Source organism: Physcomitrium patens, chromosome 6 (genome assembly GCF_059467195.1).
Source record: "Physcomitrium patens ecotype Gransden chromosome 6, ASM5946719v1, whole genome shotgun sequence".
In the NCBI taxonomy this organism is placed as follows: Eukaryota; Viridiplantae; Streptophyta; class Bryopsida; order Funariales; family Funariaceae; genus Physcomitrium; species Physcomitrium patens.
The window spans coordinates 6,237,925-6,306,830 of record NC_143415.1 but is presented as its reverse complement, the minus strand read 5'-3'; the positions used below and the strand labels follow the sequence as shown (position 1 = coordinate 6,306,830).

The window sequence follows — 68,906 nt, the reverse complement described above, 5'->3', positions numbered from 1 at the left end:
CTACTTCTACCTATTCATATCACCTAAGTAATAATTACAATAAATATATGTCCGTGACAAATAGATGTAGCATAGATAGTAAAAATTGTCTTTTTTTGTTGCATATATGAAGCTCTTGCACTTACTAATAAAGCTTTGGTTGTACTAAACTTATGACTTTTCACTTAGATAACAAAAGTATGAATTATACTATAAGATAAATTGAGATTATAAGAAATCTAGTTAATTTAAGGATTATACTTCTTTGGTCACAATAAACCATAAATGATGAGCTTAGAAGGTGATCAATAACCCTAAATATTATCATATTATTATGATCATTATTTATTTTATTTATAAGTAATTTTATTAATAATATCTCTAAAAGACAACAAATGACAATTTGTGACGTTTTTGTGTAGATGCTTAATTTTCTTTATTACAAATATTTTATGTTTTTTAACAAAATCTTTGTCTATAAAATAAGTTGAAGCTCTTAAATCTAAATAGATACAAATTTTACAATAAATATCTTTTGTAAAACAAGGTTAAGGTTTTGAGAAGAAAATAAGACCTTTATTAGTTGTTGTATAAGATTCAAGTCTCATTGTCCCTATCATAATTAAACAAACTTATTTTCCAACACATTGTCTTCTTTAACAATTTAATTTCTTATTCATCATTGCATTGCTTCTTTAGACAATGTTGAGCAATGTATTTTGGTTCTCCACAATATTAGTACAATTTTTCTTAAAAATATAAAATCTTTTTTTTTTCTTAATGAGATTTTTTTTCACTTATGATTATTGGTAACTTATTAATATATAAAGTATAAAAATATTAATTTTAAAAAATGATTAAATTTCATATCAAATATTTCAATAATCAATTAAATTAATGAGATGGTATTTATTCTTTTTTTCAAATTTATTAGCCAAAAATAATAACAACAATTTATTTAGTCTCAAAAAAGTAAGTTTTATTTAAAAATAAATAAATATACTATAATTAAAAATCCCACTTTGTCAAATTAATACTATTTTATTATACCATACATATAAATAATACAACATTATAACAAGATCTTCATACAATATGTATAAAACCATGACTTTAGCATATGTACAGTTGTATAACCATAACACATAGGCACAAAAGTCATGTCTATACAATCGAGTATAAAATACCGAAGACCGAGGACCCGACGACCGCGGTCACCGAAGACCACAAGAGCATCGGTGGACAATACGGAGAGTCTGCAATGGACACTGCACAGGCGCATTCAAGTTGCGGCACATTTCCGCTGCGCTCTGGATAGTGTTGATGGCGTGGTTTCGGAACAGATTCGCCTCCAAGTGTGTCACCTGTGCCTGCAGCCTCATTTTATCTCTAGCCCTAGTCCTGCAGTCCTGAATGCAGGCCTCCAACAGCCACTTGGTTGTCTCTCTTGTGTAGTCCCAGCAATTGTCGTTTCTTTCATCGTAATTTGGACCTTGTCTCTGCAGAATGGAGAGGATGTCGGGAAGACTGACGGAACATCCACATGCAATCTTAAGGAGAGAACATCTTTGCTCGACGTCTTCAACATCGTTGCAAAGTGAGATGTGAATACCTGGGCGATCTTCGCCGCTGCTATGGTCTTCACCCACTTTCTCGGCCCAAATGTGTAACGGCGGCACGTCTCGATCACGAGGTTGGAGTTTCAGGATGAGAAAGTCGTGGTTGAGAAATCTCTTCCTCTGCACCACAATCTCCACGCGCTGACATAATAAGTGCTATTTCAGTTGCAATTTGTATTGGGAAATAATTTGTTACATTCAAAATGGACCATCGACATTGAATTATGCGTAGTTCTCACCTGCTCTGTGTCGTCGAAACCGGGTATCACTAACCTTCGAGACGCCTGTAGGGATTTTGTAACAGCGCTAAGCTCAGACTGGCAGTAAACAATCATCTCGAGTGAAAGAGCGCCGTCCTCGCACAGTTCTTTGTACCTCCGCTCTCCCAAATCTGCCGCAACGCTGCAATGACAATCTCCTTCCACCGGTTCAACATCTCTGTTTAAGATTTGGTGTCTGATGCCCACCACGATTTTAGCTACGTTTCGAAATGTGTAATACAAGCAGCGAGACAACCTCGAGCCGGCCATCACGGAGTTGCTTTCACATCTATGCCCTACAGATTTCCTTCAATTCACAACCTAAAGTTGTGTTTCAGGTAACCAAATGTTGGAAAGTGCTAAAGCAGATGCGACGAACGCTCCGAGATTCGAAAATCCTTCAAGTTTCTAGCGAGTTGAATGAAACTAGTCAGCACACGACACATTCACTCGCCACACAGAATATGCAGCAATCAGCACGGACAAAGAACATCCGAGGGAAAACGAGTTTTCATGGCGTGAGTCATGACTTTGTGTTCCGCGGTGCGAAGTGAAGTGACGAATGGAGAGTCCTTCGGATGAACTCCACCGACCATCAACATTTGCAGCGCTGCTTCTTGCGGCAGCATGTGCGGTGGCAATGGTGACGTCTCTTTAGCAAACGCTCAGTCCGTCAATTGGCGTTTCCTCGCCTGTAGAACCGATGTGCACGCTGCAACACCACATTGCAGCTCCGATGGCACATTGAACTGTGCAAGCGGCCCGAGCCAAGTGCATTTCATAGCTAGAAACGTGTGCGTCACACTGCGGGATTGTTCACAAACGGTTGCCAATCCTGCTTGCTCCTCCAATATCAACACAGCTATCCCTAATATTTAATGTTATCAGATACTTTACTAATATACTTTACTAATATCACATGTTAAAACAACATGTTGAACTTTGTTGTCATGTATGGAATTGGGGGGTGTTCAGAATAGGGTGATTCAGATAAGGAGATGGAACAGAGAATGAACTTGTCAAAAAGAAATTGAAAGCTGTCAAGTATTTATTTATTTTATATATCTACATATTTGAATACAAAGGTAGGAAAAGGTATGTTACCATCAGGTGTTTCTAAAAGAAAGACACTTTAATGGATTAGAGTACACCTTTGAAAATTGTTGTAAATAAGGTTTGTGTGACATATGTTCAATAACTAAAGAATACAGTTCTTCACTAAAAGAAGGAAATAGTAATTTTTTTTGAAGAAATTTGAAATCTTTTTAGCACATGCAATGGTTTTAAGTAGTTGAATTTTGCTCTTATATATATAGATATATAAATTTTTCTATCTAATATCAAATTATGTTGTTAATAAAATTTCCATTGTAAATTTTGATTAAATATAGACATTATATCTAAATAAATATTTATAAGAAGAGTAAATTATAAAAAGAAGCCAAATCATTTTAATAGCAAATTATACAAAATATTTATATCAACTACAATATTATCTCTACTAAATTCTCTTCGACTAAGTTCTAACCTCCAATAAATTATTAAAAAATGGAAGAACTCTCATAGTTCTATGGTGGTTATGTTATATTTCTTCTAAGTTCTTAATTATGGTTTTGACAAAAAAAAATATAACTTTGTAGAAGAGCAGAAAAATAGGGACAAGGAAAGCAGAAGGGAATGCAAATAAACAAAAGGGCTACTATCTTAACTAAGAATCGAGCGTATTTTGTTGGAGACCTTTTATATACAACTTTTGCTAAATATTGCAAAGAAACTTGTGGATAGCATACTTACTTAGATTCCCAACATCAAGCATAGATATAATAATGGAAAGGCTTCATAGCTTCTTTGTATGCATGAATGACATAGCTCCTGACTCTTTTTTAAGCATGTTGTAAGCATCTTCGCCTTTCTCTGCTTATTAATGATGAACAAGCTCAACAAGCTTAATAATCTTGTAATCATCTAGTTGAATATAAAAATTTGACTAGATTGAGCCAAGTATACCTAAAGCAATTCTTTATTATTGTTGGAAATAGTTCTATTTAAGTTGCAAGTAACCAATGCATTGTTGTTAGTTGATCAAACTTATACACGTTGACCTCATTTTCTTTGTCTTAATCAAGAATATTTTGCATATAGAAGCACCTATAGTACCACATAAATATTGCAATAATTCCAACATCCATTGGTTGGATCTTCAATAAAATATTTAGAAGAAGTATACAAATGTCAATGTTTAGAGTCATAAAATTATTTGTAATATGCAATGGTATATTATCATTAGAAGAACAATCCACCAATGAGCCCTTTTCATCTCTTCATTGTGCTTTTTCAACCATTCTTGAAAAAAAAATCATAATCATTCATGCTTTCTTATTAGAATGATAATAAAAGCCCAATTGTTTGCATCTCAATAATTGAATTAGCGGGGCTTGTGGGCATGGTATCAAAGACATACACTATGAAGTTGTAGAAGATTTTAGAAGGTTTTAGAGAAGCTTTGTAGTTTGTAGAAGCTACTTGAGAAGTTTTCAAGCTCGTGGAAGCTGCTTGAGAAGCTTCTTAACTCACAGAAGCTGCTTGAGAGGCTTCTTAGTTTGTGGAAGCTACTTGAGAAGCTTCCTAGCTTGTAATATATATAGGAGCTGAGATTGAGGGGATCTTCAATCTCGACAACACACCTCTTGGAGCTCTAGCTCACCTCTCTAGTGTTGTTCTTGTACTCATCTGATTAATCTGATTCTTGTCGATTCTTCTTGAGCTTCTTGTTTAGATTTTCAGTGAATATTCTAAATTTGTGACAGTTTGTCGAGACTACACTCATCTTTAATATCAGAGCTTCTTCTTTCTTGTTAGAGTGTAGATTATTCCTTTGTTTGAAGGTATTGGTATTTTAGAAATTATAGATTATCCTCTTCTAAATTGATATTTCTTCTATTATAATACTGAAGTTTTATTTTTCTTAGAGAGAGTGGATTATCTCTTTTTTTGAAGGTTTTAAGGCATTGTAGAGGTTGCGGAGTACCCTCCTCTAAACCAATACTACCTTCTTGTAGAGTCATTTCTTTCCTTCTCTTAGAATGGCCGGAGGTCAAGATATTAGTATGATTGAAAGTTCAAAGTCAAAGTTGGACACCATTATAAATGCTCTTCCTACGTTATCACAAAGAACTGTAGAGATTGAAAGAATCATTGCAAGACTTCATAATGATGGAGCATCCAAGATGGCACAATCGAGGATTCACTAGCCTCAAGCTTCAGTACTAAGAGAAGCAGCCTTACCTCTAATTCAACAAGGACCGTTGGTCTTACAATGAAAAGAGTCCCAAATTAGCCTTCCAGATAAGTTTGATGGTACGCATTCTAAGTTTCGAGGTTTTATCAATCAAATTAGATTGATAACAACTTTACAGCCTGAACGCTATGCGACGGAGGAATCACGTCTTCAACTAGTTGGAACTTTGCTCGCAAGGCAAGCTCTATTATGGTTTGCTCCTTTGTTTGAGAAAAGATCATCAATTTCGAACAACTTCAAAACTTTTTTAGATGTGTTTGCAGAAGCATTTGGCAAACATGACAAGGCGCAATGGACTACAACAAAGATCTGGTCGCTACGATAAGAGACACGCTCTATGTCAATCTATGCATCAGATTTTAGACAATTAGTATATGACATCAACTGGGTTGAGGAAGCATTGATGACTCAATTTTATTGGAGCTTGAGGGATGACATAAAGGATTTATTATTATCTCTTCTCAATCTACAAATGCTCAACGAAGCCATTAGCCAAGCCGTGAAGTGCGATAATTGCCTATTCCAACGTCACCAAGACCAACGCTCAAGACAATATACGTCCAATCTATGGATGGGTTATGCATTTCTAACCAAGAAAGACCAAGAATAACAGGATTTGACGGGATTCTAATAATATTGAAAATAATATAACTACTATGGTCTTTAAACGTCACCTCTATAGGTTCTGATTTATGGGTGACACTCCTAGATAATAAAGGTCGTCCATCTATTACTTCTATGTGAACAGGTTTAGATTTTTGTACTAGAAGAATCTTATGATTCTTAGCAAATTCTTCATCTAAAAAACAAGCAGATGCTCTTGAATCTAATAACGCTAAGGTTTTTAGTTTCTGAGGATCAAAAGATAGAGGAATGGTAAAGCAATGGGCATGCTGAGCGAAAAGAGAAGAACCTGATTGTTGTTGTGGTATTGAATTGTCTAGTCGCACAGTCCCTATTGTGACTGGGCATCTTCGTTTTCCTGAATAAATGTGCCTTTAGTCCTAACAATGCGTTGATTTTGCTTCTTGGGGCAGTTTCCAGCTCCGTGGCCTTCTTCACCGCAATACAAGTATAGTCCTTTTTTCATATGTCACTTTTTTTTCTTCTAGAGTTAGGAATTTGACATGTACTACGTCAATTTGCATGTCTTCCACCTCTGAATATGAATTCAGGCTGCTTGTTGATATAGTTGGAGCATGGTGAGCCGTAACAAAGGATGACATTTCCTATAGAACATTCCGAGAGTAAGCTTGTTAGAAGATCCCGAATCAAAGAATCCTTATTTATTGGAGCAAGAGTGTTTGTAACATTGTCCAAAGAAGGCACATAGTTTGTCATTTATGTGACTCCAATTAGCAAAGAGAAGATTTCGACAACAAATATACCAGAGCAATATAAGGATTTTGAAGACGTATTTTAAAAGAAGAATGCCGACATGCTACCGAAGCATTGACCATACGATTGTGCCATAGACCCTAAAAAGGTGGAATGAATCCCAAAAATTCAATTGTGCCATAATTCAAAGAAGATGGACCTTAAGAAGGTGGAAGCAATCGTATCATGGAAAGTTCTAAAGACGATTAGAGATGTACAATGCTTTCTTCGCTTTGCTAATTTCTATCAGATCTTCATCAAGAATTATTCTCAAATTACTGCTCCACTCACTCGATTGACATATAAAGATAAGCTAGAATAGGAACCTCTAGCAAAAAAAGTATTTCAAGATCTTAAGACGACATTTACTATGGCTCCAATCTTGGTACATCCAGACTTTGCAAAGGCCTTCTATTTGGAGACCGATGCTTCAGATTTTGCTATGGGAGCTGTACTTTTGTAGATAGGCACAAACGAGAAGCTTCATCCGGTTGTATTCTACTCTCGAAAGTTTTCTGTTGCTAAGATCAACTATGAGATCTACAATAAAGAACTTCTTGCGATAGTAGATTCTTTTCAAGAGTGGCATCACTTCCTCGAAAGAGCTGTGTATCTGGTGACTACATACTTGGATCACAAGAATTTGGAATACTTTATGTCGGCTCACGTTCTCAATCATTATCAAGCTCGATGGAATATGTTACTATCTAGGTTTGACATTGTTATTACTTATTGACCTAGGAAGCAACAAGAACTATCCGATGCATTATCAAGGAGATCGTATCTAGTGCCAAAGGCTAGAGAAGCAGCGTTTGATCAATAGTGTACAATATTATTGAAGTCGAAATAATTCAAGCTTTGCTCTGTTATAGTCCCAATTGATGCTGACTTCCTCAACCAAGTACGTACTACGACTATTGGAGATTTTGTAGCCCTAAATATCATGTAATGTGTCAATAATGACAAGTTTAAGGTGGAAGGAGATCTTTTATATTTTGAAGAGCGGTTGTATATTCCAAAGGGACCAGCACGACTCCGAGTTCTCCAATCTTGATACGACTTTCCAACTGCAGGATATTTTGGATTCAACAAGACTTGAGAACTTATTATTCGAGATTTTTGGTGGCCCCAAATGTGGAAGGATGTCAAGGATTTTGTCCTCTCCTATGACATTTGTTCAAGATCCAAGAACACTTGGCATCGTCCTTATGGTCTTCTTCAGCCATTGCCTATTCCACGTCAACCATGGTCTTCAGTTTCCATGGACTTCATTATGGACCTGCTGCCATCGAATTCATTTGATAGCATCTTTGTTGTAGTAGATCGGCTTACAAAGATGGCACAGTTTGTCCCTTGCAAGAAAACATCGTCAAGCAAAGATACATCAAGGCTCTTCACTGATAATGTGTATCAATATCATGGTTTACCAGATGATATCATGTTGGATCGAGGAACCCAATTTGTATCAAAGTTTTGGAGATTTCTCTTTGAAATATTAAAGGTAGATATGAAGCTTTCTTTGGCTTTTCATCCTCAAACTGACGGCCAAACAGAATGGGTGAATCAAACTTTGGAACAATATTTACGATGCAGCATCAACTATCAGCAAGATGATTGGACTGCATATCTATTGTTAGCCGAGTTTGCATATAATAACACCCTTCATACATCGACTCAACAAACACCATTCTTTTCCAACTATGGATATCATCCAAAGCTTGATTTGTTGAGTCCGTCAACGAATAACAACTCGGTAGCTAAAGGATTTGTGAAACAACTATTGAAGCTTCAAACTACATTGAAGCTTCAATTGCAAACCGCTCAAGAAGCTTACAAAGCATCCATAGACAAATTTCAAAATCAGGCACCTACTTTCAAAATTGGAGATACAGTATGGCTACTTCGACAAAATATCAAAACCAAGCAACCATGTGATAAGTTGGACTACCAAAGATTGGGACTATTTGTCATCCAGAAGCAAATCAATCCAGTGGCGTACCGTCTGGGATTACCGGTTGCTATAAAAGTGTCAAGGACAAGAACTCGATGAAAGCTAAAGAGTAAGTGAGACTTTTCTCAAAAAGAAATAGGACAAAATAGAAATATGTATATTAAGAAAGAAACTGGAATGGCTATTGCCAAAATACAAGAAAACTAGAGACCCTTGAAACTAGACTAGAAGCAAGAAAGGAGTTGACAAGAGTGAAGAGGGCTTCACTCTTGCCTCTATATATACTATCTAACTAGAAGCCACGTGGCGATGTTCTATAAGACCTCCAATATATGTTGACTTTCTAGGCCACATGCCTTTGCTTGCAAGGCAAGTTTTCTATGGATGGACCACGTAGTTAGCTTGTTCTTTAAGCCTCCAACATGTGTGGCACATGGCTAACTTGTTGACCAAGTTTCTAACCTAAAAGTCAACTATAGACTCCTATAAAGTCAAAGCAGCGTCTATGAAGCTTCTAAGAAGCTTCTCTAGAAGATATTACACAATTAACCTACTTTTATCTACTTTTACATACTTTTATCTATTCATATAGGTAATTATATGTATGTCCGTGACATTACCCCCCCTTCTAGGGACGAGTTCCACGAGGAGCGGTGATTATATATTGAGAAAATCTAATATGCGGCGAATTGTATTTGCTACATACTCTGATCTTTGTTCTCTTCGAAGATAGTTGATGGGTCCTCTTAGCCATCGATAGTGTCCCATTCCAGGGCGAGAAGACCACCCTGTTATTTGATCACTGTTGAGGCCTTCATAACTTCCTTCAAATAATACATTTGAAACACCATCAGGAGTCGTTCCTATCTACAATAATATCACCAAACATCGAGAATCTCTTCCAAGGTCGTGATACCAAACGCGTTCTATCTCACCATCTATTCGAGGAAGAACATGTCGTTCTTGAGGATCTTCATCTCGGTTGCGTCGTCTTGAAGGTTGTGACAATCGCAATGTCTCATCCGGTAAGTCAGCAAACGAAGGTTCTTGAGTTGAATCCGCTGGTTGTTGGCTCTCCATCTAATTAGCGTCACAAATGCAAAGAAGTTACAAACAAGGATAGGAATTTGAATGTTATCTTGCCTCAATCTTGTCTCTTTTATAAGAGAGGTTTTCATCTTGGTTTTGATGGATGTCGTTGATGAAAAACTTTGACTTTAGCTGATGCATTTGCTAGATTCCTGGATGGCTCCCATGTGCGCTCACTAATATCATATCCGCGACAATGAACAAGATATTCTAGCTTATTTCGGCACCGCCTTGAGTCTAATATCTCTTCCACCTCAAATTCTTCATTATTATCTACTTCTATAGGAGGCGGTGGCATTTGTCTTCTTCCTTGTATATCCACTGTCTTATATGGTTCAAGAAGAGACACGTGGAATACAGGATGGATCTTCATTGACTCCGGTAGATGTAACCGATATGCAACTGGGTTGATCTGTTCAGAAACAGAAAAGGGGCCAAGCCTACGATAGTCCAATTTGTCACAAGGTCGAGTGGTCTTGATATTGCGACGAAGTAGCCATACCTTATCACCCATGTTGAGTTGTGGTTGCTCTTTACGATATACATCTGCATTTATCTTTTGTCGTTCTTGAGCTTTCTTCAACTGCGCCTTCATTATTGCATGTAACTCTGACAACCGATTTGCCATATCTTCTGCTGCAGGATTATCAACTTTTGAAAAATCAAAAGTATCAAGTCGTGGATGATAGCCATAATTGGCAAAGAAAGGTGTTTGTTGCGTGGAGGAATGTACCGTATTATTATAAGCAAACTCTGCCAATGGCAGAAGGTTTGTCCAATCATCTTGTTGGTAGTTGATGGTACACCTTAAATACTGTTCCAAGACTTGGTTTACGCGCTCTGTTTGTCCATCAGTTTGAGGATGGAAAGCTGAAGATAGCTTTATGTCCACTTTTAAAATCTTGAAAAGAGTCCTCCAAAATCTCGATACAAATTGAGTTCCCCTATCCGATATGATATCTTTAGGTAATCCATGATAGCGATAGATATTATCAATGAAAAGCTTAGCTGTTTCTTCACCTGTGATAGATTTTGTACATGGCATAAAATGTGCCATCTTGGTAAAACGATCTACTATCACAAATATAGAATCATAAGATCTTGAGTTTGGAAGATCTGTGATGAAATCCATAGAAACAAAAGACCATGGTTGTTCTGGTATAGGTAATGGCTGAAGAAGTCCGTAAGGTCGATGTCGAGGAATTTTTGATCTTGAACAAATATCACATGATTGTACAAAGTCTTTGACTGACTTCCACATTTGTGGCCACCAAAAATCTCTTGATATGAGTTCCAAAGTCTTATTATATCCAAAGTGTCCTGCTGCTGGAAAGTCATGACGTGCTTGAAGAACACGCAAACGTGCTTTTCCTTCTGGAACATATAGGCGTCCTTCAAAATATAATAGATTATTCTTGAACTCGAACTTAGAAGAATCATGAGACTTGGAAGAATTATTCTCGATATCATGAACAAGAGGGTCTGAGGACATACTGGACTGGATTTGCTTGAGAAAAGTTGAATCAACAGTCAATGTTGATTTCACTGCTCGGAGATGAAATTGCTCCGGTTTCAAGAGGACCGTTCTTTGTTGTTCAAAAGCTGCATCTCCTTCTTTTGGTGCAAAATAAGAACGTCTAGACAGGGCATCAGACAAACCTTGTTGTTTTCCTGGCCGATAAGTGATAATGAAGTCGAATCTTGACAAAGACATACTCCAACGAGCTTGACGACGATTCAACACGCGTGCTGACATGAAATACTCGAGGTTCTTGTGATCTGTATACACAGTGACTGGACTAGAAGCGCCTTCTAGATAATGACGCCATTCTTGAAAGGAATCCACGATCGCAAGAAGTTCTTTATCGTGGATCTCATAATTGATCTCGGCTGCTGAGAATTTTCTTGAATGAAAAGCTATCGGATGAAGTTTGTCATCTGTTCCCATTTGTGATAAAACTGCACCCAAGGCAAAATCCGATGCGTCTGTTTCCATAAAAAATACCTTGGAAAAGTCAACACGATATAAGACTGGTGCAGAGACAAACGATGTCTTCAAGGCTTCAAATGCTGCTTCCGCTTCTTGATTCCATTGGAATTTATCTTTACTAGTCAAGCGTGTAAGTGGAGCTGCAACTCGTGAGAAGTCTTTGATGAAGATCCGATAGTAATTGGCAAATCCCAAGAAACATTGGACATCTCTTACAGTCTTTGGAATCTTCCAATCCATGATTGTTTGGACTTTCTTAGAATCCATCATAAGACCATCATTTGAAATGATGTATCTTAAAAAGTCAACTTGAGTAGTGTGAAATACATACTTTTCTATCTTGGCGTACAATCCTGCATCTCTAAGTTTTTGTAATACTTGACGAACATGTATTTCATGTTCTTCAACATTCTTAGAATAAATCAGGATATCGTCTAGGTAGCAGACGACAAAATTGTCTAAGAATTCACGAAATACATCATTCATGAGATGTTGAAAAGCAGCTGGTGCATTCGTGAGTCCAAAAGGCATGACATTGTATTCAAAGTGTCCGTACCTGGTTCGAAACGCAGTCTTCTATTCATCTCCTTCTTTGATCCGTACTAGATTATATGCTCCTCTTAGATCTATTTTTGTATAGATCTTAGCTTGATTTAACTGGTCAAGGAGTCCTGATATCAAAGGTAATGGATACCTGTTCTTGATTGTGATCTTGTTGAGTCCTCGATAGTCAACACACATTCGTAAAGATCCATCTTTTTTCTTTACGAATAAAATTGGAGCTCCTGCTGGAGATTTTGAATGACGTATGAAATTCTTCGCTAAATTCTCGTCAATATATGTCTTGAGTTCAGCCAACTCATCTTGCGATAAACTGTAAATTGGTCCAAATGGTGGCTGAGTTCCTTCCTTGAGATCGATTGAACAATCGTATGGGCGATGCTCAGGAAGAATATCTGCATTCTTTTTCTCAAAAACGTCTCGATAATCCTGATATTGGCTTGGAATGCCACTTGAAGTCTTTACGCTTTCAGAAATAGGTGCAGCATAAATAGCAAAAGTTGATCCTTCTTTTGCTGCGTGTATAAATGCTTTTGCACCTATAAGTGCGGGTTTTACTATACTAGACTCATGGTTTTTTACTTGATTAATAGAACTGTTACTAATGCTTTGAGAAAAATCAAGTTTACGAGAAATCCAATCTATTCGAGGATTATACTTTTCTAACCATGATAAGCCTAAAATTATTGGATTAGAGGGAGATCTAATTATATTAAAAATTACGCAACTACTATGACCATTTATTACTACATCTACAGGAAGTGTTTCGTGAGTTACATCTCCAGAAGACAACGGACGACCATCTATGACTTCTACGTGTACAGGTTTAGTTTTTTGTATTAATGATATTCTATGACATCTAGCAAATTCTTCATCTAAAAAACAAGCTGAGGCTCCTGAATCTATCAAGGCAGAGGCTTTGTAATTATTAGGTCCTAAACGCACATCTATTATAAAACAAGGAGATGGTTCTGAGGAGAGGATAGGACCTTCATTAGAAGTTGTACAAGATTCCAGCCGCACGGTCCCTATTGTAGCTGGACGTACTCGTTTTCCGACATACTGTCTTCTTTCACAGTCGTACTCCTCATTTTGTAGTTACGTCGCTTCTTTGGACAATGTTGAGCAGTGTGCTTAGGTTCTCCACAATATAAGCACAATCCTTCTTGTCGACGACGAGACTTTTCTTGCTCAGTAAGAGGTTTGAAACGTACCGCATCAATTTGCATATCCTCTACTTCCGAAGGTATGTGTTGAGGAGACGTCGGTGTTGCCATTGAATTGTAGTAACGTTGAGGCCCACTTGTGCGACTCTCGGATCGAAATTCAAAAAGTCGATTGTCGCACTTCACAGCAAAGTCAATTGCTTGACTCAATGTTTGAGGATCAGGTAAATTAAGCATCAATTTCTTTACCTCATATTGTAATCCGTAGAGAAATTGACTCACAAGTGCGGCATCATCCCACTTGATATCAGTTGCAAGTTGTCGAAATTGCGAAGCATATAATGTTACTGATCGATTGCCTTGTCGCAAAATACGGATCTTGTTGGTTGCAACACGAATTGCATCATGTTCTCCAAACATGGATCGAAACTCCGCCAAAAAAGCCTCCAGATTATCCAATATTGGATCTCGTCGTTCAAGAATAGATGAAAACCATGACAATGCTGAACCTGAAAGAAGTGTACCAATGAATCTTACTTGTGACCCTGGAGTTGGATAGCTCTGGGGTTGAAGTTCAATCACTAGTTGGACCTGATTGATGAATCCTCGAAACTTGGATCTGGTACCATCAAACTTCTCGGGCAAGGCAACTCTCGGTTCTCTAACACTCGAAGGGTGTTCCATTCTGGGAGAAGGGACATGGTTTGGTGCAGATGTTGAAGCAGCCCCAATCATCTCTATATCTTCACTTCCTACCATTTTTGTTGCTCTTTGTGGTGGTAAATTGAGTTGATGCATCGCAAGCATTAACTCCCTCAATTGTTCTTGCATCTGTGCCATTGCACTCTTCATTTCAACAAGCTCTGTCATAGTAGCACTTAGAAAAGAGAAGATGTCTAATAACGCTCAAAACAAATAGAAGAGAGGAATTGATAACAAAGAAAATACTAAGAACAATATCAGTTTAAAAGAGGGTAATCCGCAACTTCTAATGCGCTTATGTCTTATCAAGAAAAAGGGGTAATCCACTCTTAATCAAGAAAAGACAAAGCTCTGATATTGTAAGTGTACTCTTGTCAATCTGTCAAGGACAAGAACTCGATGAAAGCTAAAGAGTAAGTGAGACTTTTCTCAAAAAGAAATAGGACAAAATAGAAATATGTATATTAAGAAAGAAACTGGAATGGCTATTGCCAAAATACAAGAAAACTAGAGACCCTTGAAACTAGACTAGAAGCAAGAAAGGAGTTGACAAGAGTGAAGAGGGCTTCACTCTTGCCTCTATATATACTATCTAACTAGAAGCCACGTGGCGATGTTCTATAAGACCTCCAATATATGTTGACTTTCTAGGCCACATGCCTTTGCTTGCAAGGCAAGTTTTCTATGGATGGACCACGTAGTTAGCTTGTTCTTTAAGCCTCCAACATGTGTGGCACATGGCTAACTTGTTGACCAAGTTTCTAACCTAAAAGTCAACTATAGACTCCTATAAAGTCAAAGCAGCGTCTATGAAGCTTCTAAGAAGCTTCTCTAGAAGATATTACACAATTAACCTACTTTTATCTACTTTTACATACTTTTATCTATTCATATAGGTAATTATATGTATGTCCGTGACAGAAAGTACACCCAATCTTTCATGTTTCTTTCTTGGAGCCTTATCTAAAGTCATCTTTTCATGAAAAAAAACAATGTCTGCCACCTAGTATTGAAATTGAAGACCACGAAGAATACAAGGTAGAAAAGGTTCTAGATTCATGGTGTAAGTGGAGAAAATTGGAGTACCTAGTGCATTAGAGCGGCTATGATATCAATGAGCGCACATAGAAATCAGCGGAAAATCTTATCAATACGTCGTAAAAGGTACATGAGTTTCATCAATGCTATCCTCAGAAACCTAAGTCCTTTTGATGAAAGTTTTTCAATGAAGTCCCTTCTCCTTGAAGCCTTTTAATCCTCGGCCTTACAAAGAAGGGGGAGAAGGAACCTCTAAAAGATATAGTTAGAGACTATAAATCTGTAACCTGAGTCCATTCTTCCATGTTTAGTGCTTGTTTTTTCGGTCTAATATGGATAGCCAAGAGATAGATACCATTCCAATCATGTCCTCTCAACCGAGTATCTCACAAAGACGACTCCGAGATGAAGAACCGCCTGTACCACAAAGACGACGGAGGATACCTAGTAACAGATTGCTAATGATTGTATTTGAGGTAGAACCTACCTATGGTGATTTTTTCGAAGGAGTATTTGCAAGGCATTTTCACAATGAAGACACAGAAGTTCATGCTTGGTCGGAAATCAAAGGTGTAGGACACTATCATTGGTTACAAGGACTAATGATCTACTTGCTGTGCAAACATCAATTGGAGTATATTCCAGACATTAAGTAATAAATTTTCAACTTCTTACATTAGTACTGACTCGTAATAGGATTGCTTCTCGGAGACCTCAAAGCTAAATGGAGGGATGATATCAAGGACATATACTAAGAAGTTGTAGAAGATTCTAGTAGATTCTAGAGAAGCTTTGTAGTTTGTAGAAGCTACTTGAGAAGTTTTCAAGCTCGTAGAAGCTGCTTGAGAAGTTTCTTAGCTTGTGGAAGCTGCTTGAGAAGCTTCTTAACTTGTAGAAGCTGCTTGAGAAGCTTCCTAACTCGTAGAAGGTGCTTGAGAGGCTTTCTAATTTATGGAAGCTACTTAAGAAGCTTCCTAGCTTGTAGTATATATAGGAGCCGAGACCGAGGGGATCCTTAGTCTTGACAACACACCTCTTGAAGCTCTAACTCACCTCTCTAGTATTGTTCTTATACTCATCTGATTAATCTAGTTCTTGCTGATTTTTCTTGAGCTTCTTGTTTAGATTTCCAGTCAATATTCTAAATTCGTGACACATGGCTAATAAAAAAAAAAAACAATAATTTATGGATTCTATTGGCATTTATTTTAAATCCAATGATGATCCTTACATTTTTTATTTTTTTATTTTTTTTTTTTTTTGTAGCCAACTATTTACTATTGAATAATGGTTTGGTTTGGCATCATATTGTAAAATAATCTTGTTTCATCCATATTATAAATATTACACAAATTATAACTTATAATGAGGGCTTTAGAATAGACATTGCTTCATCCATACCAACTTGATTAGCTTAATCTCCCTCTCAATGTATTTTGATAACCTTCAACTTATGGCAAGAAAGAAACTTTTCAAACCAGCTATTGAAAAACTTAATTTTGCATTTGAAAATTATAAGCATCTTTGTAAAGCATTAATCATCATTCTTTATGGGCTCTAATCACAATAATATATTTTAAGCTTGGCACTTAAAAATCCACAAAATAAGTACTTCCTTGAGTTCAAAAAAGTGAACCATCTTTAGGCACTTTGGTTGAAGTTGGTTGTTATCTATTGCTTTGTATTTGTTATGTTTCTTTAAGCTCTTACTAATGCTGACTTGTGAAGGTACTTTTGTAAAGTTAAATTCAATTTTAGCCCACTTGGCAAGGATAATCTATAAGATTGAAGGCTTCACATTCTTTTGTTTGCAGATCTATAGCCGCTACACATTAGTAAAGTGCGACATTGTTATGGTACTTCAGTCAAATATTCTAGTCTAAAGAGATGGGTTAGAATGCTCTCTTTGTGAGTTTTTTAAGACTAAAAAGATACATATTGATGTGCTTTTTGCAACTTATATACAGTGACAAGGTGTTAGGTGTGTAGAAGAGAATGTACCAGGTGAGTTGCAAGTTTACACACAAAACAAGTTTTGAACAAATTGATCATATGACGGCCTCGATAAGTTTTAATTTCCTACAATTATGTTGAGGAAGGCAAATTGACCATATAACTTAATAGATGTAATACTATATATACGTTGTAGTTATAATTACAAAAAATAAAAATAAAATTATTTTATGTAATATTGTGTAAAAATTATTTTTTTGTTTAAAATCACTTCCAAAATCTAATTTTAATCTTTATTTCTATTAAAACACATCACATTTGATTTCAAAAATAAGAATAAAATCCATTTAATATTTTTTAGCTTAAGAGAGATAATTAATTACTTAGAAAATATTGATAAATAATATATATATATATATATATCTCAAAATATTTTAGATATGATTTAATAAATAAAATTACTTATAAAAATAAAATACATGGAAACACCATTGTGTAAGATCAAAATAAGAACTTGTGTTTACAATTTTCCTAAACCACAAAACCAATGATAGCAAAATGACCCTAAACAAATGATGAAAAATTGAACCTAAAAGTTTTGAAAGTATTCCAATGAGGTTGGCAATTTTTATTTCACTTTATAAAACTTAAATATATCTAATAAAACATACTTAGAATCCTTTGTCTCCACAATGTCATTAATTAAACATATGAGCAAACATTTATATAAACCAAGAACTTGTTTGAGATAGAAATCTATCATTACTATTAAGCCAACCCACACTAATTAACAAACCTCCCTTAGATCATCAAAAGATTTATATAAACGAGGGCTCTACTCCCACCCTATGCATAGATCTGTTGTGAATGATAAAATGAAATGTTCAATATTTATCTGCAAGACCCATTTGGGGGTAGTTATAGAAAACTTGTACACATACACCAAAACGTAATTTCGTTTTTTTCTTTAAAATCAATTCACAACACATCAAATACATGCAAAATATCCCAGCCACATCCATTCGTCACCATCAGCGTGACTGTGCACTGAGGCACTAATAGTCAAAAGGGAAACAGCCCAATCCTGACAATCCAACCAAGATATCTAACTACGTGTACGCCTGATACCTAGGTGATATCCGATTTTCATACACGCAGAGGTTTAAGAACCAGCGTCGTGTGCCGACGACGGGGGTGGGGCAAGCTGGACGGCGGGTGTCGTGGTCGCTCACTGCTTGCGGCAGCATATCTCCGCCGCTGTGCCGTACTCTTCCCCGATTTTGTCGTCCTAAGCCAAACATCGTCAGCTCTGTTACTGATCGCCTGACTCTGCATCTCGTGCTCAATCCAACGACCTTCTTCGGGACGTTTTGTGAGCCACAGTGGCGCAGCTTCTGAGCCGCTCTGTGCCGTCCTGCTGCTGCTCCTCATTATCGTTCCGTTTACAGTTGCCGGTTCGGCTGGAGGGGCTCTGGTGAGGACACACGTGGCTTGTGTGTTTTTTTGTATATAGCCGCTGTCGCGAATCTATATTTGGTATGGAATTATTTTTGCTAACTTTTGTCGAGGATCAGTGGTGACGTTGCGAGTCGAAATGGTAGTTTGTGGGCGATTGTGGGATTCTGATCTCTTGCAAAGATCTTGCGTCGCGTGGCCCTCGGGAAACTGGTGTGATGGTTCGTGGGGAGATTGCCTGATGAGATTCTGGTGGCGTGGTTATGGAGTGTTTTGTTTTGAGTGCGTGTAGGTTCACTAGCGGTTTAGTGTCTTTCGAGGTTCTGGTCCCGCTTCTGGTGCCAGGGTTTCTGGTCGCCTTCGTTTCAGTTACTCTTTGTTTGAAACTTTAGTGAAAACTCCTCCTAATGTCCTGAGAACATTGCTTTGTCAGATTTTTTTTGCAGATAGTCTATTCATTGAATTTTCCCACAGCCTATTGTGTGTTCCTGAAGATTTTCGGATCTCATGTATAGTAGAACGGTTCTCTGTTGTTCCTTGCTTTTCAAATTTGCTCTTTTGCATCATTATATTCTTTCACTTCAGAATTTTTTCTGCATCTGATCGCATTCGTATGCCTTTTTGTCCTCCTACCTTTATCTCAAGTTTATTTATCTGCTTCGAGTTCACTGATTAGCAGGAACCGAAGCAACATTTTGTGTTTACAGTTTCCTTGATTTTCGACGTTTTGCGTCTCCTCTGTTGCTTAGTTTTTTAGCTACTGATTCCAGAAGCTCCTCGAACATTCCCGAGCCTTGTTTGACACAGTAGTACTGTTCATACTGTGGCGACCTCAAGTATGCTACACTTTCGAATACCAAAGAGAGAGTGGCCACAGTCACGAAATTCAGGACGAAAGCGCCAGCAAGGCATTGCGAAGTTCAATTAGCCGTGAGCATGCCTTCAGTTGTAGGGGAATCCGGTTTTCTCAGTAGAATTACGAACCAGAAGGAGGTGATGGTCTCTTTAGCTTGTCTCTCCCTCGTCATTCTCACCCTCCTATTTGGCCATGGAAGCGCGGCTGTTCTTCTGTTCAACACTAAAAATGAATCTCGATCTTTTCCGGACATGGAAGCTGCCTTCAGTACGTTCTCAAGCATCCTTTCTTGCGGCACATACCCTGATCTTTTTGTAGCTTCATGTATCTCAATAAAAATTACGGTAAAAGGCATGGTAAGGTGCATTGCTGATATTTTGCTTTTCTGTTTGTGCAGCTCCTTCCATTCCCAGCGGAGGCGTAGCTGGGATCTTGCACGAAGCAAATCCACTCGACGCATGCTCACCCCTTAAAAATCTCATTCCGAAGGGAGAGCCATTGCCTCCTTTTGTTTTGGTATCACGGGGCAGTTGTAATTTTGATAAGAAGGTGAAGAATGCTCAAGATGCCGGCTTTCAAGCTGCGATTGTGTACAATAGTATGGATTTTGTCGGTGACTTGGTTATAAGTAAGCCTCTGACACATCATTTGGGTTTGCGTGTTCTGTCGCTGAAAGCAGTGCTCATACTTGCCACCTAGTTATTATTCTATTGTATTCCAAAGGTTTCAGACCTGTTAAAGCTTTTAACAAGAATTAGAGAGTCCTAATGATGAATTAGATCACGTATTTATTTATTGGTATCTTTTATCTTGACGTCCAAGACCACCATTTTTGGTAGCACTGATGTGCTAACCTGATTTTTTGCTTGCCTTTGCAGTGTCAGGTTCACCTGAGGGTATTGACATTTATGCAGTATTTGTCTCTTGGCTTACTGGACAAGCCCTTTTGGGTGCTGTCGGTGACAACAATACATGTACCCTGGTACCATATATTGAGGATACCGCCTGGTCAATCATGGTTGTGTCTTCGATCTCGCTCCTTGCCATTTCAGCGGTGTTGTCTACGTTTTTCTTTGTCCGTCGGCATAGCTTACGACATCGCGGTTCTCGGTTATTATCTAGGGAACCCTCTGGAATGAACGCACGGGATGTGCACGCATTGCCCACCTTAATTTTCAAGGCTGTTGGAGGAGCTGCTACTGGAGAGATGTGTGCTATCTGCTTGGAGGACTATGAGAGTGGAGAAAAACTGCGACTCTTACCTTGTCAGCATGGTTTGTTGCTCTAACGAACTAAATCTTGCTCGTGTGATGTAGCCTAATCCAGCAGTAAATGGGCATTTTAAATGTCTCTTTAATGCTTTCCATAAAAGATTTGCATGCCTATCTGTCACAAGATCGAGATAATTTTTCGTCAGATATTAGTTAGTAGTTATAGGACCTCTCGTTGCTGATGCAGGCATTCGTGGTATGGTTATCTATTCAACTTTCAATAGAGGTTTTTGGGCACTGAAATCTGCAATAATTATCGTCTCATGTGCAGACTTTCACGTCGGCTGTATAGACCAGTGGCTACTCACGCGGAGACGTTTTTGTCCAATATGCAAGCAGGATGCAAGCTCAGCACCTGTTCATCCATCAGCTACAGAGACAACACCTCTGCTCGTTGCTCCAAGTCACATTTTCTCGGTCCCCGCCACCGCTTCAGCAGCTACTCAGACATCACCTGTAGGCTCTCCTACAATTCAAACCATCCAATCATCGCCTTCAGATGTGTCGGGAGAGAACCTATGCTAACTCTTACCTTCATGTATACTTTCTAGAGACGGCTGTTGGAACAAGATGTAATTGTAGGTTCAGATAATCTGAATTCCATTTAGTTAATTTATGTGTTCAATAGTGAACAACGTTTGTGGAAGTGCTTAGTATCTTTAAACAACTTGCATTGAAGGTGATAGCATAAATGTAAATACTGGGGTGTAAAATAGAGTCCTGAAGTTCCTGCAGAACATGGCAATTGCTCTGGTGTATAGTGAACATTTTTACAACATACCAGAGCTATTGCATGCGATATTTGAAGAGTCATTACATAATCAAGCTGTCGTTGCTTAGTAGATGCACAAACACAGACGTTATACCAACCTGCGTTCTGACTGAAATACTTTTGCTTAATACACAAATTGTGTATTGAAGATCTTTCACTAAAGTGTAGGCTAGCGTTGCCTAAATCGCTGCGGATGAAAATCCACATACTTGGACTCGAAAGTTAGAACACAAAACGGACCTGTTCATTAGAGTTGACAATGTCTTCCCGCATGTTCCTCATTTTGCATCACCTGAACCGCAAAATTTGCAATTGTGGGTTCCCTTCAATAAAGGACCTTTACTACACCAATACTGCTCTAAATCCGAAGTACTCCGCTAGTACAATTGATTCATGTAATTCTAATTTCAGGCAGAATTTCACTGAATAACAATCGACTTATAAAGCTTTACTCTGACCTACGCATGAGAGACAAATTGTCAGCAAGACTTGTAGATAGTAGTCGAGATGGTCTTTGCGATAGAAGGGAATCATTGTATGCGTATGGCTTTACCTTTTATTGCTTCAAACGCGTGATAAAAAACATGCTTGAATGCGACTATTGGATAACAAGCAGCCCCAACCATGAATGTGTAATTCAAAATTGTAAATATTCAAATGTTCTCGAAACTGATGGTCCCACGTTGCAACGAACGTCAACATACCAGTACTGAGACATCATGCAGACATCGTGTAATGGAAGGCATCTTAATGCCCGCATATCGTTCATCCAAAAAAGGCACAAAAGTTGTGCACAGACTTGTCCTTGAGCAATCTCGAACAATTTTGAACAACAAATTTGAACATTTGAAGTGTCAGAATTGTTGAACATACACAATCTAAAGCTATCCGACAACAGTGCCTTGAGATTTGCTTAAATGTTTATAAGCGTCCATTCCTGGTGGTATGAAAACAATGTCACCCCAGCCTGAATCCTCTTCGTTGCCCTGCAATATTTGAAACAAGTAGAATACATAAACATCATGTAATGTCGTATTCTACCATGCATAAAATTCAGACATGTGGAGGATGATACGGTTCCACGTACTTGCGCATAACATACTAAAAAACAACTTCCATGAACTTGAAAGTTTTTTGACAACTCTATTAACCATAAGCTAAAAATTGAAATAAACGGAATATTCGCTCAAGGTCGGTGCAAACTAGGGTAAGTATGATGAGCATACCTCCATTCTCTTTAGAACATCTTCGAAGCTACCCACCTGCTAGTTACAATCAAGCACAATTCGGTCAATTAATTAGTTACTCGATGTATAAAATACCAACGAGATCATAGAAAAGGAAATTAGCACTACATTGTACCTGTATATCTGTGCTGACCTTCAATGCTGGATTAATCTTCTGTTGTTGTTTGAAAGCTCTCTGTAGAGCGGTTTCCAAATCCTCCTATAAATTGGACAGAGGATACATAGTAAAGTCAGTTGCAATAGAATTTCTAAGCATAACAAAATGCTAGATAATATCACTAGTACCAAAAAATACAAAAAATAAATAAAGAAAAAAAGTCAAAAAAGTCAAAACGATCAAAAACATCAACACAACGATGTTAAAACCAGAAGTGTGGAGTTTCATCAGTAAGCAAGTTCACCAGACTTTAAATAGCTGTCTATGAGCATTTTGTGTTGAAAGAAATACAAAAGAAAATTTATCCACGAAATTTACAACACTTTTTATTTTTTATTTTTTATTTAAGTAAAAAAAAGATCAAGATCATGATCGAAATTCGAAGTGAGCTTAAATTGAAAGATGACTACATCAGCTCAGTGTCATGTTCGCCTGAATTCATAACATCTGCTCGGCACAAGAAAGGTCACCTTGGAGAAGAAGATGGGACAAAATCGTCGGTTATTGCTTCTTAAAATGAGATTATCAGACTGCACATGATAACAACCAGCTTAATAATCCTTCGTCAAATAAACCACCCTGTATTGTCCATCCCTTCGTCAAAATGTCAAATATTAGCAACAAAAGACAATATCTACTAGGCGAAGGCAAGGCCTTTCTGTAACTGACGATTATTTACTTGTTGTTGTACCTGAAAAACTGGTACTCCATCAAAAGCCTTGCCTGGTTCTCCAGCCCTTGATCTTGCCTACATATTTAAAAGATAGCGTTGGACTAAGGGTTTAAAATCCACTTTCAATAAGCGAGGAAAAAGTGCTTGAACACGCTTTCATACGACTGTAACTAAGACATATCCCACTCGAGCAACAGAAAAGTAGCACCCGCTTGATACCATAGAACAAAAAATAAATGGAGTTCAGCCATCGTGCACTTAACATACAACACAAATAACCAGATCAGCGAAGACAATAGAGGATATGAAGAAAAGTCAAATACCTCTAGTGCATTCTTGACTTGGCGAGGATCAGGTAGGAAACGAAATGCTATGCCCTCTGTGCTAAGCTGGTAGACCTGCGAAAAATACGAAAATTATGTGTAAGAACTCACGTAGAAGAAAATCATTGTCCACGCACGTCTGACCAAATGCGGCAAGGCTTCAAGATGGTGCAAGTCACACATCGGGTTTTACGACCATAAATCTCTAGGGTTTAAGATTCACAGAAGTCCTCACCTTGTCAAGTGACACTGCCACAACTTTGGCTCCACGACCTAGAGATGGCTCACGATCCCGGACCTACGCAAAGAGAAGAAATTCAGAAGGTACTACTCATGTTCAATCATTCAGCACAATTGTGATAGAACACAACGGGTATAGGAAGAGGTGAACAACCAAAATCGAGTGTGTAGCAGTGTCGTAGCAAGAACAGAAAGCTCATCCATAAAAACGTGTATGATGTAATCAGCATAACAGAGACCTCTAACGACGTGCATGTTAACAGAAATATCGTTCGAGGAGATGATTGCTATGAAAAAGTTGTCACGACTTCTATTACCACTACAATCATCTAAATGCACAGCAAGTACCTGTGAAAGAAGTGCTTCGGCGTCAGCTTCTCGAAAGCAGAAGATTCCTAGAGACTTCGATGTGTTGAGGTCCGAAATAAGCACAAATTCATTAGCAGAATTGCTCACAGTGTAAACTGGAACCCCGTCTAACCTCTTAGCCACTTGTTCACCGCTCATTGCAATGTCAAACACGTGCTTCGCTTCCAATGCTTCACCACCTTGTGCAGGTAATCCAAGCGACAATGAAGCAATGAGAGGCCGAGGAGCTCCACGGTTCCAAATCATCCGCAGCATTGCCTCCGGAATTCCAGCCTTAGATCGTTGGAGTTGAGCTTCAAATTGAGCTCCAAACCCTGACATCGCCGTCCACACCTTCTCCCACGGTAACTGCCCACTCCTAATCTTTGAACGCGGATCACTCCTTCTATTTCCAATCCTCTCCATCTTCTGAACCATCATTCCTCTCCCATCTTCAATCGACAGTCCGAACCGCGAAATCCTGTTAGCTCCTTCTGCCACAGCAACCCCGAGCCAATTTTGCGCCTCCACTAATCGCCTCCGCACATCCGACACCACTGCACCCCCGTCTAATAGAGGCCGCCTCTGAGCCATTCTTCTCCCACCCGCAACGTACTCACCCTTGCACGCCGCGCTGCTCCCGGAACCGCCCTCCGTCATATCTACACAACGATAGTATTTCAATTCAAATGCACGGAACAAATATAACGAAATTCCACGTACAACCAATGCGCACTGTGTAAAGATTCACCTGCGAAGCTGGATGTCGGCAACAAGCCAGCGCTACCGAAAAGAAATCTGTGCTTCCAAATCAGTGCCAATTCATGTGCGAAACGATTGCCATAGCCCGCCGACCATTGCTACTACCACACTGATGCCGAAGACAGGCATGAGAGGGTTTAGGATTACGCAGACGAGCTGTGAAAACTGCGCGTGGAACTACGAAGCCCCCTGAACAAACAGAAGCATTCGAGAACCACGGAGGATTCTTTATGAAATGGAGGGAGTTAGGAACCGCGTGTAATACTGAACGACGCGTGGTTGGCTTGCAACGCTGCTTTGTCTGTTCACATTGCAGAAACTGATTCGACGCCCATGATTTACTTCGCTTTGAACTGCGTTCTTGGTTTTGATTCTATTTCAACTTTCCGTGCTTGATACGCGGTTTGTGTATGAACTATCAACTCAAACCAAAATATTTTTATTAACTTAATTAAACTATGTTTAATGAATAAAATATCTTATCATCTCGATATTGTAAAGTTAATGTTTGTGAATGAAATAATTGTTTTATTAATTCATCAAATAATATGTTATCGTTCTCTGTTTATTAATAAATAACCTTACCGATCAACTAGGTATATTTATACTATGGTCTCTACTTAAAGAATATGGCATTTCAATATTTAAATATATAAACAACTATTTTTATTCTACATCTGACAACCGACCCAATTTTAAATTGTAATCGTCATAGAAAATTACAATGCCAAATCTTCAAATATTCTATTGAATAATGGAAATTTCAAAAAAAAAAAAAATAATGGTTAACAAATCAACTCACTATGAATTGTTGCTGAAAGTATTGGAAACATACATGAATTGGTCCTACATAAAAATAAAAATAAACAAAATAAATAAAAGTAATCTCAGCAAATTCCCAAAATCACAAAATTTCACAAACTAACTTTCACAAATTTTCAAATTTCCAAAATTATATTTTGCAGAAATATTATACAGCGAAATCCCAGAAGCTTCGTCCATATGTCATGCACGTAGGAAAATGTTTATCACAACTGTTTACATATTGAGGTAATATTTAGCTTAAGCATATGTCGCCATTTGTTTTGTTCAACCCAACAAGCTCAACCACAACATTCTCACCAAACCCCCAAAATCCTGTTTCGTGGGAACTCTAAAAACACTCACAAAAACATTCCAAACTTGACCAAATTACCTTTAATTATGCATTCATTTACAAATAATAAACCCCCCTCCTTTTACATCCATCCCACACATCAATACTTCTCTAGAATTCTTATCTTATATGCAAAAATTCACAATACATACCCATATAATACCACTCAAAATTCCTAACAACGCAATGAACCTAATCCTGACTACTCTACTTAAGATAAGCTAATAGAACAAAAAAACTCAACCTAGCACATGCACAAATCCACGCAAGCATAAACCTAAGACATGGACTAGTCCACATAAGCACATACCTAAAACATGGAGTAGTCCACGTAACCATAAACCTAAGACATGGGCCATTCCACGTCAGCACACATGTGACATGTATGAGCTAGTCCATGTCAGCAGCACTGACGCACGTGTGCTCCTACTCACACACTTTCTCTCTCACACACAGCCTCACTCACTCATTCATTCATGCACACAATCCTTGCCCTTGACACCTCGTGCATTGCAAGTCGTGCGGCTTGCGACGGCCCTCACGAGGCTACAAACGGTGTAGGCATTGCCGTGGCCTGACCTGGCGCCCTGGGAGGATCCCCGTGCCAGCACCGGAGAGAAATAACCTAAAAGAACAAAAGCAAACGAGGGTGACAGTCGATGTTGCTGACCCACACGCACCCCGGCGCGCCTTCGACGTCGACGATGGCCGAACACACTGGCAGTGCGTTCCCGAGACCCGGTGTGCTAAATTAAGCACCATGCATCGGTCAAACGAAGCTCGGACCGTAGTCTACTCGTGACTCGGGGCGGCACCACCCGCCGTTCGTCCAAGGCCTTTGCTTAGCGTCGTAGACTAGCGCCTCTGGCTGACTGTCTCCATGTGTGTTTGTGTGTCCGTACAATGTCGTGTTGGACGTCGGGACCACGCCTCCGCTGGTGCGCGCGGGCGGGTGATTCTGAGTCCTCGCGCGAGTAGGTAGACGGATGTGTAGTTGCAGGAGTGAGCTGCGCGTGCTGCTGGCTTGAGTTGGTCGATGTGGAGGAGTGTAGAGTTGTCCTCAATGGTGCGGCAATCGTGGCATGCGGGTTGTTTCCCGCTTCATTCTTCCCGCTTAATTATTGTTGCTGTTTTTTTGTAATTGGCGGAGTGATCTGGGGCGTGTTGTTGAGTGCTGGGGCGGAAAGTTTGTTGATAGGGTTAGGATTGTGAAGGAGGGCTGGGGAGTGGAGTGAAGAGCTTTCGTTGAGGTTGGGGTGGTGAAAATGGAAGACCAGCCGCAGTCAAAGCGGAGGAGGAGACCGAGTGTGAGGTTAGGGGAAATTGGATTCGCAGCACCTTACAATGCCTCGGCGCTGTGGACGGAAGCACCGAAGCACCGCAAGAAGCAAGCAGGAGCGGGGACGTCGTCATCGGCAGAAAGGGGGCTGAGTGCTGGAAAGGCGATTAATGGCGTGAAGCCGCCTCGTATTCGGCCTTTGGAGCATGTTGCGGGCGACAAAGCGGCAATAGAGGAAGAGTGGAGCGTAGTCGAGCCCGCGGCAGCGTCGGCGGATGAAGCGAAGGTGGCGCAGACGGTCACTGGAGATGGTGCGGCCCCTGTGAGCACGCTCATCGAGGAGCAGCAGGCAAAGCGGCGAAGGGGGTTCGTATCGAAGGCTAACGGTAAAGTTCGAGGGAAGGGGCCTGGAGGAGCTCGGTCGGGATGGGCATCGACAGGGAAGCAGGATGAAGCTACCATATCCGAGCTTCCAGTGGACACAGATTTGCTCGAAACCAGGGAGGGCGAGGAGAAAGAAAAGGAGAGTCTTCCTTTACAAGCAGACGACGAAGCGCCATTTTTGGCCGAAATCTCATCAGGTTCCGAGGAGCTAATGGGAAGTGAACTGAAAGGAAACGAGGAGCTGCCAGCTGATGATTCTGGAAATGGAGCTTCTGATGGCAGCGAGGAACACGATACTCACGCTAACCCTAATAGTCATGGCGATGAAATGCAAGGCGCAATCGAAGACGGTCCAGGACAAGCAAACGGAAATGGCTTTATTACAGTGAAGCAGCGTGGAGGAGAGCGAAGATCAGGCAGGCAAACTGCAAGAGGAGTCATCGCCTGTAGAGACATTGTAAGTAGAGACACCGTGAGCAGAGACACTTCAGGAGAGCCCAGTGGACGCTTTCAAGCAGCAACAGCTGCACCAAACGGAACCACCATCATTACTCCGAGCTCCAGCCAAAGAGTTTCGCTCTCCTCGGGCGTTAGTGGATGGTTGCAAGAGTTTGGCCTGAGCAAATACGCCGAATTGTTTGAGCTCAACGAAGTCGATACTGAAGTGCTCCCCCTTTTGACCATGGACGACCTGCGAGAAATGGGAGTAGACGCTGTGGGTGCTCGGCGTAAGATGTTCACTGCTATTCAAGAGCTAGGGCAACTTCGAGGCATTTAATTGAGGTGGGAAGATGGTTGCCCTATACAAGGCTTGTTAAAATCTATAATGATACAGCAATAGGTTTAGGGTTTGTATTCTCGATTTCATGTATAGTTTTAAAGTTTATGCTACACTCTTAGTGATTTTTGTACATTCTGACCAATTGGTGTCTGTATCCGCTATCGAGCTCTATTAGAAGGTGAAGGCAAGTGTTTGAAATCTGTGAAAGATAAAGTTATTTACTGACGCATAGTTTCGATTTTAAGAACCAGTAATAGAATGTGGTTTGGTTAAATTCACTTCTAGTCACCAAAGCGATACTAAAAAACTGAGACCTAGTCGTCTTTTTCTAGATTGTGGCCAAGGTGGCTATTAACTCAGGCATTTACGGTCTATAGCCATGTTGCAGCTTATTGGAGGTTACTGTCTGTTGGTTTCAGGAATTTAGGAAGGTTTCATCTTTTCTCTAAAAGTGTGCACTAGGCAGAGCAGAGGACAGGGCGAGCTATGTTATGAAGGTTTCAGGTATTGTGATGAGACGGTTGTGCGAGTATATATGTTTTTCTTGTAACAGTCTGGTAGCCCTTAGCCATAGCTAGTTTGAGTATGTCATTGCCGGTATGTTGGAAATTAAAATAGCATGTAAAACATATGCGATATCTGTAGCCACAGAGTTCTAGAGTATAGACGTTGTGTGTTAACACCCAAATGCATGAAAATGTATGTTCAGCAAAAGAATATTCGATGAAGAGTATATTTCTAGGAAGTTATTTTACAATACATTCACATTGTTCGTATTCTTGATTAGGAATCAGCTTTGGGCATTGCAGCATGGATATACAATTTGACTGCTTTGGAGGACTGGATGCACACTGAGATGCATTGAATTGGGCTCGGAGACAAAGAATCAACTGTACACTCCACCAGTTAATTATGTCCATGATTGCCTATTCTATTGAACACATATGGTCATATACAGCAGGAGAAGAGTGGAGTACAAGTTTCATCATCCAGACACGCCAAGTTCTGCCCGAGTTTTTGTTACGAAAAGGTCCTTGCTTTTGAGCATACCAGGCAAGCGTCCGAGGATAGGCAATTGTGGGACGATAGGCAACTGTGCGACACCTTCATATCGTCCCAACGAAACAATTCCGAAGGGTGTTGACAGAGGCTCATATTCTGCCAGTTTAGGCTGTGTCGGGGCTTGGATAAGTCTCTTAATGTTGTCTGCAACTACACCTGCTTGTTTGTTCGCCAGAAACCCTTGCTTAATCTCCTATAACACCAAAATCCATTCAATGTACTGTAAGAAAACTTTTACACTACAGATTTGGTGCAACTGTGAGGAATAATGAGTAATACTTGAAGAGATTTTCAAGTGAACTATTTTCAAACAAAGGCGAGATATCAAAGCAAGCGGATTTGTTTAAAGTGGTAGATGGCCAATTATACCTTCGTGTTGACAATGTCACCCACAGCAAAAATGTTAGACTTCCCTTCCAAACGCAAGTGTCTGTCCACTTTCAAGCGACCGTCACTGTCAATCAGTTGTCTGAGATCTGAATCTCTCAACCACGACGATCCAACATGCTTTCCAACGCAGATTTTTAGATACTCAGCCAGGATATGCGCGCCATTCTTTGTAACATATTGAGGGCCAGGCATGCCTTGAATTTCCACTCTGAAATCGTATCAAATAAAACCCAAATAAGATTCCATTTACAGAACCTTCTCAAGCCACATGTGATAAATTTATGAAGGCGAAGTGCTCACCTATCATTCAAACTCACTTCAACGTTCTTAGAACGCAACCAGTTTAGAGTTTTCTGTGAAGCTTTCGGGCCAAGGAACTGGAGAAGACGGTCACCAGAGTGTACCAATGTCACCTGCACTACTGGTTGTTAGTCGTTTGTCGATTGGCATTGACGACTTGATGGTAACACTGGATGCAGGTAGATAATCAAATCTTCCGGATGCATACCTTCTTGTCTGGAAAGTCCACCAAAATCTCTGCAACAAGCTCAACACCCACAGGACCACCTCCAATTACGAGCACGGAATTGGCTGCCAAAAGCTTCGTGTTCTCATCTTCGTACAGCTTGATGAGTTCTGCTCGAGTGCTTGGGCCGGAGTATGTCGTGCCCGTGGTAATGACAAGGTAATCGAATTCAACGTGGTCGCCTGAAGCCGTGATGACCTCGGACCCTGATATTCCTCTGGCTGCGCTCTGCACAACTCGCGCTGTCTTCAAATACTCCGAGTGCTTTATAATCGAGCGCTTCGCAAAGGAAGGTTCCACAATGCATCGCATTTGCGCGTAAGGGACCTCGAAGTACTCTTTCCTATGTATGCACCGACATCATAAACTTTTAAACAATGATATCAACAAGATTCATGGCTGTGGAAAGGCCACTATGACTATACTAAGCTGAAATCCCCCCCCCCCCAAACTCTTGAAATCTCCGAACGAGCAAGTTCTGGCAAATAAACTCGCATGGTCTGAAACAGCACATTTGCTTTGCAGAATGAACGCTGAGAAATGTGTAAGAATCAACGAAGGTAAGAATCTCACGGGTCAATTAGGGTAACATCAGCCACCTGTTCGAGTTTCTTTGCGACTGCCGAGCCGCCTACTCCGCCACCGACGACGACAACTTTCTTCTTCATGATTATAGTCTCCTTTTCGCATCTGTAGGTTCAGCAAATCAAAACCTTCGGAAACACCCTCTAATCTCTGTTTCATTTCGTATTATCTCACCAGAAATACAACAACCACAAAATATACAACAGAATGTTAAGAAAGTAAGTAGCGAGTTTCGCAATGATAATTGCTACGTCAATTACTCAGCCATTATCAAATTCCTCGCAAAAAAAGGGAAACAGAAAATCTAGAGCTAGGCGTCGATTCTCCTTCTAGGCTGCAGAAGACGATCACGCAGACTCTCTCATTTGTAATATCTCGCAATCTCTCGAAGCCCTCTAGTTTCATAACCAATACGTGTACTCACACCACCGACCAAAGTTTCAACTCCCCTGCATAAATCAAACCAAGTCCACCACGAAACCTCTCTAAGAAAACCCATAACCACCAACCAATGAGGGAAATGCAGCGGCAAAGACGGACAGCCTCCGACTGAACATAGCAGAGTCGCAACTACTTTAACTCACCCAAAGAGAAAATTGAGCATTGTAACCACAAAGCCCACGAGAGAGAAGTTCGCAAAATTCAACATCAGAACATCAGAAAATCGCAAGCAGATGCTTGCAAGCCACTCCGGGCTCCGAAGCGGAATACTACGCCACAATGGCTCCAAGTACTCAGGCCTGTCGATGAACCACGGGTAGACACGCGAGCCTTCACGATGAATTAGCCTCGTGAAGATTGAAGAGTATTCCTCGAGAACATTCCACCTAATTGAGATGGAACTCCAATACGCACAATTTCGATGATTGCGAAGGCAGGAAAAAGTTGCATGCTACTGCAAAAGCCCCAGCTATGACAGAAACGGGTCTGCGAAAAAGCGACGACGATCTCTCCGCAGTGAAAATCAATGTAGGGTTCGGTAAATTTAGGTCCCTGGAAGCGCTACGGGGGGGGGGCTGAAGGTGGTCGCTGGATTTGACATTGCCCACACCGTCAGCTAATTTTAAAGCTCCGCTTGAAATGTGTCATGTTGGAGGCGTTATGGCGTCTCCGATTTGCACAATAACAAGAGCGTCATCGGGAACTGTTCCACGCTGCGAAACAGCTCCGAAAAGCCTGAAATGAATGGGGAGCTCCTCCGAAAGGATCGAAACCCTAATCCAGTTTCCCTGTGGCTTCGATTGTGTGCGTGAACACTTGTAAGGCCCTATTGCCGTTCCTCACGGAGAAAGGAGGTCCAGGTAGGATGGACTGGAGAAGCGCCACTTGGCATTGCAGCTGAGACCCAAGTGGCATGAATATAACTCCCAACACTATAATATATTGGGTGTTATTCTTTTTTGCTGTGAAACCATTGTTTTGAAGAAAATTATTAAGGTTTAATAACTTATCTATTTATATTTAATAGAATATTGTTTGTCTATAATGGCAAAACTAATATATATATATATATATATATATATATATATTAGAGATCATCTTAGTCATTGAAATAGTTCTTACAAAAAAAAGAACAAAAATTAAAAAATATATAATTAAACAACCATCTCTACCATAAAATTAGAACAAAAAAATATTTTTGTTTTCCTTATACCATATATTGAATAAAAGATGAGTTTGACAAATTTAAAATTACTAGTTGACAAGGACATGAATCTCAAAGAACTAAAAGATTGACACACTCTTGTGTCACTTAAAAAGGCTAAAAAATCATTAAAAGATGGTATGATATTAAACTAGAATGGCTATTGCCAAAGACAAGAAGACTAGAAAATCTTAAAACAAGACTAAGGACTAGAAAGGCATTGACAAGAGTAAAGAAGACTTCAATCTTGCCTCCATATATACTATCTAATTAGGAGCCCCATGGCAAAGCCCTATAGGACCTCCAACATGTGTCCAATTTGCAAGACATATATCTTAACTTAGAAGGCAAGTTTTCTATATGCGCACAATATCGTTAGCTTGGCCAACAAGTTAGCCATGTGTTGCGCATGTAGATAGCTTGTGGTATAAGTTTCTAACCTACCAATCAATTATAAACATATATATATATATATATATATATATATATATACAAATACATGTCTATAAAACTTTTAAGAAGCTTTGCTACAAGATAATATCAAATCTATCTATATTTATCTTATATCTAAAACTTCTTATCTAGGTAAATATATATGTCCATGATACTAGCTCAATGTAATGATTTTTATTGATTGATTGATTTATTTTTTTAAATCTTTGACAAAAACTAGGTCTATCAAAGATACACATGTCATACTAGTAATATAATATTAAATCAGAATGCAAATAGATACTACCAAAAATTATATATATATATATATATATATATATATATATTACTATTAACACCACAAAAAAGAAATTGTGTATGTATATACTAAAAGAAATCCATACCATTGGCCACAAAAGAACTATAAAAGTTTAATTTGTGGTTTCTTAGTCAATAATTGAAAACTTCTAAGGAAATGATGATTTAGGAAAGAAACAAAATAGAAGTGAATATGCATAACAATAAAACCGTTCATGTTTTCTTTATTGTAATTGGCAAATTTAATTTTTATTTACTACCACAATTTATATAGTTAAGTTAAAATAACTTTAGAATAAATAGCAATTGAGGTGGTTTTTTTGTCTTAATTATTTTTAGAACATATGATTTTAATCATATTTGAAATAAAGTAGTATAAAAATATGTGATTAGGCACATAAAAATATTCCTATATTTTTGTATATTTCTTCAAGTTTTTATAAATTCTCTAAGTTTATGTGATTTCATTGAATTCTTGTGCGTTCTTAATGTCTCTTTTTCATGACCAATCAAAAGACTTCTTTATTTCTTTGTATTACATAATTTTGCATCAATCTTAACTAATATTTCTATCTATTCCATAAATATTGCACAACTTCCAATTCTCATAAGCATTCTTTAGCATTCCTAAACTTAAACAAATTCAAGTGAGTTAATAATTTGACTCATTTAAAAAGCACCTTTCTATCTTGTAAAAATCTTTTAATATTTTGGTATATTTGAGATCTTTTAAAGGTTAGAGATTAAGTTTTCAATGTAGTTAATTTTTTTTGATTATGATCTTGCAAAGTGCTTATAAATTTAAGTTGAAGAAAATCAAAAGATTCTAATTAATGTTTTTTTCTTCCAAAAATAAAATTTTATCTACGCAACTATATTTTGTAAAGTTCTTCAAACATTGATTAAATAATAACAGATCAAGATTGGATGATATGTGAATTGAACTAAGATTATAATCCTTAGACAACTTAAACATGCATAGAAGTATTTTGTCATGTATCTTAAATTCATGAACATATCAAATGGATTCCATTGTTGTTGGCTATTGGAATTTAATTGTGATTTTTTATAATCTTTTTTGTTGAAGTGATCTTTAAAGTACTTCCATTTTTTATACTTGAAATTAATAAGTTATACATTGAAATAATGTTTTTATTAGTATGCATTGAGTTGCATATCTTTAGCAAATCAAAACATGATATTGAAAGATATTGTCTTATTTTTTATTATAAGATCTTGCTAGATATACTCATAGAAATTTTTTTATCTTTTTGACCTTACCATAAACATTCTATATAATTTTTTAGGACTTTAACACTTGAATATATAAATATTAAATATTATATGTTAGTCATCTTAAATTCTTTTATCAAAAAATGTATAACATCTTCTACTTGTAGCCACGATTTTTCAAAGATTTTAATAAAAAATAGACATAACTAAATTTAAACATCTTAAGTTTTGGATATTTGTTAAATTAACTTGAAATATATTCTCAAAGGGATAGTAATTGCTACAATGCATTGGAAGTAATTTTTATGTCTATTACAAAGTGGTTACAATATCCTATGTTTCTTTGTAATCTGAAATTAAGGTGAACTTATTTGTTTATATGAATACTTGAAGATGTGGATAATCTATTGTAGAATTTGTATGTATTTCTTTGCTAATTGATTGATTTCATCATTTTTATGCATATGCAATGATGAACCTTAAGAATCTATAAAAGTTGCTTCTAATGGCACAATATTAAATGGTTATAAGTTGGTTTTAGAAATTTATTTTAGTTGTAAAAACTCATGAGCTAGGTATGTCTGCCTCTAGATAGAGTTCTATTGCTTATTTAAGGACATAAAGTATGTCCAATAGTACTTTTTTTGCAAAGATAAAATAGTTAAAATAAGTAATGAGAGGTGTGTTGATGATTAAAGAAGATGCACATGGATGGTTTTTATTCTAGTATTGTTTGTAGATATGTTCTAAAAGCAAATCCAAGTTGACATTTGAAGTTGTCTTTGTTTTCAAGATAGAAAACTATTCTTTGTTTGTACAATATCTATGCTTTTAAAGTAGTGCTACCTAAAAGAATTTTGTGAACCATCCATTGAATCATTCATATTACTATCCATGTTGTCTTTATGTCATTTTAAATTCAATGTCATTTTTGACAATAAAGCTCAATACTATCAAAAAATATTTTTTTTAAAGAAGATATTATTGTCGCCATAGTTACACAACATTGAAGCATTGTAAAATGTCTTCATTATCATTGGATCAAAGAATTTAATGCTAAATCAATCTCTCAAGTTTTTAGTTCAAATTCAAATGGAAAAATAATTGATTTTCTATCAAAAAATATAATAAAGTTTTATTATATGTGCAATACCATATACTTTAGATCTTTAGGTTTTTTCAAAGATTTCATCCTCAGTTCTTTGGTAATCTCTTATTGATTAAAAAAATACAAAAAATAATAACAACTAGAGTTCTATTATTGCTTGTGGATTTTTTCTTGCACTAATTTACTATATTTGTCAAAGCAACTTAATATGTGATAAAAATGGTATCTTTAAAAACCTATAAAGAAACTTCTAAATTATTACAAAGTATTGCAGCCCTTTTGAAATACATGGCAAATAGAAAAACCATATGTTGTAGCCAATATATTCCTAATACATCTCTAAAAGCTTGTACTTCACTATTTTAAGGTTGGTAAAGTTTCAGATTCATTTTAAGTTTTGTTTTTTTATCTCAATTGAGATTGATAGCCGCTCTTTGAGAATTATTATGTTGTTGGAATGTTTATGATCTTCTAGTACCTCACAATCTTTAAGATAAAATTATGTTCATTTTGCAAATCAAAGAAGATAGGCATTTTTATATTTAATGTTTAAAGGTAGAATGCTATATGTTGGCTTTAAAAATAAAAAGTAAAAGATATGATTGAAAAGTGTATTCTAGCATGAAAAAGAGTTTGTGAAAAATCCATATTTCTAGTAAGAAAACTTATCTAATCTTATCTAAGTTGTTGGATCTATAAGCTATTTACAAAACAATGAATAATAACAAAAGAATTACTTTTAATAGCACCACCAGTTGCAAAGAGAACAAATAATAATTTCATAAATGTTGGAAAAAAGTAATAGGCTTCAAATATATCAAATTAATTTAACACAATACATCATAATAAAAAATCTTTAATTCATATACCACTTAGTTTCATAGGCCCTTTAAAAATACCATTATAGAATATATCTAAGGTCATAATCAACTAAAATCCATAAACCAAAATTGCTTCATGTTAATACCCTTAGATTTCATAATATTATGTTTCTTTGAAATATTACAATTTCATAGCATAATTTAGTATGTCAAGATATTTATATTCATATAATTTTAGCATGGGTGAAATTGAATCATCTGTAGGCTTTAAATTGAGTTACATTATTAATTTATTTCTTACAATGTTGCATCTATTTTCTTCATTGATTGTGAATTAAAAATTCAGATTTCATCAACAAATCAAAATTTAAATATTCTATAAGAAGATTCTTTAATTCATTATTTAATTGCTCTTAAATTTGTATATAATAATTATGAAGAATCTTTTGCAAAATTAAACAATAAACTAAACAAAAACTAAACAATCCTTAGCATTTCCAAATGAAACCTTTAATTCCAAAAATTAATTTATCACTCTCACACTACAATTATATTCCAATTGTATTTTAACTATGATCAAGGCTTTAGCATGGGTAGGATAATAAAAGTTATATTAATATTTCAGACGTTTTTTATCACCAAGTTGCTTAAAAGTGCTGACTAAGAATTTTTTGTTTCTTAGAACAATGCAAGAATATCTTCACTTATATTCTAAACCACTATTATGCCACTATAATATAAAATCCAATAATATCCTACTAAATAAAATCTTTACTATAAAAATAATCCATCAATTTTTCACGCCCTATTAATACTTTAAAATATATTGTAGTTCTGGCTAGATAAGCAATAATATTTACTAATCAAAATTTTCTTATAAAAAAAAGATAGATAAATAAATAAATAAAAACTAAAATTTTAAAATATTTCATTAATAAATAATAAAATTTAAGAAAAAAATTCATAATTTTGGCAATTGAAGTTTGAAATTCTAATCTATTTGGCACTCTCAAAACTTATCACATTACTCATCACTTTTCTTTCAAAAAGCCATTGAAATGTTCAAAAGCAACCAGCCTACTTTCAAAGAATTAATTCACATGATACTCAATTTTTAGAATCTTTATTTTTTCTTTTACAAAAATGTATGGAAATTTCATCAAATTAAATGTGGGCTTCAAATTCAATGCTGATGAATGTAAAGGCAAGAACTCCACCATATTGTTGCAGCAAATTTGAAATGGTTATATAATCCTTTTGAGATGATGGATTCTAACCCTCATGCCAACGATTGATGTATGCTATCAAAATTACAATACATCTGCATACAATTGGAGCAACATTTGGAGCCACATTGATAAATTTAACCACCAAAATCTAAATCCAATGTTGATGTTGACAGTTGAGATTGGAGATTGCAACTATTTATACTTAACTGATCAAGTTGTAAGATTGATTTAAATTTTTTTTAACATTTTGAGTATTTTCAAAATTTGTTCTATTTTTATGTTTGATTCTAAATCAAAGTCATTATTGATCTTTGAAGGGATAAATTGAGGGTACCATCATTGTGTCTACATTGGAATGACTAGTCACACTACCATATTAAAAATGTTGAAAGCATTAAATGTAGCCAGTGCTTTTCATATTATTTATTGTAATCTATAGTATTTACTATAGCTATAGTATTTGGAATGTAGTGAGGAGAAACTATTTATCTTCTCTCTTTTTTTTATATAAGAAATTTAATCCTATTAATAAACTCACTTCTTATGTATATGTGTTTACATATGTGTGCATATTACTTCTAGCTATTCTTATCTCTCTCTCTTTAAAACATCCTCAACATGTTATTAGCACAATTTCTCTTATATTCTACTCTTGGTTGTTAAAAACTTATATGTACTTTATACTTGGTTTTTTCTTCATTTTTTTTTTCTTGTCGTACTATTATTGTATTCTTGCTATCTTCTCTTGCTCTTGCTTCTATTGCTATTGTTATCATGTATTGTTGTTGTTGCTGCTACTATTGCTATCTTATGTTATTACTGTTGTTGTATTTTTGTATTATTGTACCTTGCCATCGACTGTCGCATATTGTCACTAAATTGCCACCAATTGATGCACCCTGCCACCAAACTGCCACACCCTACTGTAGTCCACCATAGATCCTTATTTTTATGAAAAAATAATAATAATATTTTTGATTTCAAATTTTAATTTTATCATTTTATTTGTCTTTACATTTTAACGTACATTTTATTCAATCTTTTCTACTTGAACTCATATTTTTATTCATAAATTTATTTATAATGAATGTAACAAGATATAGATAAAATAATTGTATAGATAATTAGAACTATGGAATTTTTTAGACTTGAAATTAGGTTAGCTGACCAAGTAAGATCCATCATGGAACATTCTAGAAAGAATTTAGGACAGTTATTTAGATGGAGCCTATTATAGAACCTTTTAGAAGAGAACTTTAAGGCAATTATTTAGATAGGGCCTACCACTTAAGAACATTCTAGAAAGTTTAGGATGTTAGGACAAGGTATAAATATGACTGGCCATGGCTTTTTGAAGCATCTGGTCAGGTATGGCTTTGGATCCAATCTCTTACTAAAATTTGGTTTTGTATCTTTCTATTCAATTTAATTCTGTTTTATTTTTGTTTTTTCAATTTTGTCTTTCATGTCTTTTTTTTTTTTTTTTTTTTTTTTTTTCCATTAAATTTTTTCTCTGGTCTATTTTGTCCTATTTTGTGATGAGGATTTATATTGCTATGGATTAGAAGGACCTTAGGTTTTTAAAATAATCTGATACTATTACAATGAGTGCTTCAACATCTTTAATTGCCTCTACTATGTTTCTAATTATCACCAATGCATCCCAATATTTTCAAGCTCTTCTATTTCTACCATTGTCTATTGATCGAAAAAATTATCTATTATGGAAAAAAATAGTAAAAAAAAATTTATTTACAAAACAACTATTGGATGTAATTCTATTTAAAAATTCTCCTAATATAAGTACTTCAATTTTTATTGCTATCTATTGGAAAGTACTTCTTCACTTTTGCCAATATCTTATATATATATATTACAAAATCAATATTTAAAAATAGGAAATTCAACCAAACTTAGAGAGAATCTTAAATCTAAATTTGATCATCAAAAGACTATTTTCCTTCCACATGCATGTCATGATTGGATACATTTATGTGTCTTGGATTTTTCAAATTTAAATGCTTTCAACAATGAAATGTATTGTATTCTCTCACAACTATGGTTATGTAGAGAAAACATCTCTAAAGAAAAAATGATTGAAAAAACTCTCTCTATACTTCTTCCTATATCTACTGTGCTTGTACAACAATATAAAAATATGAAATTTCAGGGACATCTTGATCTCATGTTGTATCCAGTTTTTGTAGAAGAACAAAACAAGTTATTCTTGCATAATACAAAAGCTCTTCCTATTAGAACCATGGTTCCAAAATCTTATGTACTTAATATTCCAAAGTCTAAGAAATAATTATACAAACATAGAAAAAATGCTCATAAGCATCAAGTCAGTTATGGTTGTGACCATTTCCACCCATATAGAAAGAATAAATATTCTATAATTAATACAATGGAAAATAAATATCAAAGATGCATTCTTGCCATAAATATAGAATAATTGGATATTTAGCACATATGTGTCGTACTTCAAAATACTTTATTAAAATATTCCAAAAAAATAAAAAACTTCAAGCTGAGGCTTGTGAAGTTCATACCATTGATGCGTCTGTAGATTCAATTGGTGTTGATAATTTAGAGGTTTATATGAATGAAAAAACCTCTAATGATGAATCAAATGATACAGTCATCAATTTTGCAACAATACATAGTATCCTGTGGGATAGACAATTTTTTATTGAAAAATCTTCAACCTGGAAAACTAGAAATTTGATGACTATGGCTAGAAAAAATGTGTTTTGTTTTCAAGAGGGAACAATGATGGTAAAATTGCTTACGAGCTCTATCATAAAATATAAACATGTAATATTTGCATCCTCAGCACCTCAAAGTTTGATTAACTACCAAGATATATACACCAATAGTTATCACCTCTCAACTATAATTCTAGATAGGCAAGAAGTTTTGGTTCTTGAACACAATCATAAAGTTATAAAAAAAGTCTTTGCTCTAAAAAATAGTTTATACCAGATTGCCATCGAACCTCCTATTATATTTAATTTTGCATCATCTATCACAAAGAGTTGCGTTTCTCTTTGGCATAGATGATTGGGACATCCAAGATCTATATTATTTTGGAAGATAATTCTATATATAACTAGGTATAATTTAAGACCTACAGATATAGATTCTATAGAATTATGTCATGTATGTGTCTAAGACAAGATGATTATTTAGCCTTCAATTTAAAAACTCCTATAAGAATTACCACCAATGCTTGAAAGATTACAAGGTAATATTTGTGGTCCTATTAATCTAATATCTCGACTATTTTATTATTTATTAATCCTTGTTGATGCATCAAGTAAATAATTATATGTTTCATTATTATCATCTTAAAACATGGTGTATACTAATCTTATATTTATGGTTATTCATTTTCTAGCATATTTTCCCGATTATCCTATCAAAACATTGTATATAGATAATGCAAAAGAATTTGCATCAAAGTCCTTTGAAGACTATTATACTGCAACAAGGACTGAGTTGTCGTATTGTGTTCCATATGAACATGTTCAAAATAGACTTGTAAATTTATTTATAAAGCATATACAACTCATTACTCGGATACTCTTTTTTCATGTAAATTTATGTGCATCTATGTGGGATCATGTAATTTTGTATGTTGCAGCATTAATATGCCTCTGTCCTTCTTTTCTTAAAATTATTATATCATAAGACCTCATTTCAGGTCGTGTTTTAAATATATCTCATCTATGGATGTTTGGTTGCCATACTTGGATTCCAATATCAGAACTTCAATAGCATACCATTGGTACTCATCAACAAGAAGGCATATATGTTGGTTTTAATTCATCAAGCATTATTTGTATAATTTATCCATCAACATGCACATTATTATGTGCATATTTTCAAAATTTTTGTTTTGAAGAGAACATATTTCCATCTCTTTGACGAGGAATATTTAATCAATAAAGAAACACAGTAATTGTATTTGGAGCATTAAAAATATTTACAATGAATCTTGATTCTAAAAAATCTTTGGCTAAAAGTGAAATTGCCAAGATTTTGTATCTAAAATGGATTACAAATGAAATACTTGATGGCTTCAATAATGCGCCTTTAATTACAAGAGTTCTAATTAATGAAGCTCAGAATGAATCCACTCAAATTGCAATACTACTAATAAATATACCTTAGGTTAAAACATTAGCAATTAAAAGGACTCGTGGACTAGATAAACAACCACAAAAGAAGAAAGCTATAATATGTGGTGATTCTCATATTATTTTTGTAGAGGTTTCTACTAAACCTATGCAACCGTCAATTAATGATAATATATCAATGCACATTATACCTTCACCTCATGCAATAGAAAAACTTGAAATTAGGAGGAATAAAATCAAGTTGAGTACAAAATTATTTGTTCTATATTGTATTATAAAAGACCTTTAAAATAGACCATCTATTATAATAGATAAATCATTTGCATTTATGATGGAAAAAGCTCTTTTTTATGAGAACGAGGATCTTGAACCTCAAAACATTCAAAAAGTGATGCATCACTTTGATTGATTAAAATGAAAAACTATCATTGAGGAAGAGTATACTTCTTTGCGTAAGAAGAAAGTCTTTGGTCCAATTGTGGATACTCTTACTTCTTACTGTGTAGGATATAAGATGATATTAATTTGGAAGCAACATGTTAACAATCAAATAATCCACTATAAAGCTCATCTTGTTGCTCAAGGATTTATCCAATGATTTGGTATTGATTATGAATCCTTATATTCTCCAGTCATGGATTCAATTACATTCTGATATATTATTGAAATGGCAATTCATGCCACCTTTGAAATGTATCTTATAGATGTGATAACTACATATTTGTATGGTTCACATGATGTAGATATTCATATGAAAGTTCTACCTGGTTTAGAAACACAAACTCCAAATGCACCTGCTCCAAGACAATATTGTGATATTAAGTTATACAAGGTCCTATATGATCTAAAACAATCTAGATGTATGTGGTATCAATGTCTCCAAGATTATTTAATTATAAATAAATTTATAAGGGATCCATTAATTCCTTATTTATTTATCAAATGAGATAAAACTAGTTTTGTAATCATCATTATATATGTTGATGATCTTAATCTAGTGGATACTAGATTTGCATGTGTTGCAACTACTAACCTACTTATCTATGAATTTGAGATGGAAATACTAAGAAAAATAACTTTCTGCATTGATCTTTAGATTATGCATCTGTTAGATGGTAGCATTTTTCTCTACTAACTAATATATATTAGACAAATCTTACGAAGATTCAATATGTTTGATACTTATCTATTGTCAACACTAAAGGTTGAACATGGTTGTGATGGTCATGATCCATACCATCCATGTAAGAAGGAAGAGGAAATATTTAAAGAACAATATTCATACCTTGCAGTGATTCGAGCACTTTTATATTTAGCCACATCTACTAGATCAGATATTATATTTTCAGTTAGTATTCTTGCAAGACACAATACACGTCCAATACTACAACATTGGAATGATATCAAACATTTACTACATTATTTAAAAGATATTGAAGATTTGAGATTATACTATACACAATCTATGGATCCAAAATTAGTTGGATATTATGATGTAAGATATAAATCTGATATTAAAATAACTAAATCTCAAATAAGCTATGTATTCTTAAGACATGGAGCTGTAATATCATAGAAATCAGTGAAACAAACTATAACTGCAACTTCATCCAACCATGCAAAAATTATTGCCTTACAAGAAGCATCTCAAGAATGTATTTGGTTACAATCAATTGATAAACTCATTCAGACAACATGTGGACTTTCATATGATGATTCTCCAACTATCTTGTATGAAGATAATAGCCCTTGTGTTGCACAAATGCAAATTGGTTTCATTAAAGGGGATAGAACAAAGCATATTGATCCAAAGTATTTTAGTTTTATCTATGACTTGGTTATTCATCAAGTACTTAAGATCAAGAAAATTGAATCTGCAAATAACCTTGTTGATCTCCTCACCAAAGCACTTCCTTTGTGCAACCATCGCCGACTTACTTATGGCATTAGTATGTGACAACTTGATTTTTTTGAGCAAAAAAATTAATGAACTCTTGAGATAATATTGTACTCTTTTTCTTTCATCTATAGTTTTGTCCTTAAATATAATAAGGTTTTCTTGGATAAGATTTTAATGAGGCAACAATTATTGATCTTACAAGATTACAGAAAAGTATAGATCATAATTCTATGCATATAAATATTATGACAAGCGAGGACCTTTGAAAACTCCTCCTAAATCCTAAACCTAAACCCTAAATCCTAAACCTAAATCCTAAACCCTAAACCCTAAATGGTATGGACAGCGCTAGCTACATTCAATGCTCTTAACGTATGTAGCTAGCGCTGTCCATACTATTTATTGTAGTCTATAATATTTACTATTGCTACAATGTTTGGAATGTAGTGGAGAGAAACTATTTATCTTCTCTTCTTTTCTTTGTATAAGAGATATAATCCTATTAATAAACTCACTTCTTATATGTATGTATTTACATATGTGTTCATATTACTTTTAGCTGCTATTATCTCTCTCTCTCTAAAATATCTTCAATAGAAAACATAGGTCAGCTTTATTGTGGCTATATCAACCTCCAAAGAGCTTTTATTCTCTTAATGTCCAGATTTGTAATAGTATGTAATTCTTTGCTTTTTGCACAGCTTGCCGAGAAGCCTCTTAAGTTGTCCAATATGTCCATAGATCAAAAACTTCAAGTCTGAATTCTTAAAGGGTGCGAGGACAAAGGCAAAGGCATTGGATTCCGCAAGCAGCCCACGTCATGATCTTCTTACTTGGTTCTATTTCACAACAAAGAAACTCCTTTGCAAGAAGTCATTGATCAAAAATGCAAAGTACAACTTGGCCAAAACAACTTATGTAACAATGAAGAAGAGGAATGAAGGTAGGAAGCAATCTAGCTAGCTAATAAGAGTGAAGAAGAGAGGAATGGCAAGGCCAAAATAGGACACAAATACTTATCAGACAGAGAGAGAGAATGTGTCTTGAGTGACAAATAGTTATCTAATAATGAATTGTTATTGCAAAATCTTTAGGGTTCTAACCACTTGGTTCTTCAATATTCTCCCAGTTCCAATAACTTCTAATGTTTTTTAAGTTCTCAAAGTTTTATTCTCAATAGCCAATTAAAATACATTTTTGTTTCTTTATCTTTTTTCCAAGTTATTTTGTATAGTAGATATGAATTGTAAAAATAGAAAACATAAAAAAAAATGATTTTTTTATTTAAAAATTAAAATTTTCATATTTTTTATTTGTGGTACTTGTTTCTATTTATATATATATATATATATATATATATATATTAAAGAATAAAAACTTCTAAAATTTTAATAAATTTTTATTTTAGCAAAAAGAATTTAAAAGAAAAATATGAATGTGTATATATATAAACATATATATCTATATCTATATATATATATATATATATGTGCATTTCTAAAATAAATAATGTTTTAAATATATTTATATGCAAATTTAATAATTGATAAAAAAAAATTGCTATGTGGACACTCCTCAATTTTTTTGTAGACACCTTCTTGTGCCACACACCCATACACACAATAAAGCTCTAATTTACACTAAATGAATTGAGAATAAATTTATAGTGAAAGATTTGTGAGTAATGACTTCTAGCATGTAGATCAATTTAAGATTTAAATAGGTCAATTTAATATTTGAAAAGATTTTAATAGGTCAATTTAATATTTGAAAAGATTTTAATAGGTCAATTTTTGTGATTATGCTATGTGAAATTCAAGACTTTTTTAAAGAGTAGTTGATTATTTATTTATGGTGTTATTCTTTGACACAATATTTTACAGCTTGTATTTCTTATATATGTAAACATGTTTGAAGGATTCAATGATCTTTCAGATTAAGAATCCAGGCATGCTGGTTTAGATTTCATAAATAGACATATATTCAAGTTCAGAAACAAGAGATTTTTGTCATAACGTTATTGTACTTAGTAGCATTGTATTCGAGTGAATGCTTATATTCTATCCCCATGAAGTGTTGAGTCGGCATCAAAAATCATAATCTTTTACTCTATTAAGTTTATTACGAAATAATTTTACACTACACTTTTCCAATTAATTCTAACAGAATGTAGAAAAGTTGTGACTAATCAGATAACTTCCAAAGGATTCAAACGTTTATAACTAATTTACGTGCTGTTTTAAAGAAATATATAATATTAAAACAAGTATTTTAATGTATTGGTTCATTATTAAAATCTTATAAAGCTCTTAAGTAATAATCAATATGTAGTCAATATAATCATCGCATCAAATTCGACAAACCAAGAAGTCAATGTAGATAATACAGAAACTTCATATAGACATTTTAGAATAATATGGCCTTACGAAAAGGTGACCCTGGGTTTGACATCATGTAATAACAAATCATAACTTTCAGTCAATGGAGTCGATTCATAGACAAAAGTCAGGAACAGTAAAGATTCAACTTTCTCGAAGACTCTTTACTAGAATCATTTTCCTCTAAAAGGCAAATGTCAAAATTGCAGAACGCCCATAAATACAATCTAGGCAACTTGGTTGGTGACTGCCTTGCGCTTCTTAGCCTCCTCAACAATGCTGAGCTTAATACCCTTACCGCGAGGAAGGGTGATCCAGGGCTTCGTACCCTGTCCGATTGTGAACACGTTACCCATTCGAGTGGCAAACTGGTTTCCTGTGGAGTCAGTGACGTGGATGATGTCAAAGCTTCCTTTGTGCTTCTCACGATGTTGAATAACCCCAATACGCCCTCTGTTGCGCCCACCAGTAACCATGACGATGTTACCAATGTCGAACTTAATAAACTCTACCACCTTTCCTGTCTCAAGGTTGATCTTGACTGTATCGTTGGCCTTGATAAGTGGGTCTGGGTACCTGTAACATACAGACCCAGTTCAATAAACATATCGATGACAAAACATTACAAATTTCGGTGTCAACATTTCACAGCCGGATATATGTTTCGTGGCTTCATTCACCGTGATAGGTACAAAAGATACCTGATAGTGCGACCGTCAAAAGTGGTGATGTAGGGAACGCCCTTGTCACCGAATTGGGCGGACCTCACCTTGCACAACTTGTACTGTAATCAAATTAACCAGTGAAGAAGCATGTTAGGAAAAAATCCAATATAGACTGATGACATTGATTGCGGAGGACAAAGACCTGTAATAAAGGTTAACTGCCTATAATTTGAAACAAAGAGTTGGCTTCCAGAATCAGTGCAAGAGGATCTCGTGCCGCGGAGCGAACCTTAGCTTCTTCAGCACTGATGTGGTGGAGGGTGAAACGACCCTTATTGTCATACAATAGACGGAAGTTCTCGTTTGTCTTAGCAATGGAGATGACATCTGCATTTTTTTATCAGATGATAAACCTGATCTTGTAAGAAAACTTTATGGCTCCATTAAAGAGGTTAAAACACGCAATGTGTGGACTTTGGTTCCGAGATTGTCAAGAATAAAAAAGGCCGGCTCGAATGTTGGCGCTACGATGGCAATAAAGATGATCTAAATGTTACTCACCCATGAAACCGGCAGGGTAGCACTTGTCAGTTCGAACCTTTCCATCAATGGAGATGAGGCGCTGCATCACGATGGCAACCACTTCGCGGTAGGTTAAGGCATACTTCAACCGATTCCTCAACATAACCACCAAAGGCAGACATTCTCGTTCCTTGTGGGGCCCTGGAGAGGGCTTGGGGGCCTAGAACACAACAATCGAATATACCGTGTGAGAAACCTCTGTGTAGTGGGATAACCCTCAACATTAGGTCTATTCCGCAATCATGTAGGACACCGCAGGCTCCATATAAACTTGAGGAGTCCATGAGAGACCTAAAGAATGAGGCATATTGATAGTTTTCTTTTAATATTGAAGATCCAAGCCCAAGAAGCTCAGAATACTCTGTTCAACGAGAGGGCAAGAAGCAAAAGTTTCATTTAAGAAGCCTATCTAACAGTGCACTAGATACAAGCCACCTTCCGCTCACAAACATAGGTATGAATTCAGTTCAAAATGGTACTCACGAAGGCGCCACCCAGCTTGTCAAGCATCCAATGCTTAGGCGCATTGAGCCTCTTCAAATGCTTCTTCAAACCGCGAGCCTGGAATCAACACCGCAACACATGTTTAGCACACGTACCAATTGAACAGGGTGATCAGCCAGTCCCAAAATACCGAAGACCCTGATTCTCACTCCAGCATCAGAGGCTCACCATAGCTGAAAAGGCACTACAAGAGAGAGAAGGAACGTGGGGGAGCGAAGGGAAATGGAAAGGAGGGTGGGACAGTGCACAGAGAGCTCGCTTTAGAGCGTAGATACCATGGTGGGAAGGCAGGAGCTGGCGCTGCGAGGGTGCGAGGCGGCAGGACACACACTCCGGGCAACAACAAATCCGAAAGAGAAACCCTAATCAGTCGTCGTGGTCCCTGTACTCCTCAACCCCAAACTTCATCCATCCAACTAAGGTGCGTGGGACGTTTCATCCCTTGCATTTAGGGTAGCCTTTCTTCAGGTCGGGGAATTCTGGCTGCTGATTTTGACTCCAGTTTTTAATATATTGGTTTCAGTTCCATGCATGAATTTCCATGTGTGTGTAAATATATATACATAATAATATTTCCTTAAGTTATGATAAATATATATTTTATTTATTTATTTATTCATTTATTTATTTAATTTATTTAAACATGAATATAGAACAAATACTTGAATGTCGTATTTTACTCAAGTTCTGTTTTTGCACTTATATTGTAATGTGGTCCTTGGGATTCACCAAATTTGGATTCTTAGTCATAAACATGCATTTTTTTAAACTAATGTATAACTTCCAATCATTAGTATTTTTATTTTTGACATAATTTTTCTATGATTTAGTCAAGATTTTTTAGGCATTTATTAATAGTTTGATTAGGGTTTGTTTAAGTTTTTAGGACTTATCTAGAGTTTATTTAAGATTTGATTAGAGTTTTTGAAGATATCTAAGTAATTGTTAGAATTTTTTTAGGATTTATTAAAAATTTATTTGATTATTTTTAGAATTATATAGAACTTAGAATATAAAATTTATAGGAATTAGAATTGCTTAGATTTAGGAGTTCTAGAAGGTTAATGGTTATCAAGAGGGGTGCTTCTAACCACCAAATTATTTTTGAGTTATAAGAATTTGTAGGCTTTAATTTTTTACTCTTTGACAACCATGATGTATATCCTAGAAGTTTATAAATCCTAAATAAACTTCAAAAAAAATCTAAAAACAACCTATACAAAATCTTAGAGAAACCCTATCAAATTCTAAAAAAACCTAACCAAGCCCTAAATAGACCCTAATTTCTTAAGAAGTTATAAACAACCTTGTTTTCTAAGTATAAAGTGTCACTAAATGTGTATCATTTGATAAAAGTGTTGCACACACATGTATTGCTCTACAAGTAAACACAAAAATACAAACATGCCACACTACAAAGCTATATTCACGTCTTCATCTGGCTTGAGATCTGGCAGAACAGCCCCGAGCAAATAACAACCTAGGTTCAAACAATTCATGGCGCTTCTACGAAGTAGAGGAGGTGTCGGTAAGGATTCATTGTGAGAAATGTCGACTGTCTCTTTGCTCATATCATACACTTTTCCAGTTAGCTCGTCTGTGTTGAAGATGCAGAGATTGTGCTTCCCCACTGGGACACATGTGAATTTTGGATGTTCTGACGGATCTTCGGATTTTCGTGCCGACAGTTGCTTGGTAAGTCTCCTGGTCCATGTGTACCCTTCTTCGCTCCACAAGTTAAGCTTATCAATGCAGTGGGTGACACAACGGGGACTCTCTTGCTCGGAGAATGCACTCATTGGCATGGAGAAATCAGTCACTTGCTCGGAGAAAAGGTAGATCACGCCGTTGCACTCCACAAGCTGGTCAATAACTCTTGAGGAAGGGGACCTGAGATGCAAACTGAGAAATGGACAAACCCAGCGTGCTCGCCACTCGCTTGTTACCACGTCGAAAGCCAGGATTCCTTTCCTTCCGTCCACCATGAACCCTGTGCACAACAACAAATTTTGAGTCTCGCAGAAGACTCCAGTCTGGTATTCGTTTAAGGAGAACTCACCCGGCACATCCCCAGCAACTTCCCATCGCCTACTGACTGAGCAGTACACCTCTGTTTTTCTGGAAAGGTGCCCATTTCCAACTGCCGCACTCCCAACTGCGATCACTCGAAAATCTGCTCTGCCAGGCGTGGTCACCTGCAGTGATATGACAACAGGGTGGCGCGGATAGTTCAAAGAAGGTAGTTGTTGCGCTTCTCCTGTCAGAGGGTTGAAGATATACAGCTTCGCAGGTTCAGAGGACCTGCCCATATTCGCACAGATAAGACCATGTTTACCGGCAACCGGAAATTTTCTAAACGAGTCAGGATCCGGGACTGGAATCGGGCAGGTGAACGGGGGTAGCATGCGCCAACTGTGATCCTTCCAATCAAACCCCCACAGGTGCCACCAATTCCTCTCCACACAAAACAGTGAAGGACTGAGAGTGCACTCTAATGGGTGTAGACGAGCGCGCGCTTGCTTGAAGCTGTCCCGGAATAGTGCTTCCCGGAAGCTTCTGCAAACTCGGACGACATTGTACAGATCGGTTAGGTCCAAACGGGCCAGAACCAAATCTTGTATTTCTGAAGGTAAGGAATCCCAAGTACGCCCATTGGCAAGGTCACTTATAGACATCCAGCTCATCGACTTCAGTGTTCTCCTTCTAATCTGCAATCAGTAAGCAGCCAAATCATTAGAGCATAGAGGTAGGGAAAGGCGACTCACGGACATGAGTACATGAAATTTGGAAAAGGTTACAAGTTCACCTGAATTGAGCTCAAGAAATTGAAGGTGATTCTTCAGCCAATCAAAGCGAGAGTTATCGAACTGACGTATCGAACAAGGTAGCGCTGGATTTGAAGCACCAACCACAATCAAGAAACTTTCCAGTCAACCAACGTCCACAGCAGTCCGCACACCGTCACTTGTGATTGTGTTGTCAAGAATGATTTACACTCGCCGGGGAAGTGAGGCAGGGGGCAGCGACGGGACAAGCAGCCGCAGGAGTAGTGGGGGAAGTGGTCGAGGACTCGCGGCGGTACTAGTAGTCGGCGGGGGAGCGTCGAGAGGAGACAATGTGGGGAAGGGTCTTCTGAAGCGTCTCGGAAAAAGTCGTGGGGGGGGGGGGGGAGCTGCTCGGTACCGATATTCGCAGTTGTCTGCACACTGTCACTCGTGATACTGTTGACAAGAATAATTTACGCTCATCAGCGGCTCCGGACGATTTGTAACATCCCTGTAAAATTACATTTCATTTCTCACGTTCATACATTGAATGTTGGTAACAATGTGGGTTATTTGAATACAATGGAAAAGATGAGAATTACTTGCAGACTAAGTGACAGTAGACAGTGAGCTGCCTGAAATCCGATTCCCAGACAAGGTGCGGTCGATTCTCCTCGTCACAAAATTCTCGTTCAAAACTCCAACTTCGCTCTCAAAACAATTAGAGAGATGTCCAGAAGGAGAATCTTCTAGTTGTGCCTGTCTGCTTCACAAAGAAGGAATATTGTCGCAAACAGTCTGCGGCGGAACCACCACATGGATTTTATTCAAATTTCTCAGCTGAATCAGTGACTTGGAAGTCGACTCGCAGGAATTATGTTAGGTGGATCTCTGCATCACAATGTTGATTTCAAAATGCCCAGATTGTGAAAGAACGCTGCAAGCGATTTTGCTACTGGTATCGAAATTAGACTTCCCAACGACTAAGTTGATTTACAGCATTATGCGTGATTTGTGCAGAAGACTCACCAAGTTTTATTCATGTAACTCCCACGCCCATGGCGAGCATCACAACGGTCGAAGTTGCAAGAAGACAAAATGATTCAAAGGTTTTACACAAATTGGTGGAACCTGTAGACATGCTGCTTTCGCACTAGGAGACACTAACTGGACGGGATTCAGATTTCAAAAACATGGCATACAGATACATCATACAGGACGGGACGCTAAGGAAGATTTGTTCCACTTCCTCAAGTAACCCATGATTGATGCAAATCATTTGCAAATCACTAAGCAACATCAAAGAATTTCCTACTTTGAATCGACACATCAACTCATTCATACAGAAGAAGCCACGCAAACATCATAAGCTCATGGAAGTAAAACACCCAGCCACGGGTGATCTTCAATCATGCAGAACAAGACGTTTAAATCATTGTTCAATAGCCTCCGAAGATTACTTCAGCCCCAGAATCATAACTGTTGAGGCTTGAAGTGTTCGATTCGCATAGCTTTCTGGGGTAACCTGTTCCTTGTTTGTGTCGGGGTAGCCATTGCACAGCCCCCAAGCTGTATCCAATTTGAGTTGGTAACAGTTGTTCAGTGTAAAGGAATGAATGTTGCACCTACTGACACCAATCTGTTAACAAGTAAAGAGAGACTAAATATGTAAGTTGCAGTAAAATTGAGTTGTAAGAATTTGACCATGTCTGTACAAGCCCTGATAAGCATTTTACGTGAAAAATGGTCCAGATTCTTGTAATCATTTATTCATTTATCAATTAGTCAAAAATTAGATGTACTTGAAAGCCTGCAAGTTGGACGATCTACTCCTTGCAAATGAAAAAGAAGAGAAGCTAGAAGTTACAAACCACTAGAGGGTGATGAACATTACATGCATCAAGGACCTGGGCAAGCTGGAATCATTTGATGGCAATCACGATTTTTTTGAGCTGGAGTTGTATGAGTGAATTCTAATGTGTGTGTCCTCGTGTTGTCGCAGGCAACTTGATCAGTTCTGATAGCGGTACAGACAACTTAGTGGAGTCACCATCACCATCTACAACATTGACAGATCCTCTACAGCCAGCACACCCGCAGTAGCATGTTAATACTTCGTCCTTTGACATAAATCTGTAGTCATATGTCAACTCCTCTCCAACCTCAATGTTCCGCTTCGCGAAAATGATGATCCGATCCTCTCCGCTGGCAGTAACAGTCCTCGAGTAGCAATTCGGTTCACACGAATGATTGATGAGATGTGCAATGGTGCCAGCATGAGTGGCATCCACGACACGCTCATCATCAATTCGAAACATGTAGGTTCCCGCTCCAACAAGTGAGTCATAGCATCTCCTTTCCCTAATGTCGGCAATTACAGGCCTCACAACTTCACCTGCATATTCAATAATCATGTCATTTGCATAGTGGACCTGCTTTGTAAACACCCCCATCCCGTGAATTGCTGACTTGCCAAACGCAAGGCGCTGGCTCAAAGATGACTTCATTCTACGGAACTTGTCTGACATCGACAAGATCTCCACGTCTTCACCAGACTTGGCGGAAGCCGAAGCAGGAAGAGCAGTAGCACCAAGAGGTCCTTTACTAGGTTTCCAATGCATAGACCACATATTCCCGTTACTACTGACGCTTGCTATCTTCGGTAGGGGGTTCTTTCTACAACCAGTAACTCTGTATGGAAGGTTCTCCACAAACAAGCGCTTCGCAAGAGCTGCAGCAAGCGCTTCAGGTTCTCGACGCCCTCGTCTTGCTGCTGCATTGTAAGGCTCGCTCCGAGCACAACCAGAGGATGTCACCGGTGGTTGGTATGTCAAGCAATCAGTTTTCGTACAAGGAGTTGGTAGAGCAACTTCACAATTAAGTCTGGTTGATTGCTTGTGTTTTCGACAATAGGAAAGCAACCTCAAATCTGTTTCCCCATTCACTTGCAGCTTCTCCTCCAGAACTTCCATATAAAGACCAGCTGATCTAGCACAAAGAGGGTGAAAGGCAGTTTTACAGCTATTCACAGAGCACCGTATACATGCACCATATGGTACATTACATATGCTGCAAGTCAGCCTCCAACGTTCTTTGCTAATAGCGTTAATTCCATCCACAGGTTCCATGCGCTTTACATCTACAAGACAAGTTTCAGGTATCCACATGGCACACATCAGATGAGCCCAGCGACCATCTGTTGTCTTCTTCAACGCCCCGCTCGTGACAGGACAAAGGCAGCAGGGAGGTCGAGTCTTAGGTGCATCAGGCCTACATAGGTTACACAGCCATAAATCTCCATCCGGGAGTTCCAGTTCTCCGTAACAATTCATGTGCACCATGATCCGGCACTTGTCACATTGCAGCAAAAGATTGTCAACGTATTCTTCATCCAGGTAACAAACTGTGCAGCGGTCTAGATGCTTCCATGATATTTCAACAGGTTTGTAACCCGCAGGTAACACAGCCTCCACATCTTCATTTGGAGGGTTTACTGACCAGTTGGCAAATTTTGTGCAAGCTCTCGCACCTGGAAGGGCCTGAATCAACTTTGAAACTCGGGGATTGCTAAATCCAAACATATGTGCAGCAGATCTGAACTGCATTCGTTTGTCTAGCTCAGGAATCTTTCCCACCTTCTTATGAGCCTTTCGCAGCCTGTGGAAAGCCTTTTTCCAGCATGCGTAGGGAGATGGACCTTCAACAGGAGTGTCGTCCGCAGGAGTACAACGGAACGTAGGTAAGGATTGAGTTAAGGGATCCCTAAATACCTGCATTTTGTAATCGACAAAAGCATCAGGATCCTTTGCTGACGGAAAGCTTCGAACTGATGTGTATCCTTCGGGCCAAATGTACTGCTGATCATGAAAATGCTCGCTGTCCCGCACAACGTTTCCTAGACTCAGAATCGTAAGTGCACCCAACTGAAGAGGAAAAGTCACAACGCGCTTGACTCGCCTTCTCGTCATCCTTTTGACTTCACCGCCAGTTTCTTGCACATCTGGTTCTGGCTCTGGCCAATTTTCTTCAATTTCCTGTCTTTGTCTCTCAATCGCCCCATGCACACCATCCCCATCATCAAGCAGGTGGGACATGCTGTCAGGAAGCTTGCATTCTTTCAAATACCGCTCTACTTCTTCTAGTCCTTGGACGAAAACCACCCGCTTACACTTGGTATGGAATTTCATCATCAAACCTTTCGAAAAGATTACCAATTTTTTGTAACTGAACCTGCAATGATCGTAGCTGCCAAAAAACTGAAGAGGAACCATGCCCTTCTTGCCAGGATCCATACCACAAGCGGCCGCATGATCTTCATCCATAACAAACGCTGGCCACATTGGCCACCCCTTCACTTTAGCCCACACAAGATCCCCATGAACAAGCTTCTCTTGATCTTCAACAGCAGTTGCTAATGCAACCAGCTCAACTGGGTCCGGTTGACTTCTTATTAGTGGCTGTTCACCTGTAGCGGTCTCAAGGTCAACCCACTCTTCAGGAGACAGTTTCAGCTTAAATCTTTCCTTCGAAACCGAGACCATTTCCATCTCATTATCTCTATAATCAATTCTATGCTTCTTGGTTTGAGGGTTGTAATCATGAATAACTCCTGGATACCATTCGTCGTCCAAGGGCCAAAACACTTTGCAAGTACGACCTATCAAGGCTTTAGGATTGATTTTGCTCAAATCAACTTCCCTCCACTGTCGTAAATTTGCTTTCTGAGTCACAAATTTCTGCATGGCATCTGTTAGCTTCCTCGTCCGAGGAGTCATTTTGCTGGAAACAGCGAGTCCCCGCATTCCTATGACTTCGTTTTCGATTCTAGCTTTCTTTGTTCTGAGTTTCACAGGCGTTTGAACCACGACCGCACCATTTTGGAATATGGGCTTCTTTGTTCTCAATTTCACAGACAATTCAGCTTGAGGACTTACATGCATTGCACCCTGATGACCGTCTGCATTATTGGGACTGATCTGTAATGAGGAGTAATAGCCCGAACAATGAGCTTCTGAAACCGCCTCAAAGGCCTCAACTCTACCAGAATGTCTGCGACCATCGGTCTCAGAACCTTGAAGTATAGACACACCAATCTTCTTTTGCTTTCTCTCCTTTTGTGAAACCTGTGATGCGAATTTGGTAACCGCTCCATTACTTTCAATTCCATTGACTGCCGGTTTCGCCTGCGGTGGTTTGATAATCTTGGCTCTTTGAACAACATTTCTAGACAACAATCCTCCTTCAGGATGTTTCGATGCTAGGAAGCTTCCCACATTGCTAACGGGAGATCTCATCGGTGTATTACTGCCACTCCTCAAAGTATCAGGCGAGGATTGCACATGACACTTTCCACTAATCGCATTTTCGGGTTTCCTGACAAATGTGGCCTTTAGAAGCCCGCAGCTCTTGCCTCTTTCACCGTTCTGCTGCTTCATACCAATTCGTGATGCCTGCAGTAGTGGTCGAGAGGTCTCAGGACGACGAACCCCCAGGCCTACTATTTCCTTGTCACTCTCTGTCTCTGAGTCGTCAGATAGGTCAGCAACCAATGACAATTTCCTGGACACTCCTACATTTTGTTGAGGACCAGCATTTATTTCTGTTCTGTTAACTGTAAGTTTAGAGTACAACTTCCCAGGCATTTCTTTGTTAGCAGTAGAATAGTCCTCTCCGTTTATTCTCGGCTGAGCTAAGTCCGAAGCCTTGCCCGATAAAGCACTTCCACTGTAAAGAAAGCCAGGAGATTGTCCCTGTGACACTAATCCTTGGAACCTTGGCACTGCCTTAAAACGATTAACTATCTGTTCCCGGTCACTTTCAGTCTCTTCAGATGAGGAACAATAAATTATCTCTCTGTTTCTCAGACCTGCAACTCCATTGTCTTCTGCATGGATTGAAAGTGAGCTTCCTGGTTTCTCCGACCTAGGTTCCGCCATTCTCGTCACTAGAGGCACCCTCGGTGCTTTAGGCTGAACAGTCTTGACATTATTAACTTTCACAACTCGATCAACCGCTCTCATTGATTCCCGCAATTCAAACTGAGAGTTCGTCTTCCTAGACCCCGCTAGGCTTCGCAAACGTTTCAGGGATATGTACTTCCCAGGATTTGCAGTGACGACAACTGTAGTGTTTTCATTCGACAAAGATTCATGTGAATCATGTGGTTGTGGACCACGTGCTAAAGGCCACAGAGACTTCACAACCTGGTTAGACTGCACAGCCTTCGTCTGGACTAATGGCCGTAGCTGCTGATGAATCTCGGCACGTTTGAGGGCGGGTTTTCGACAATTTTCTGTGCCTTTCTTCTGCTCTTGAGTACGCTTCTTCCTCCTTGACTTTGCACTCATTAAAAGCTCTGGAAGGACATTTAAATCTATCGGAATCCGATCACCATCAGACTCATCGTCTTCGTCTCCCTGCTCACAATCAGGACGCTTCGGCCGATTTCCTCCATTCAAACACGGCAAGTCCGAGTCTGTTTCGGTAGCTGTTTCACTTTGAGTTGCCTCGCTCGAAACCTCCTCCTGCTCCAGCCGCTGCCTAATCTGCCTATTTCCAATCCTCGCTGGCATATCGTCCTCGGTTTGAGTTCCGGAGCTAGATCCATCCTCGTTGCAGGACACAGCGACTACACTCCTTTCCACCAATTGCACATGTGGTCGCACAGCTGAGTGTGCTCGCTCATCCGTTCCACTGCCTTGAAGGACATCCGTGAACCGATGAAGCTCATGTTTAGGATCTGTGTGGTACTCCACTTCAAGTTTGCGATTCCTTCCCAAAACAAGCTTGGGCCGTTTCCCTGGCCGAATTTTTACCTCACTTCTCTCCCTCTTCACCCCTTCTTTCGGCGGCCTTCCCATTCGTCGTTTCTTATTGTGCACCTCGCTAGCAGGGCGCGGCAATTTCCCCTCCAGATTTTGATCAACTTTACGCATGCCCTTCGGTCTGCCGATCTGCTTGCGTCCCATAATCTGTGCTTTCTCTGAACCCGGATTGCTATTCAAATCAATAGCTAAAGGTTTCTCCACACGCTTGCGCTTCATAACAGCATTATTTTCAGAAGCCGGTCTCTCGAAGTCAACATCTTCATGATGAACGGGAGATGGCACAGAAGCGGGCACTTGATCACCAGCATTGCTCACAGAGGGAAGTCGATCCAAAAGTTTTGAGCTGGTTTGATCCCCCCAGAACTGCTCCAACGTCATCTGCTTCTGCTTCGGCGACGAGGCTTTCCTTCGAACGACTGCGAAATCGGCGGACCTACACTCGTCATGTAGAATTGTTGGAGGTCGCGGTGGTCTTGGATCCATTAAAGCATCCAAATTCGAAAATCTTCGCTTGTACACAATTGGGAAGCTATCATGGCCTGGTCTCCCTTCCATAGTGGCGACTTTGCCATTCCTATCCATTTCTTTCATCGAAATCACGTCCAATCCTCCCTCCACATCGAATTTATTCTCATGGTGCCCTAACGCTGGCATTGCCTGCGATCGACGGGCATCCGTAGGCAAATTCATGACCTACGCATACTGCATTCGCGGCAAGAAGACAGGCTCCAACACTGCAACAAATTAAATTGTAATACTAACAAAATAGTTTTAAAATATCTCAAAGTCACCCCATATCCTGCAATTCATGCAAGGAACTTCATTAATGCCGAATTGCGCATCAAGATGGCGTGGTAACAGGAGGAATGTGGCATCGTTTATTTTCCACGTAAGAAAAAATGACATACTATGAGCTCCGGAGGACAACACTGACCAAATACTGCAGCGCAACTAACCTCCTCTAGTAATGCGGTGTCTCCGTTACCAATTCTAACTTCCCATGCACCACGAAGCATCCAGCATTTGCATCTCCGCGCTCAGATGTCCCGAACACGTTGTCGTCAATCCGTCAGGCTTCACCCAAGATCCTTCTCTGTTCTCCGCGACGAAAGAAACCCCCATTCACTACACACCCTAACTGCTTTCTCTCCATCTACAACCCGCTTGAGATACCACCCTAGTTTGCACGCCCCCAAACTTATGGGCAGAACCCCGCTTCTGCACAACTCCACATCTCCCCCTCCACATCACCATCCCTCTCCTGTCTTCCGGAAGCCCCTTAAACAACCTCCGAGGTTGCCCCTCAACTCACCATCTGCACTCTATGCCCCCCTTCACGCCCTCCACAGCACTATCACACTGTAACAACCTCTCTAATTGCCACCACTGCTACGCCCCGCCCTCTCCCTTTCCTATTGCCATCACCATTTCAATCAACATCTCCGTCACCATCCCCCGCCAAAGTTAAACTGCAACTCCTAACGTCACATGAACCCCAACCTTGCCTCCTCACAACTACAACTCCTCAAATGTTCAATCCCCTCACGAACTCGGCAACTATTCCCGCCCTCCTCACAACCCCAACCACCCGCCTTCGACTTCTTGCACGTCAATCAAACCAAACCCTAACCCGCCCTAAAACACACACACACACCTCTCCGATCCTTATAATTCAATACCTACAGCAAATAAGCAATCCCTCTCAACAAGCAGCCTGCAGCCGCAGCAGCAGCAAGGCACATCACGCTCCACGCGATGAGCTTGGTGATGTTTCCGAAATTTTCTGTGTCTGCATCTATGCGTGTCAGTTGTGTGCTGTGCTTGGAGTGAATGTTCTCACAGAAGAAAGGGCAGCTTAAGGCCTCACCGGAAAGGAAGGAAAGGAATGGGTCATTATCGTTTTCTACTGTTACACATAATTATCAGTTGTGTATGTATGTCCCTCCCTTTCCTCCGAGTTCCTCTTTTTCTTCTTTCAAGTCTCTCAGGAGTCTTCTTTCTCGGCTTGTCTTTGTCTTGTTGGAATTAGAAGTAGGTGAAAAACGATTTTCAATTTCAGGCTTTGATTTGATTCTTGCGGTGTAGAGGGCGAGTGGGCTTCCCTTGAGTCCAGGGTTTAGGGTTTTCACCCTCACAACTAATTTGCTGAAGAATGCATGATTCAGGTTTTGTTGAAGAATTTGAAATGGATTTGAAGGATTTTTTGGGTGTTTTGGTGGATATTGGGTTTTCGAGTTTCAGGCATGTGGTGATGTGTGAATAGAGGATAGTAGGAAAACCAACTGGTTGGTTGTTACAATAGTCCATTCGGAAGAAGGAACACATGGGGCAGAAAGTGGTGGACTGAGTGGAAATATAATCTTGCAGTGTATGCAGGAGTGAGTTGCTTGTGTGGAGGGTTTCATGGGCAAGTTTGGATTCCAGGTGCAGGTGTGAGTTGCTTGTGTGGAGGGTTTAATTGGCAAGTTTAGATTTCTTTGGCAGGAGCCAGTTGCTAGTGTGCAGGGTTTAATGAGCAAGTTTAGGCTGTAGATGAAGGAATTCAATGAACAAGGTCACAAATTTGGTTCATGTTTGATTGTGTGTTCTGGGTGCTGGACTTGGTTGTGCTAGTTTTGGTGGTGTGCAATTTTTCTTTGAGAATAGCCATAATTGGGTAGTTTGCATGTGTTTCTGTGGAATGGAAAAAACAAGTGTGTTTGGGTATTGTTTGCTTGCAAGCATGGCAAAGAATTGGAGCTGGGATGAGGATAATGCACCATATTAGTCACTCTGGAGGCACTGGTCATTGGATGTTGAGCTTACTTCACTTGATTTTAGAGTAACTCTTGTGATTTGGAACAAGGATTTAAAGCAAGACCCATATTGAAACCAGTCTTGTTTGTGGGGGATTGTTGTACAGCATGACAAAATGTTGGTCAAGTATATGATGAGATGGTCATCTCCTTGTATGTAAGATGTGAAATGAATGATTTGAGTGAAGCTTCTTTTTGAAGTTTTATGAACACACACAATGTTTCCATGTATTACAAACATCTGATTTACACTAGTATCCTTGTCTTAAAGAATTTCATGCTTTTGGTGAAGTTTTAAAAGGAGCATCAATGGTACCTTCAAGTTGAGATGCTTTGTTTTATTCACTGTTGTTCAAGGCACGGCTGTAATAACTCATCAAAAGTCCAACTTGGAATACACTGACACAGAGCTCCCACTAATCCTTTGAAATTGATGTGGTCATGGATACTTTGAGAATTTTTTCAATAATTGAGCAAGAATCAATGTCATTTGTAGGCAACAACCATCCATCTAATTACCGATTCAAAATTCAATTGGATTGTGATAAATTTACCTTGAAAGCCTGTATTGATTGTTATCGTAACATAGAACCTCTTTACTGTTTGTGTGGTTCGTATTATTTGGAATGCAAGGTGTTGTAGAAAGATAACATTGTAATCTGTGTAGCTGTACTTCTTCAGTTAAAATGTTATGGTTAACAAGAGCTTCAAAACAAAAAACATTAAAAAATTAATGTCAATTTGCTAAACGAGTGTGATACAAAAGTGACGTACGTGATCTGTAGAACCACATTGGTGTGTAACACCTTTTGCAACTTGTATCTAGTAATCGCATGAGGAATGCCTCTAACTTTCTATTGACTTTGTCGAAAATGATAAGATTATAGGAGATTGGTTGAAGGTATGATGTTCGTGAAATCACTTCGCGACGTTTTGGTTGTAACCTGGACCATGTCAATTCACACTTGCTAGAGCAACTACCAATTTGCCAGTGTCATTTCCATCCTAACAACTTGGTCTGCAATAGTTTTTTGTGGGCAGTGATCAATTCCATCACAGAATATAATGCCATTCAACACTGTTTACATACTTGTAACTGCAATCGAAATTAGGGTTTACTTGCCAAATAGGAGACGAAAAAACTGATCATGAACTACACAATTTGTGCACAAGTTATTTTGGCAGAGAAAACAAGGCTTGATATCGCTCATTCATGAGATAAAGAATTGTTCTCTTTGTTTTCTGGTTGTAAAGTTATACTGACAACACAGTGCAGAATTGAGTGAAAATTTCAGACTTGGAGTACTCGAGTCAATGTTCACCAGTCTAACCCAGCTGTTTCTTTTCCCAATAGCTGGGTTTATTTTTGCCGAAAAAGGAATTTCCATAGTGAAAAAGATTCGAGCATTGTTCCAGGTTCTCTTCGAATCTCTTCCAGCAAAATTTTGTCAACCTGTGTACATTTACTTGCTTCTACCGATTTAACATTGAAGCCAGTGATTTCAGGGAAATGTTTCTCACCGTAATTTCGTGGGACTGAGCCAGAAAACCAAAGTTGCTAAATACGCATTGGATTCTTGCGCCCTCATGGACCAATAAACGATGATAAGTTAGAGGTTTGTATCCAAAACTTCGAGAATGCTTGTTGCTGATAGTAGAATGTAAGATGCCGATTTTAGGTTCAGCATTATTATATGTATCACCCACTTGGACGCAGATGCACTCTTCCTGCTGTGGGACGGCATCTTGTTATGTAATGTATCCAAAACTTCGAGAACACTTCCCAACGTCGTCCACGATTGGGTTCATAGCTCCGACAATTCATCTTGCTGTTGTGGAGGAAATTGATCGCCAGACCGTTCATCGATGCTCTGCGCGGTGCACATTCGTCTTAGCCGATGACTCAAAGATGAAAATTTTACCTGGCATAATTATTTTAGAATAACTTTTTTAAAACACTGTGAATTAGGAAGAAATTGCGTGTATTGTTCCTTGAACTATGAGGATGCTGACTTTAGATTGAACTCAAACAATTGCACACGGCGATGTCGGTGAGCATGTTCTTAAAATAAAATACCAAATGAAAAAATATAAATAAAAATAAATCAGAGAACATGCTGCTGGAGACTCACATGTAATTGATTCATGTGACATGCAGACTTGCAACTTTAATCCAAGGCATAATCAATATAGATCACACCAAGCATCCTCACACTGACTTTCTGGTGAGAAATTAGGTCCATAAAAACTTGATGGTGTGCTACAGTTTCCAAGATTGGATTCCTTAACTTCTGGTCACAAGATGAAAGACACAAGCAAAATTTGAAGGAAAAAACCACCTGATTTGCATTATTCAGGAACTCTGGAACCTTTGCTAAGCATGCTGCTGTGTTGTAGTAAGCATGGTTACTACTGCTGCAAATAAACACAAGTAACTTAATACAAGTTATAGAAGATAAGACGTCTTATTCATGGAGGGATAACCTAGCTGCAGTAGGTAGTAAAAGGTTTCTACCTAGTCCTAAATTTGATAGTAGTGACATCATTGTCACAAACAGCATGGTGAGAGTGGAAAGTGACATCATTGCAAGAAAGGAAGGGCAAGTTGGATATAGCCAATGCTTCTCCTAAACTTGCACTCATCATTCTTTAGTTATGGTGCTTTATCACCTCACTTCAACCAAGGTTCTTGAGCAACTACAATATACAGTCAATGATTTATTATTGGAAGGTGTTGTACTATTTTGATTTTGTTTTTTTAGTTTGTTTTTCAATTATGGAGTGACCAATCCTCAATTTTATTTTTTGTTGTATTCAATTTTAGATCCTTCTCCTTGTGGTTTGGTTGATCAAGATGACTCTTTAGTGTGTTTGCAAGTCGTTTTTCAATTTGGTACAACCTTGACTACTGTTGCCTATATCACAAAGAGACAATAAGAATGGTCTTGATAATTCTTTAGTTGGTGAGGTTCTTTTCTTGGTAGTGTGGTTAAAAAAGTCACTGGAGCTTGGAGTTTTATAATAGACATACTCTCTAAAATTTTACACTGTGCATTGTGGATATAGTACACAGATTTTTACATCTTGGTTAAAATATGGAAAACAAGTTTAAAATTACAAAGAAGTAGAGTACAAGAAATTTAGAATTTGAAAGAGAACAAAAGAATATCTTCAATTCAAAATCTAAGTGAGGCTAACTAAGGTTGAATTTTGTTTTTTATACATCTATGTTGGTATTATTTTTAGTCCAATTAATTCTTTATTTTCAATAAATTCAATCAAACCTAATACTTTTGTAAAAATGTTAGCTTGTTGCAAATATATAAGAGTGTATCAAACCTCAATTATTTTATCTTAATACCTGTCTCTAATTTAATAATAATTTAATTCTATGTACTTTGTTCTTTGGTACATAACTAAATTTTGAATTAATTTAATATTCCTTACATTGTCACATAGTAATGGTATAGGACCTTTTTCATTTAAGTAGAATTCCTTGAGTAATCTATAAAATTAAGTAATATTGTAGGAGGCTTTTGAGAGAATACGATATTTGGCTTCTATTAAGAAAAATACAATTGATAATTGGAGCTTATTTAATCATGCTATTAATATTAATTCTAATTTATAAAGTACATTCAATATAGATTTGTAAGAGTCTAAGTCTTTTATCCAATTTGCATCGACAAGAGTAAGTAATCTTGTCTTGTTATGAGAGAGATAAAATATTCTATAGTCTAGAGTACCTTTGAAACATTGCAATATTTTCTTTGCAACAACCAATTTAGTGAGTTGAGTATTTTTCATGTACCTTGATACCATACATACATCAAATTGTATATTCTAATGATTGATAGTTGTATAGAGTAGCTTCTCAAAAAGACTTTAATATAGCTTGTGGTCAATTGTAGGTGTTCTAATTTCTTGTTGAAGCTTGAATTTTGGATTCATTAGTATTGAAGATGGTTTGTAGAAAGTCAATCCAAATATATTTAATAAGATTTGAATATAACATCTTTATATCTTTGAATCTAATTCAAACCTTCAAATTATTAATATTAATATTAGATTTTAGCTTTGTTTTGAATATTAATTTATCAATTTTATGATAAAATAAAAAATCCAAAAATCATTAAAACAAACTCATTAGCAATAGAAGAAAGTGCATGATTGTAGTACAAAAGGTATTGGCACTTATATCATGTTAGATTATAATATTTATCACAAATTTGTTAAGTGTAAGGATTTCCATTTTTTTAGCTTACTTTGAAAGTTATACAAAGACTATTTGGCAAGAGAATAACATTGAAAGAGATTTCTAAAAGATTCATTATATCATATTGTTAAGAATGAAGTTAGCAAATACCAAAATCAAATAATAGTATAATGGCATATTTACTATTAATTGTATACCAACTACCAGCGTACTTGTAGATTGAGGCTATTCATACCACTAACTATCTAATCAATTTAGGTCCTATCAAAGGTAATGAAGGCGTAACTTTAAAATAGCTCTATAACAAGGCATAATCGCATATACAGTACTTACAAATCTTTGAATCAATTGTCTATCTACACATTTAAAAAATATATATATATCAAAATTAAAAAGAAATAGAATTAGATGAAAATTCTTAGAATATGAAACTTAAAAAAGGTATATAGAATATTTGATCCTATACATTATAAGATCTATATTAGCCAAAATATAGTATCTGACAAAATTCTAATAATGAAATAAAATTGGATTATTTCTAAGATCTAAGACCCCTCTAATTCATAGCAATATAAATCCTATTATAATATAGAATGGTATAGATCAAAACAAAATTAAACAAAATTAAACAAAATATAACATGAAAGATAAAATAAAACAAAAAAAATAGAACAAAATTAAACAAAAAATATAAAATCAACTTTATTAAGAAAAAAGATCAATGCCATATTTAATTAGTATCAAGGAAATGAAGTTCAAAAAAGAAATCCTCAGTATACTCTTATGTCATTCAAAAGAAAAAGAAATTTACTTAAAGATGATATAATATTAATATAACAAGATATAAATAAGATATTTATATTATTGATATATAAAAATAGATAGTTAGAACCATGTTTGAGAAATTATGGAAGTTTTTAGAATTGGGATTAGATTAGTGGACTAGATAGAATCCATTGTGGAACATTCTAGAAAGAGTTTAGGGTGGTTATCTAAGTGGGATCTACCAAGGAACCTTCTAGAATGAGTTTAAGGTAGCTATCTAAGTGCGATCTATCATCTATAAACATTGTAGAAGGTCTAGAGTGGTAGAAAAAAGTATAAATAAGATTGGCCAAGGCCTTTTTAAGCATCTGGTCAAGAATGGCTTTAGATCTTTTTTCTTAATATAATTGGATTTTATATATTTTTTTTATTCTATTCTAATTTTAGTTGTTCAATTTTATCTTTCATATCTTATTTTGTTTAATTTTATTTAGTTTTATTTTGGTCCAATTTATCCTATCCTGTGATGAAGTTTTATGTTACTATAGATTAGAAGGGTCTTGGACACTTGAGATAGATCAATCCTATTTCATTGATATCAGAGTAAGTGTTAGACTATTTTTTGATAGTGTGTCGATAATCATCATCTAGTCCAAGATTAGTTGTTGTGGTCACATTGAATATTATGCTGAGGCTACCATGGATTATTTTTAAAAGTTAACTAGGAAGTGAGAAGGCATTGTGATAATGGAGTGTAATAGAGAAATTAAAACATGGAAGATATGGCAGAATAATCCCACATAGAGGTTCAAATACAACACCTCTTAGGCCAGGTAGCTACTTTGTAAGGGCAAATAGAAGCCTCGAGGACAAGAGAGTCAATATTTACTAAGTTAAAATTGAATAAGTCTAGTAGATACTCTGAGACTTCAAGAAAAAAAGATGTATATTAATAGCTATTCAATATGTGACAATATTTCTAACTATCTAGAGCAAATGCCACTAAAGGAATTATATATGCAGCCAATTATTTGATAGATGTGACAACCATTTGGTAGCAACATTGAGTTCAAAGCTATGGAGCTCAATGTAGATTTTTTGATTGAGAAGAGTTTGAAATTGAGTTTAAGAATGAATTTTGGCCCATCTATCTCGAGAAGATAGCACACAATTAATTGATGTCTTACAAAATCTAGGTCAGTGAAAGATTATGTCCTTCGATTTAAATCCTTATGTTTCTAAATTGATAATATTTCAAAGAAAGAAATGATAAATCAATTGCTACGAGGTTTGAAACATGGAATCTAGTAAGAGATGGAACTAAAAAATCCACAAATATTCAAAGAAGCAATTTGGATTACTCAGATGGTCGATGCTATAGATTTCAAAAATTATAGAGCACAATCCATAGCACGAAGTTCTATGGCATTATCTAATACTATGGCACAACAATTAATATCAATAGAGATTGATGCCTTACAAGAATTATTGATACTACAAAGATAAAAAATATTAGTACAAAAGAGATTGTATTTCTATTATCAAGAGCTAAGCCATCAGATTGAAGGTTGTTTAAAATTTCAAAATTCAAGCACGAATAATATAAGGCGGGCTCATAGTCTTAAAATTCACCAAGTTGATAATGAGATAGAGCAAGAAAACAAGGCTCCCTAATAAAGGCACTGAGGGCCGGTATTGGAGATAACTATTATCTCTCAAAGATAAATTTCATGGCCTTGGACAATTATAAAAAAAAGTCAATTGGTACATCTAACGAGACTATTAAGAGAACAACTATGTTGAGTGCTTATAGATTGAAGCTCTACGAAAAATTGCATCTCAACTGAAATTGCCAACTAATTTAGAATTAAAACTAACCCGATCAAGGAAAGAAGTATATATATTAAAAATAATCAAGAAAAAATATTGAATGAGACATGAAAAGAAGCAACCTTGAAGTTGACTGACACTTATATCTTAAGGGAGAGATTCAAAGTAACAAAGCTAAAATATGATGTTATCCTTGATATACCATGGCTAAAAATAAAAAGTAAGTAAATTGATTGAATATCAATGATAATTTTTTTTTAAAGATAGTAAAGATAAGGCAAGTCTTTACACCTCTGCATTAAATAAAGAGAAAAGACAATCTGCAATCAAAGATTTTTCATAGAAATGACCTTTATGAAGAAACAAATACAATATAACGAAACAATATATAAGGTGGTTCCAAATCTTGTATCAATTGTAGGCAAGACAGTTGAAGGAGAAAAACGATCAAATTAATTCATACAAAAATATCGAGATGTCTTTTCAAACAATCTACCTAGTGGCATGCCTCCTAATTGAGGTGCCTCCTTTCACATAAAAATATAGACTTGGAGCCAAATCAACAAGTTGACTAATTTATCTCTTAATACCAAAAGAACTTTAATTTCTATGGAAGACATTAGATGAATTCTTGGAGAAATGCCTCATTTAAAAAAACACATTACCATAGGAAGTACTTATATTCTTTGTATCCAAAAAAGATATTAGACTTTACCTTTGCATCAATTATTAAGGCCTCAATAAGCAAATTATTAAGAATGCATATCAACTTTCATGTATGGATGAACTTCTTGACCAACTTTGAAGTGTGACCATCTTTAGTAAATTAGATCTTTGGAACAGCTATTAGCAAATACTTATTATAAGACATGATATAGAAAAGATGGCATTTTGTATGCACTATGAATATTTTTAATGGCTAATTTTATCTTTTGGTCTCACCAATATTCCAGCCTCTTTTATGAGTCACATGAATACATTGTTTAGACATCTTTTGGATAAGTATGTAATTTTTTTCATTGATGATATCCTTGTATATAATAAAATCCTTAAAGAGCATGAGAAACACGTACAAAAAGTGCTACATCTACTACAAGATAATAGCTTTTATTGCAAGCAATCAAAATGTAAACTTTGGAAGTCAAAATTCACCTTTTTGGAATATGTAGTATCTATCAAAGGCATGCATATGGAACAAGATAAGGTGAAAGCAGTGGAAGATTAGCCAACTTCCAAAGATGATTCTAAAGTCTACTTATTATTAAGCCTTCTTGGATTTTATTACCATTTTGTTTGATAATTTACATAAATTATTGTCTTATTGACAAACATATTAGAGAATGGTGCTTCATTTGAATGAAAATTGGAACAGCAAAGCACCTTTAATAGGTTAAAAGAGGCACTCATTACTACTCCAATATTGCAACCATATGATCTCAACCTTCTTTATATGCTTGACATTGATACTTTCAACTTTGATATTGGAGTGGTCCTTCAACAA

The 68,906-nt window shown here is 37.2% G+C and overlaps 8 protein-coding genes and 3 long non-coding RNA genes across 25 annotated transcripts; 3 read left to right on the top strand and 8 right to left on the bottom strand.

The window, feature by feature from the left end:
- Positions 1-1,000: 1,000 nt before the first annotated feature.
- On the bottom strand, positions 1,001-2,850 carry LOC112283280 (uncharacterized). Of its 2 annotated transcripts, none has more exons than XM_024521808.3 (2): positions 1,838-2,850; positions 1,001-1,718 (listed from the first exon to the last, which is right to left on the bottom strand). In XM_024521808.3, exons 1-2 carry the CDS (start codon positions 2,126-2,128, stop codon positions 1,194-1,196), a joined length of 816 nt encoding a protein of 271 aa, XP_024377576.1. In that variant the 5' UTR covers positions 2,129-2,850; the 3' UTR covers positions 1,001-1,193. The 2 variants fall into 2 exon arrangements, with proteins under 2 accessions (XP_024377576.1, XP_024377575.1); XM_024521807.3 differs by having other exon boundaries at positions 1,001-1,739; positions 1,838-2,784.
- Positions 2,486-3,819, top strand: LOC149989123 (uncharacterized). Its single transcript, XR_016503249.1, has 3 exons — positions 2,486-2,683; positions 2,834-2,943; positions 3,499-3,819. It is a non-coding gene; the product is annotated as an uncharacterized LOC149989123 (long non-coding RNA).
- A 14,371-nt stretch (positions 3,820-18,190) lies between these two features.
- LOC112283575 (receptor homology region, transmembrane domain- and RING domain-containing protein 1) lies at positions 18,191-21,434 on the top strand. Its single transcript, XM_024522456.3, has 4 exons — positions 18,191-19,561; positions 19,692-19,922; positions 20,173-20,568; positions 20,837-21,434. The coding sequence occupies exons 1-4, from the start codon at positions 19,375-19,377 to the stop codon at positions 21,088-21,090; spliced, it is 1,068 nt and encodes a 355-aa protein (XP_024378224.1). The 5' UTR covers positions 18,191-19,374; the 3' UTR covers positions 21,091-21,434.
- A 530-nt stretch (positions 21,435-21,964) lies between these two features.
- On the bottom strand, positions 21,965-25,189 carry LOC112283574 (protein TIC 22, chloroplastic). 4 transcript variants are annotated; one of them, XM_024522451.3, is made up of 9 exons: positions 25,077-25,189; positions 24,326-24,987; positions 23,973-24,035; positions 23,738-23,812; positions 23,433-23,489; positions 23,212-23,271; positions 22,700-22,783; positions 22,564-22,602; positions 21,965-22,323 (listed from the first exon to the last, which is right to left on the bottom strand). In XM_024522451.3, exons 2-9 carry the CDS (start codon positions 24,983-24,985, stop codon positions 22,222-22,224), a joined length of 1,140 nt encoding a protein of 379 aa, XP_024378219.1. In that variant the 5' UTR covers positions 24,986-24,987; positions 25,077-25,189; the 3' UTR covers positions 21,965-22,221. The 4 variants fall into 4 exon arrangements, with proteins under 4 accessions (XP_024378219.1, XP_024378220.1, XP_024378221.1 ...); XM_024522452.3 differs by having other exon boundaries at positions 22,564-22,599; XM_024522453.3 differs by having other exon boundaries at positions 22,718-22,783.
- A 173-nt stretch (positions 25,190-25,362) lies between these two features.
- On the bottom strand, positions 25,363-26,407 carry LOC141045515 (uncharacterized). Its single transcript, XR_012217704.1, has 3 exons — positions 26,283-26,407; positions 25,890-25,933; positions 25,363-25,502 (listed from the first exon to the last, which is right to left on the bottom strand). It is a non-coding gene; the product is annotated as an uncharacterized LOC141045515 (long non-coding RNA).
- Positions 26,408-26,900: 493 nt separating this feature from the next.
- Positions 26,901-30,097, top strand: LOC112283592 (uncharacterized). 4 transcript variants are annotated; one of them, XR_002970149.3, is made up of 3 exons: positions 26,925-28,689; positions 29,107-29,191; positions 29,482-30,097. XR_002970149.3 is itself a non-coding variant. In XM_024522488.3 (2 exons), exon 1 carries the CDS (start codon positions 27,509-27,511, stop codon positions 28,682-28,684), a length of 1,176 nt encoding a protein of 391 aa, XP_024378256.1. In that variant the 5' UTR covers positions 26,901-27,508; the 3' UTR covers positions 28,685-28,689; positions 29,475-30,097. The 4 variants fall into 4 exon arrangements, 2 of the variants coding, with proteins under 2 accessions (XP_024378256.1, XP_024378257.1); XR_002970148.3 differs by having other exon boundaries at positions 27,142-28,689; positions 29,475-30,097; XM_024522488.3 differs by lacking the exon at positions 29,107-29,191 and having other exon boundaries at positions 26,901-28,689; positions 29,475-30,097.
- On the bottom strand, positions 29,392-32,450 carry LOC112283593 (uncharacterized). 2 transcript variants are annotated; one of them, XM_024522490.3, is made up of 6 exons: positions 31,835-32,450; positions 31,239-31,355; positions 30,648-31,008; positions 30,440-30,552; positions 30,119-30,347; positions 29,392-29,942 (listed from the first exon to the last, which is right to left on the bottom strand). In XM_024522490.3, exons 1-6 carry the CDS (start codon positions 31,897-31,899, stop codon positions 29,673-29,675), a joined length of 1,155 nt encoding a protein of 384 aa, XP_024378258.1. In that variant the 5' UTR covers positions 31,900-32,450; the 3' UTR covers positions 29,392-29,672. The 2 variants fall into 2 exon arrangements, with proteins under 2 accessions (XP_024378258.1, XP_024378262.1); XM_024522494.3 differs by having other exon boundaries at positions 31,265-31,355; positions 31,835-32,422.
- A 14,004-nt stretch (positions 32,451-46,454) lies between these two features.
- Positions 46,455-48,552, bottom strand: LOC112283111 (small ribosomal subunit protein eS4x). 2 transcript variants are annotated; one of them, XM_024521445.3, is made up of 6 exons: positions 48,376-48,552; positions 48,187-48,264; positions 47,683-47,863; positions 47,411-47,508; positions 47,158-47,240; positions 46,455-47,032 (listed from the first exon to the last, which is right to left on the bottom strand). In XM_024521445.3, the coding sequence occupies exons 1-6, from the start codon at positions 48,376-48,378 to the stop codon at positions 46,684-46,686; spliced, it is 792 nt and encodes a 263-aa protein (XP_024377213.1). In that variant the 5' UTR covers positions 48,379-48,552; the 3' UTR covers positions 46,455-46,683. The 2 variants fall into 2 exon arrangements, with proteins under 2 accessions (XP_024377213.1, XP_024377212.1); XM_024521444.3 differs by having other exon boundaries at positions 48,483-48,552.
- A 742-nt stretch (positions 48,553-49,294) lies between these two features.
- Positions 49,295-52,606, bottom strand: LOC112283300 (F-box only protein 6). Of its 3 annotated transcripts, none has more exons than XM_024521839.3 (4): positions 52,002-52,606; positions 51,575-51,770; positions 51,014-51,483; positions 49,295-50,915 (listed from the first exon to the last, which is right to left on the bottom strand). In XM_024521839.3, the coding sequence occupies exon 4, from the start codon at positions 50,889-50,891 to the stop codon at positions 49,620-49,622; it is 1,272 nt and encodes a 423-aa protein (XP_024377607.1). In that variant the 5' UTR covers positions 50,892-50,915; positions 51,014-51,483; positions 51,575-51,770; positions 52,002-52,606; the 3' UTR covers positions 49,295-49,619. The 3 variants fall into 3 exon arrangements, with proteins under 3 accessions (XP_024377607.1, XP_024377608.1, XP_090107192.1); XM_024521840.3 differs by having other exon boundaries at positions 51,117-51,483; XM_090251066.1 differs by lacking the exon at positions 52,002-52,606 and having other exon boundaries at positions 51,575-51,944.
- On the bottom strand, positions 52,349-59,899 carry LOC112283299 (uncharacterized). Of its 4 annotated transcripts, none has more exons than XM_024521836.3 (3): positions 58,756-59,633; positions 52,867-58,598; positions 52,349-52,611 (listed from the first exon to the last, which is right to left on the bottom strand). In XM_024521836.3, the coding sequence occupies exon 2, from the start codon at positions 58,487-58,489 to the stop codon at positions 52,946-52,948; it is 5,544 nt and encodes a 1,847-aa protein (XP_024377604.1). In that variant the 5' UTR covers positions 58,490-58,598; positions 58,756-59,633; the 3' UTR covers positions 52,349-52,611; positions 52,867-52,945. The 4 variants fall into 4 exon arrangements, with proteins under 4 accessions (XP_024377604.1, XP_024377605.1, XP_024377606.1 ...); XM_024521837.3 differs by having other exon boundaries at positions 52,867-58,533; XM_024521838.3 differs by having other exon boundaries at positions 52,867-58,501.
- Positions 59,900-62,222: 2,323 nt separating this feature from the next.
- Positions 62,223-63,026, bottom strand: LOC149989122 (uncharacterized). The gene is made up of 2 exons (XR_016503248.1): positions 62,727-63,026; positions 62,223-62,516 (listed from the first exon to the last, which is right to left on the bottom strand). It is a non-coding gene; the product is annotated as an uncharacterized LOC149989122 (long non-coding RNA).
- Positions 63,027-68,906: the final 5,880 nt, after the last annotated feature.

What these genes read in the sequence shown, in the direction of transcription:
- LOC112283575 (XM_024522456.3), top strand. Translation starts at nt 19,375, where the DNA reads ATGCCTTCAGTTGTAGGGGAATCCGGTTTTCTCAGTAGAATTACGAAC. An exon ending in GGACATGGAAGCTGCCTTCA is followed by an intron (nt 19,562 to 19,691) that starts GTACGTTCTCAA and finishes CTGTTTGTGCAG; the next exon opens with CTCCTTCCATTCCCAGCGGA. An exon ending in TGTCGGTGACTTGGTTATAA is followed by an intron (nt 19,923 to 20,172) that starts GTAAGCCTCTGA and finishes TTGCCTTTGCAG; the next exon opens with TGTCAGGTTCACCTGAGGGT.
- LOC112283280 (XM_024521807.3), bottom strand. Translation starts at nt 2,128, where the DNA reads ATGGCCGGCTCGAGGTTGTCTCGCTGCTTGTATTACACATTTCGAAAC. An exon ending in GTTTCGACGACACAGAGCAG is followed by an intron (nt 1,740 to 1,837) that starts GTGAGAACTACG and finishes TTATTATGTCAG; the next exon opens with CGCGTGGAGATTGTGGTGCA.
- LOC112283592 (XM_024522488.3), top strand. Translation starts at nt 27,509, where the DNA reads ATGGAAGACCAGCCGCAGTCAAAGCGGAGGAGGAGACCGAGTGTGAGG.
- LOC112283574 (XM_024522451.3), bottom strand. Translation starts at nt 24,985, where the DNA reads ATGACGGAGGGCGGTTCCGGGAGCAGCGCGGCGTGCAAGGGTGAGTAC. An exon ending in CCGAAGCACTTCTTTCACAG is followed by an intron (nt 24,036 to 24,325) that starts GTACTTGCTGTG and finishes CTCTTTGCGTAG; the next exon opens with GTCCGGGATCGTGAGCCATC. An exon ending in TGGCAGTGTCACTTGACAAG is followed by an intron (nt 23,813 to 23,972) that starts GTGAGGACTTCT and finishes TATTTTTCGCAG; the next exon opens with GTCTACCAGCTTAGCACAGA.
- LOC112283300 (XM_024521839.3), bottom strand. Translation starts at nt 50,891, where the DNA reads ATGAGCTGGATGTCTATAAGTGACCTTGCCAATGGGCGTACTTGGGAT.
- LOC112283299 (XM_073534693.2), bottom strand. Translation starts at nt 58,489, where the DNA reads ATGAATTTGCCTACGGATGCCCGTCGATCGCAGGCAATGCCAGCGTTA.
- LOC112283111 (XM_024521445.3), bottom strand. An exon ending in TCAGTGCTGAAGAAGCTAAG is followed by an intron (nt 47,241 to 47,410) that starts GTTCGCTCCGCG and finishes ATTTGATTACAG; the next exon opens with TACAAGTTGTGCAAGGTGAG. An exon ending in TTTGACGGTCGCACTATCAG is followed by an intron (nt 47,033 to 47,157) that starts GTATCTTTTGTA and finishes TGTATGTTACAG; the next exon opens with GTACCCAGACCCACTTATCA.
- LOC112283593 (XM_024522490.3), bottom strand. Translation starts at nt 31,899, where the DNA reads ATGTTGAATTTTGCGAACTTCTCTCTCGTGGGCTTTGTGGTTACAATG. An exon ending in GAAGTGAGTTTGAATGATAG is followed by an intron (nt 30,348 to 30,439) that starts GTGAGCACTTCG and finishes ATACGATTTCAG; the next exon opens with AGTGGAAATTCAAGGCATGC. An exon ending in GTGACATTGTCAACACGAAG is followed by an intron (nt 29,943 to 30,118) that starts GTATAATTGGCC and finishes TTGGTGTTATAG; the next exon opens with GAGATTAAGCAAGGGTTTCT.